The 72089-nt window shown below is 48.8% G+C and overlaps 1 long non-coding RNA gene across 1 annotated transcript; it reads right to left on the bottom strand.

Moving 5' to 3' along the window:
- Positions 1-29280: 29280 nt before the first annotated feature.
- LOC144112350 (uncharacterized) lies at positions 29281-39900 on the bottom strand. Its single transcript, XR_013310227.1, has 5 exons — positions 39663-39900; positions 39367-39458; positions 38218-38328; positions 35164-35396; positions 29281-29378 (listed from the first exon to the last, which is right to left on the bottom strand). It is a non-coding gene; the product is annotated as an uncharacterized LOC144112350 (long non-coding RNA).
- Positions 39901-72089: the final 32189 nt, after the last annotated feature.

Below are 72089 nucleotides of genomic sequence, written 5' to 3'. Positions count from 1 at the left end.
ATCCCGTATGGCAGATCAGTATTTTGTTTACATACTGGAGTAGGTGTCCCTGTGAACATTTCGTAGTCACCTTCCTTGGCGATAAAAGCTGTAGTGGCCGAAAAGATACTAGGAGGCAGGCTTTTATTTGTGTTGCTTTACGCGAAAAAAATACGAAAAAACCCTATAACACCACTGCGCACTTGTGCAAACGTCCAGTGGTGGTGATACGTGCATGTTTCTGATTTTCCCCTTTCTTTACAGCTTAAAGTCTCCCTGTTTTCAATGAAAGCAGCCTATTGTAATGTGTAGGGTTTAAAGGGACACTGAGGCCAACTCTATCCAAATTTTTTTTGTTGTTGCAAAATTCAATATTGCGGCATTTCATGGTTGTCGCTTGTCGGGCGGCGAAAGATGCATTTTTAGCTAAGATATTTGGATTAGAAGTTGAGAAGAAAATTCTCCCATTGCTCTGATTCAAACTTGGGACTCTCAGATGACGAAATAGACGTGAAGTGACGTAAATGACTTGGACGCCAAACTCAGTGATTGCTGGCAGTGAGCGGTGCAGCGTAGCAGCCGCCGAAATAAAAACTACCGCCAGCCGGAAGCTGAAGGCCTCAATCAGCAGTCGCTATAGCGTCCCCAACGTCGCTTCGTTAACGTATGCACCAGCGTTAAGATGTATCCCGTTCCCAGTACCGACAGAAATGTACTAGCAAGAACTGCGGCTGCACTTCAGCGACCACAACCCCACAAAGCGTGCGATGCTTTTGAGTGCTAAGGCCGATCCACCGTCACGACTGATGAGTAGAGACTGGTACGTACACGGACATATTTAAATTCCGTAATAATAGTCCTCGTAGCGCCGGTTATGCGCCTTGGTACGAGCCGTGCGGTTCGTTCGCTAACGTAGAGGTGCGTGGAGCAATTATCTACAGACACAGGTGCTTTCGTAGTCGCAGTATAGCGTGCGGAGGCGCGAACTTCATGCGAAGACCCCATGGGGGGCACATGGAGCTCCTCCGCTGTTCCGCACTTATAAATCGAGGCGCTTCAAAAACGAAACCACGTGGGCACGCAAAGCTCATATCCGCGAAGCACTAAAACATACCGAAACTCATCTGGCCGCCTGTTGCGCCGCCAAGTTTTTCTCCGGTTTCCAAGGAGGAGGAAAAACATTTATTCAGAGCATAAAAACTGGGTGGGTTCAGTACGAGAACCCATTGGTCGCCATCATAATCCGGCTCCTCTCAACCAGCGATTTCTGGTCGAGGGGGCTGTGGCTATGAAGGGTTGCCTCCCAGCGCTCATAAATCGAATCGGGATTGCTGTCCAAGTCTGGGTTTTCTTGATATTCCCAAACTGCGTGAAAGAGTGTGCCAACTGCTCAACAGAAGGGGCAGGACGAATCGCAGGTGTCTGGGTACCATTTACTCATTAGGTAAGGATTGGGCAGAGTATTAGTTTGTAGTCGCCTGATTATGTGCTCTTCATATTTACTTAGGGTTTTGTGAGGAAGAGGATATTTCCTTCTTGTGATCTTATAGTACTCCGTAATTTCTGCGTAGCTTAGTAAGAGTGAGAGGTTGTCAACTGTGTCAGAGAGAGGCTGCGTGCCAGATGCTCGGAGGAGGTGAGCTCGAGCAGCTGCGTTGGCCGCCTCATTGCCTGTCGTTGAGAGGTGCCCTGGCGTCCAGAAGATCTGGATGTTGGAAGGATTAGATCTTTCCAAAATTTCCCAACACGTAACGCCAACGCGCCCTCTGAGGTAATTGCGTACCGCTGCTTGTGAGTCGGACATAACCGTTGCCTCGCTGTTCTTTGATATCGCTAGTGCGATAGCTGCGTCTTCAGCCGATGTGGTATCCACCGCTTGGATAAGGTTGCTTGCAATGATATCCCCCCGGGGTGAAACTGCTGCAATTGCCGCGACTCCGTTAACGGGTCCAGCCGTATCGACGTAGATCGTGTCCTTGTTTCCATCCCAGCGCTTAGAGAGGTGTCTAGGTCTGGATAGTCTCCGTCCCCTGTTGTACTCCTCATCCATGCGTTTTGGTATGGGGTGACTCGTGATGTGTGATCTCATCTGCATGGGCATGTCGATCTTGTCAGCGACTTCCCGGGGTGGACTTATTCTCAGCTTCTGCAATATTTTCCTGCCAGGCTTAGATGTTGAGAGCCTGACAATTTGATTTGCACGGTGGGCCTCTATTAGTTCGTCGATGGTGTTATGGATCCCTAGCTGTAATAAGCGCTTAGTGGATGTGCATAAAGGAAGTCCCAGCGGCGTCTTCACTGCCTTTCGAATAATAACATCAAGTTGGTCTTTCTCCTTTTTGCTAAGCCGTAAATACGGGGTGGCGTTTGTTAGTTTAGAGAGAATGAAAGCCTGAACTAATCTTAGGGCCTCCTCCTCTCTTAGCCCATTTCTTTTCTTGGTTACCCGGCGTAGCATTCTAGAGACTTGTTCGGAATAGGCTTGGAGCTGTCTGATTGTAGTGGTGTTAGCGTTGCCGCTGGGTATGATTGCTCCCAGGATCTTGATCTCTTTCATGATCGGAATGCTCATACCCTGGACCGTAATGGTGACAGAGGGAGTGGACGGCAAAAGCACCGTATTCTGCTTCTTGCCGCGGTCGATCAGGAGTAACTCTGATTTCTCGGGAGAGCACGTTAACCCATGCCTCGCCGCATGCTGGCACACGACATTCGCTGCTTCCTGAAGCCGGTCTTGAATTTCACCTTCATTACCGCTGCAACACCAGATCGTAATGTCGTCGGCGTATATAGCGTGCTCAATGCCTTGGATGCAGTCTATCTTATCTGGTAGCCCACGCATGACCAGGTTGAAGAGAAGCGGAGACAAGACCGCTCCCTGCGGGGTGCCCTTGGAACCTAGATTGAACGGAGAGGAGGTCCGATCACCAATACTTATTGACGCTTTTCTATTGGAGAGAAAGTCCCTCACGTAATTATATGTGCGGTCACCGCAGTTGATGCTGTTAAGCTCATCAGTATTCCCTCGTGGTTGACATTGTCAAATGCCCCTTTTAAATCAAGCGCAAGGATGGCCTTGACCTGACATATTCCGGGGTTGTCCAGAATATCCTCTCTGATACGGAGGAGATTATCCTGTGTAGACAGGTTTTCTCTAAACCCGTACAGCGTGTCAGGGAGGATATCAGTCTTCCTCAGGAGTCGTTTCAGTCGGGCGTTCACGACCCTCTCGAACAGTTTACCCAGACACGACGTCAGGGAGATCGGTCGTAAATGATCAATATCGCATGGCTTTTTGGGCTTGGGAATAAATCGCACTAAAGCCAATTTCCAGGAGTCGGGGATCTGGCCCTTGTTCCAGCACTGCGTGTTGAAGTATTTCACTAATTTTCTTAAGGAGATGTCATCCATATTAAAGAGCATCTTGGTGTTTTTCTGGTCCGGTCCAGGAGCGGTGTTCTTACGCATGACGTCAAGCTCCGCCCTCAGTTCCTCAACCGTTACGTCTTGGTCCATCTCTACATTGGGTGCACCGGTGTACGCAGGGAGAGGGTACGAGGATCCCAGATCGAGGAATTTCCGTGCAAGTTCTGCAATGAGGGCTTCGTTGTCCCCTTTATAGCTGTGCAAGGTGTAACAGAGCGTGTCTGTTTGCTCTTTCCGGTTTGAGTTCGGCTCGATAAAGAATCTGAGGAGTCCCCATGTTTTAGCCGTGCCCATTCTACCGTTGAGCTCATCACACAGCTTGAGCCAGTTTTGGTTAGGGAGGTTATGTGCGTAGTCATCCGCTTCTTTGGTGAGTTCTGTAATCTTCGTCTTCAGCTTGCGGTTTAACTTTTGCCTTTTCCACCTCCTTGTGAGAGATCCCCTGGCTTCCCACAGATGTAAAAGGTGCGGGTCAACTGCCGGAGTTTCCTCCGTGGTGTTCGCTGTCGCAGAGTGCCTGGCGACGGTTTTCATCTGCAGCGCTGTCCATGCCTCAATATCTGTGATATCTTCGTCCGGGAGACGTGCGATTTCCTCTCTCCACTTGTCCCAGTTCACAATTTTAGCCTTGCCAAATGGTTTCCGAAATTTAACTCCCTGAACAGTGCAGGAGACGATGAAGTGGTCACTGCCCAGGGACTCGCCAGTGTTAGACCAGGTGGCCTGCAGGCAGTTTTTCACAAGCGTGAGATCTGGACAGGTGTCTCTGCTGACGCTATTACCCGCTCTGGTGGGTTGCAGGGGATCCGTTAAGATTGTGAGCCCTTCTCTGTTAGCGTTCTCAAGGATCCTCCTTCCTATCGGGCTGTTAAAGTGATATCCCCATGCTTGATGGGGCGCATTGAAACCACCGGCTATGACGAAGGGGTCCTTACCTGCACTCTTGATAAACTTATTAAATAGCGTGGCTATCTGACGACATGAGTCCCTGGGGCGACTGTGCACGTTCAGTATGTGCAAACTGCGTTTTCCCCTGTGTTTGGGAAAATTTCAATGTAAGCATGTTCGATATTTTCGGCTAGCGGTTCTTGCAGCGTTGCGGTAAACTCCTTGTGAACAAGTATTCGAAGGCTATGCTCGTCTTGGAAAGTTTTGTACCCCTTCAGGCTGATGACCGTATTTGCTTCTTGAAGTACGATTACAGCAGGTGACGTCTCCGATTTGTCGATGAAAAATTGAAGGCTTGCTTTTTTCTTTTTAAATCCCCGACAATTCTATTGCCAAATTATTGTTTCCTGTCCCCTATGTGCCATGGTCCTTATTCGTCCTCTTCTGGAAGGGGGTGCCTGTCGGCATATTTGGATTTCCTATTTCGGAAGTTGCACTCATTGAGTTTAGATTTGAATTCGTCTCGGACTGTGGCAGTAGCGGAGTTTATGTATTTCCTAGTGTTGGCGGACTCGTTTGCGAGCTCGTTTTTGACCATCTGAATAACTTGTAGGAACTTTTTATCCTGCTCCTCTCTGTCAGTCATCAACTCTGCAATGACGCGCTCATAAACTGACTGTGAGTTTGGCCGGGCTTCGGGTGTTTTGTCGGGAGCTGTTTGTGACTGCAGCCTGACCAATTTAAGTTCAGCTCGCAACGCCTCGTTCTGTTTTTTCAGCTGAATAATTTCTGCTTTTAGGTCGTTAAACTCCTTAGATATCGCGTTTCCGGGGAGGGATGGAGGCAACCCAGCATAGCCCACCTTTACGATGTGTCTTGAGTCTTCTTGCTTCTCAGAAGACGGTCCGCGTTCTCGAGTGCGTGGCGTCTCCTGTGCCGGTGGATTCGCCTTATGTGCAGAGGATACCGACCTGGTGGTCCCCTGCTCTTTATGATGTCTTGACTCTTCCGTTCCGGATCGGCCTGACGAGTTGCCACGTTGACTAGACTTAGATCTTGACCTGGACTTGGACGTAGAATTGGAGGCCACTCTTCTGGATTCCTTCTTCTCAAACTGCTCTTTTCGGCTGGTGCGTACAGCTGCCGCGTAGCTCTTGCTGGTGCCACTGGTTGTCGGTTTCTCTTCCTGATCACCGAAATGTTGATGTTTCCTAGGCTTATTGATGGGATCCAGAAACTTTGCTTTGCAATCCCTTGAGTAGGTGTGGTGATTCCCCTGGCATGCCACACAAGTTGGGGTGCAATCGTGAGCTTCCCCGGGATTCAGCCTGCCGCACGAGTCACATTTCGATTCAGCTGGGCTGGGGCAGATGTCCGGTCTATGTCCTTCCCTGCCGCACAGTACGCGAAACGGTCTAGTTTTCCTATAAAGAAAACATTTGCGCTCGATCCACCCGTACGTAACAAAGAAACGGACTTTGTATCCACTGAACAGTATCACCGCCGAGTTGGGTCTGCCGAGACTTCTGACGCCTAATATTTCGTGGGTTTCCGAGGAAAAGTCTTTCTCTAGGTCTCTGTCTGATGCGTTGGGGTCAATCCCGTGCACCACCCCTTTGCATGAGTCTTGCGGTGTTCTCACGTAGGCGTTGAGGTGGTACTTTTTCCCATCTAGGTTGATGTGATCGATCTTCGCAAGTACTGTGGCGTCTTCGTCATGGGAAGTTGCCGCGATGATGATGTTTTGCTCTTCAATAACTCTGATGTAAGCTTTGGCGCGTAGCGTCTTGCCACGTAACGCGTTTTAGAACGCGACGTTAAGTGGGTGTACACTCCCACCCCACATTTTCAGGTCCAAACGATCTTTCGGCTTGATAATCACTTTAAATTCATACTTGTCGAGGACAGGCAGTCTCGGAGGCCTTTGCAGCTCGTGGGATCCGCTGCTGGTGACTTCGGGTCATCTTCGTATGCCTTCGGAGCCGAGTGCCCTTGTGCACGCTGTCCTGCCCTGAGGTATATCGTCTTCCATCCAGGTTCTCGCTGTGAATTATCAAAGTTCGCCTCGCCTTGTTTGCTGCTGCTCGGAACACTTCCGAATCCTCCAGACCCGGGGTCGTAGCCATAGGTGTGGTCCACATCCATCGTCGAAGCCGTAGCGGAGTAGCTGCTCGCTGGTCAGGCCGAACGCGGCAACTGACGCCGGGCCCGGTGCCGAAGTGCTTGCGAGGCTTAGCGATCCCACGTTTTGGCTTGGGCTTTAAAGTCCCGCATAATGCCAAGAAAGTCACTTCTTGGGATCAAAGCGTATCCTCGAGTATAGTTCTCGACGTTATACGTCTGATCCGGACAAAAATGTGGAACTGCGAATGGATCTTGCGCGCTAAGGACGAGAAATCCACGGAGCGCAGACAAGCTGCGTCCGCTCAATCCTATCTCCAGCGTTCCAAGCCCTGGTTTCCAACATTCAGGCATATTCGGGCTGTCGGTTTCTCCCATCTTTCTCGTGTAATAAAAGTGCACTAGCAGCTTCAAAACAAGACTTGTATAGTGCAATGTCGAAACGCGGAACCTTCATGCACGTTTCTCAGCCTGAAGACAATCGAGGCACTTTCGGTTATTTTGTGCTCGCGCTTGTATACTTGCACGATCGGCCTGCGGCGGCGATACCTGTATTTTAGTTCTTGTCCTTTTTCTACCTTACATGAGCTTTGTTCGCAGTTACAGTGGTCTTTTTGTGCTTATAAGCTGGTACTCCCCCCCCCCCCCCTCCTCCCCTTGATCACACCACCTGATTGCGTGCAGTGACACCACCGCTGTGCGCGCGTATGCGCCTTTAGCTATCAGCGTGGCAAACTGACTGTAGACCAAACTTCTTGCTGTAGACACCCGCGCCATGACCCACGCAGAAGCGCCGCTTCGTGAGCACTTGGCTTGTGAAGGCTGGCCGTGACGTCAGCTGTCTCCTGAGTTTTTTTTTTCCCCTCCGTGCTTGCAGAGATATAGGGGTGGGCGAAGCTGCGGCACGCGAGCACTTCAGCGGTGTATTTGTGGAGATTAGTTTCACACTGCGGATGTTTCGTATATGAGAATGGTCCTTTAGGCCGTATTGGAAAGAAAAAAGCGGAGGGAGGACACAAAAGCCTCGGAGGCAGCCTGCTCAAGCGCGAGCGCTCTCTCGGTATAGTTTCGCTTTAGCGCGTTCGTTTGAGTGCGCTCGCGCCTGTGCGGCGATAGAACTTCATTCACGCCGCGCCTGCATATGCGCATCATCATTCGAGAAATTTTGTGAAAATTTCTAAGACTGAAGCTCTCCGGCGCTCTTTTCGAAGCATGCTTCGGAAACATCACGATAATGTTCAAAAACAAAAACAAAATATCGCTACTGCAATCACTGCGATGATTATCGTTCAAATGTGACGCTTGTGAACCCATCGCTGGGCTGACTGCAGCGGCACCAGCACTGAACGATCGCTACATATCACCAAGAAAGCCAGCACTGCTCCACAGGCGTTGCCAGTGAACGTAGAAGGGATGGTGCCGTTCACCGTTGTAGCCCCAGCTGCCGCTTCTCGTTCGTTTCGTGAGATGTCCCGTTGCATTTCACCAGCAATGCCCCACTTCGTGCCCCGCAAGTGCCGACCTCTGAGGTCATTCAGCCGGTAGCAGTTCCAAGCGAGAATCTTTGAAAATAAAAAGACATGAAGTAATACCTAGAGTTCGCAAACTATGAGTTTTTGCATTCTGTGTTGATTTTCATCATATATCTATTCATTTTTCACTCCGAAACAAAACGGCACTGTTCAGCAAAACCTTCTTTCCATTCTGCTCATTATGAGGTTTTCTTTTTAAGAAAGGGCGGTATGAATACAGAATTTGGGTGTAGGGTCTATATATATGTATTCTTTACTGCGATTAGAGTCAACATTGGAACCAAAAAAACCGAAATGTTGCTACAACTTTCTTTTACATCCTGAAAGGCCGGATTTTTGAAAAAAAAAATTCAGAGGTGCCGCAGTGCAGGTCTCCGGAATAATTTCGACCACCTGGGCTTCTTTTATGCGCATGCGATCGCACAGCACACGGGCGCCTTTGCGTTTCGCTTCCGTCGAAACGCGAGCGCCGGGAACTGCGGCCCAGTAGCCGAGCGCACTAACCACTGAGCCACGGCGGCGGGTCGCAATTTTCCCCTGAAATGCAATTATTTAAGGCTATAACGGCTTCTACGAAACGGCTTTTTTCTCGCGACAAAATTTGAAATTGCTGCTACAAATTGCATTTTATTTCACTACAAAAGCTGCTGCAGGATGCCTGTTGTCACATCGACCACTGTACTTGGAAATACTGGTAAACTCGTATCAAAAAAGGTTTGAAACGAACAACAGGACCAGGTCCTGTCGTTCGTCCGTTTCCTTGGTCTCATGTTTAGCGCTGTTTCCGTGCTCGAGATATCGTGTACAAGGTGAGCCGATAAATTATGAAAGCACTTTTGTTGCGACACCCGAGGCCTCTGCTGGACAAAGGATGCGCCCAGCGCAGCTACGCTGGGGTTTTTGGGCAGTCGGGATCGAAATGAAGGTGATTGGTTTCGCGTCGATTGAGCACGCGTACAATATATCATCCCGAGTGTGAAGGTCACTTAATTACTGTCCAATAAATGTCTCAGTGAAGGTTAGAAAAACCATGGATCCAGCTATGATAAATTGCTTCGTTAGTTCTTGTTGCGAAAATCGAGCACAGCAGAACACCTCCGTCTGTATGAGCTGTATCAGACCTTGGCTATATTGAACTTAAAGCGATCACCTTCACACTGGAGGCAAATGAGCGTTTTTTTTTAAATCTTTACTCTCGCTTTTGGGGCCCAGAAGGTCACTTTCTTGGTACCCGGTTAAAGTGACTCGTGTCGGAAAAAAATAAGGGTATGTTGGAGCAACGATATGTGAAAGAAATGTGCGTCACAATATGCAAAAAATTCATTCTATTGTTCGGTAAGTGAACCAAGTTTTCTGGATGATAATAGGAGCAACCCGCTCAACTTTTTAACAACGAAACAAAACAACTCGGCCAAATTCTCGCCATTGTAGTTTTTCTGGGAAGAATAATCATGAGATGAACCCCGAGTGTCTGTGTGCAAACTGAGACGAGGAAATAAAGTATGCTGGTTATCGCACAGCCTCAAAACCTCTCTCTCTGAACGCGTAATAAACCACCGATAAAGACCCATAGAATACTGCGCACACTGCGGGGCGCACCCTAACATGAACCACACCCATTGTGTTTGCCCAAATATCCGCGCCTCACCACCATCGCTGAGTGAAGCGCAACCGAGCAGCTTCGGCTAACGGTCCGCTCTGCAGTGGCCCTGGTACAGATATTCCGAGCGCACTCACTCAATCGCTCACTAAGTCCAGCTCTTAACTGGCAGATAAGGATATCAATCAGCGCTCTTCTTTTTACTCTCGCTCGCAGCTGAAGATTTCCGGCAATGCTGCCAAGAGCGATGGAAGCGCCGGATCGTTGCGTGTATTCCCAAGGGCCATCCATGCCTAAAGGGTCAAAAGAACGTTATAGGCTATTTTCAATTGATCAGTGCTGAACAGCCATTCTGGTTAGTTTTCCGGTAGAATAGTGTGGGAACTCTTTGTAATCTATTTCAGGCATTACGTAATGCATAGTGCAAGGCTTCTTTGACACTGAACTGCAGAAAGATCCTCCCTCGAGCGGTTGGAATGGCACCACTGTCGGGAAGTTTTATGCAGGACTACAAAAGGAAACTTCATAACAGAAGCCGGCGTGTTAGAAAACGAGGACAGCATAAAGTGCACAACACGAGCGCTGACACTCACATGAAGATGTCTTATTGCGAACAAATATCTGGATGTTTTACTGCGCATCTGCCCGTGAAGGATAAAGCTGGAACAGGTTGCTCAGTTTTTTGACCTGTCTCTCTGTTGACGAACGAGCACCAAGCTGCTCGTTCCTGTGTCTTCGATGCTGGAGCGCTCCTCCTCCTGTTCCGCGTCGCGCCCAATCAGGGGTGTTTCGCCAATGGACGGAACCAGCTCCCCAGGCTCCGTTGCTGCCCTCGGAGGCAGCGGCGGCTCCCCTTCCCCCTCCTTGGTCGCCAGCTCGTGGGCCGGCAGGGCGTTGCTCTGCGCGCTCGTTCTTAAAGCTCGCCACGCTGCTGGCCTTCGGCCGTCGATGACGCCGTCGTCCTGGGTCTGCTGCTTGTCGTGAAGAGCGTCGCCGCCGGCGCGAGCAAAGAGTAGCGATGCGATGACAAGACACAAAAATGTCAAGCTGCCGAGAAGGGTGAGCAGCGCGTATCGAGACAGTGCCACTCGCCAGCGCATGTCGTCTTGCGATGGCGGACCCGTATACCTCCCGGCTGCGACCCCGGTCCTGCGGCGATGGCTGGGGTGGCTGCGGCGTCTTTCCCGGTTCCGGCCGTTCGTAGCTGTGTTTGGACTACTCTTTCCCTTGCCTTGGCTGCCCTCTTTGTCCCGTGTCAACGCGGCGAAATAGCGTCTCATTCTCTTGGGCAGCCACGACGAAACCTTGGCCTTGCTGTCGGTACCCGGGGCGGAGGAAGCCCGAGGTCGCAGAGGCCCTGACGTTGGCCTCCCTGGGCTGCTCGAGTCGCTCTGCAAGCCGGGCGCTGTTGCGCTGCCCAGGCTCGTCTCGCTGCTGTCAGAGGAGTCGGAGTTGACGGTCCACGTTTCGTCGGCCCTGCCACTGCATCCTGCCTGCGGCGTCGCTTGGCCCTCTTCTGTGCGCCCGGGCTCGGCCTGGAACCTGAGCGTCTTCGCTGGGTGCGGCTTTGGCGGCTCGAGCAGGCCGGCGGGAGTCTTGAGGATGCCAGGATGCTCGGGTGGTCTCGACGCAGGTTCGGATCCGTGCCAAGGCTGGTCTGTGACTGGGGAAGGGGACTCCTTCTGTTCCATCGCCATCTTCGTGTTCTGAAGTGGCGCCCTCCGACTGTGCATAGAACAGCGCTCCCTACGGCACAATATACGTATTCACCGAGGAGCATTGGCGAAAAGGCACTTAAATTTAAGCATTAGCAGGTAATTGTGCAAGGTTAGTACGAGAGGTAAGGAAGGAAATGTTGAACAACAAATGACGAACATATCGAAAGAAGCTAGGCGCCTTCTTTCTCCTCAGACTGGTGTGCCGTGAAGTAGCAAGCAGCGACGCTGGTGGTAGAACCAGAACCAACACAAGGTGGGATCAAGTGCTGTTATTAACAAAAGTAAGGTTCGGGAGATAAAAAGGAAAAAGACTGGAGCATTCAGCTGGACGACACTGGGAGAGGTAATGCTGTAGCATTTTGCGGACTGGGCACAGCTAAGGATGACTGGAGGATTTTAGACATTTTAAGACTCAAATATAATGAAGTGAAATGCGTGCAGGAAACCGTATGCCATGGCATGTCCGGTATGATACTCTCCCATTATATACAACAGTGCCAAAATGTAATTTGTTGCAACCGAAAATGCCATTGACTTCGAGCACTGATACAGTGAACATAGAGATACCACCTGCGTGTTTGTCCGTTTTACAATTAATATTACAAAAGGCCAGCCTCACATAAAAACCACGACTTATGTGATGGCCGACTGCTGCAGATTCAGGCGTGACGGGTCGTCACCACCTTGCCAGAATTTTACTTGCACACAGCAAATTACGCAACATGTGGTGCAAAGATTGAGCACATAGTTGCGGAAGTTTTGCTTATTGTAGTTGTAGTAGTGGTTTATTAAAACAATAAAAAGAAGGATAAGATTTTTGCTAGCCTCGGCATCTGCCTTTCGATACTGAAGCACCTGAGCTGGGGCAGCGGAAATAAAAGATAGCGGGCAGAATGGAGAAATAAAATGAAAGAGGAGGGGACAGGAAGAGAGGATAGCGGGAAAGGTAATATACACAGACTATTTACACAATAAGAAATGTGTACAGGAAGCGCGCGTGATTAGTTGCTGCTAATTGTTGAGCTCAATTTCGCCGATCACTATTTACACTATACCCGGTGTTTAAGGTAAGCCCGCCACGAATTTGTTTTAAAAATAGGCTTTTTGAGGCATGAAAACATCTGGGCGCAATGATACCTGGGTTGGCGGACATCAGAAAACAGGTAAATCGCGTTAACTATTGTTAGCTGATTAATGATTTCTGATAATTAACTTCTTAACTATTAGAATTAGGCGTCTGGTCGCAATTAGAAATTTGTAGTCGGCCGTTAGTAATACCCATATCGGTTTTTAGAATTTCGGGAACGCGATAGCCTCGGCGCTGTGGTTAAAGGAATTTTCGCAATCACGCGCCAAAAGACATACGGTTTGGAAAAGCGCCCGGCTCCGCCGATCGTAAAGCAACGCCCCCCACAGTGGACTTCGCTCCGTGGCGCATGTGCCACGTGACCTTCTCTCTTACGTGCTGGCTGCAGAAAAAAAAATGAAAATTGGTTTTGGAAAAATGAGAGGCTCAGTAACTGCCTGTTTTCTCGGTAGACATCTCAACCACGCTGTGGAGAAGGGAAGAAGGTGGGAGTGAAAAAAAAGGTGGTGGCGCCATAGTGGAGGACTCCGGAATAACATCTACCACCCGGGGATCTTCACCGTGAACTGGAATCGTACAGCGCATGGCCGCCCTTTGCGTTTCGCCTCCATTGAAACGGGGCCGCCGCGGCCGAATTAGCATTCGGGTACACCAGCTCAAGCGCTCCAACCACTGCGCCATTACGGTGGGTTGGGCTGTACCAGCGACCAGTGACAAGCACCGCGCTTTTTCGAAAGCGCACGTCCTTTCGCGCGTGATAGGGAAAATCCCTTGAGCTGCAGCGCCGAGGCTAACCGCTTTTCCGAAATTTTAAGAACTCACATGCCTCTTAGTAACGGCTGGCTGCAAGTCTCTAATTGCAACCAGGCGCCCAACTCTAAGAGTTAAGAAGTTAAATTTCAGGAACTGGCTAATCAGCTAACTAGTTAACATGGTTCACCCGCATGCAAGAAGGAAAGCTCCGGAGAGTCCCTCGTTATCAAAGCCGCCCTCCAAAAGGTGTGCCGGAAGTCACGCGCTTTCGCAAAGACTACTGGGAGTCTTTGGCCGACGGAGTAGCCAATGGTCAAGCTGGGCTAGCTCGGCGCAGCGGCGTCGTCTGCCATTTTGTCTGCTGCGCATGCGCAAGCGCGCCGAGCCGGCGGCCAAGTAGGATGGGTGGGCAGCAGGGGGAGCGGCTTCAATAAATGTGAAGCAACCCCTCTCCTAGGCTTTTGCCCTCCTCCACGGTTTACCGGTCATCTGATATCCGCCAACACTGGTATTACCGTGCCGCAAAACTGACTTGATACCTCAAAAACCCTACTTTTAAAAATTAGCGACAGGCTTCCCTCAAACAGCTTCTATAAAGCAATGTCTGCGCTACCGGACGCCTCAATGGGTAGAGACATTAAAATTTTCTTAGTGTATTGTTGTTTTAGAATGATGCGTAAAGCATGAATAACACAACTTCAGTAATGCACTAACTAGCCTGCAAAAAATGTTTTCGCAAGTTATGATTCGCCACGTGAAATTCGCCTAAATTTATTCTTCCATGCACTTTCGGTTTCAGCTTTCCAAAGACGGTTTCGACATCACGGCTGAGCTCCAGATCACGTGAGGTATTTAAAAACTGCAATACAATGGCTGTGCGACTCTTTCAAAGGCAGGCTTAACCTCACGATAACCTGGTCCACACTGAGATGTCTGATGGACACAGGAAAGAGCAAAACGGAGCGCAAAGCAAATCTGTTGAAGGCCATGCACAACTTCAAGGGGAGCGAAAGGGAGCTCATTGCAGAACTTAAAAGGAGATAGTACATACAATCGGAGGGTGTCGGTCTGGACATGGAAGAATACACGGGCACACAGAATGAGGAAATGGACCAGGAGATCACAACCTGGGAGGTGCGTGCCGCACTCGTGGACATGAGGAGGGATACCTGCCCTGGCAGAGATCGGGTGACCACCAGAATGATAGCTAACTTCGACGACAAGCCCTTGGAGGCTATCACGGAATTCTTTAACAAATGCTGGTCGGAAGGAAAAATTCCTGAGGAATGGAAGGCGGCAGAAGTTCTGTTCATTGCGAAACCCGGTAAAGAGATCGGTATCGATAATTTGAAGTCAATAGCGCTAACGTCATGCACTGGCAAGTTGATGAAAAAATTTATATATAAAAGAATTTACAGACATTTAGATAAATGTGGCCTCTTCCCAAACACGATCTTTGGGTTCAGACCAAACCTTTGACCAAAACTGTACTTTTGCAGCTAAAAGAAGGAATCATTGACAAACCTAGAGGCTATCCGACCAGGGAAAATCTATCATTACACCTCAAATGTGCATTTGAAAATGTTAAACATGATATCATACTCAAAAATCTACAGGACTGCAATTGCGGTGTAAGGACGTATAATTATATCCAACAATTTCTCTCGAAGAGTTAGGCTCAATGTCGGAGCAGTAAAGTCGGAGTTCGCACGGCTGCGAAGTAGGGTCACCCCGCAAGGGGCAGTGCTGTCCCCTTTCCTCTTCAACATTGCCCTATTAGGACTACCGAGTTGGTTTGACAGCGTACATGGCGTCAAGCACGAGCTGCATACTGACGACATTACGATTTCGACCTCCGGAGGGTCAATTGGGAGCATGCAGGAAAGTCTACAATGTGCGGCGGATACTGTGCAAGAATCCGCTAATAGTTGATGTCTCCCATGCGCACCCAACAAATCGGAGTTACTAATATTTAGGAAGAAAAGAGACTCTGATCCTGATGTAGTATTTGAGGGGGGAGCGAAAATTCAGGAGGTGGCACTTGGAAAACTTTAGGTCTGACGCCAAGAGCAACAATGCGGAAATGATTGGGCGATCGCAGGCAACAACTGAGCAAGTGGCGAGAATGATTATTAGGGTATCAAGCTACAAGCATGGACTTAAAGAAAAATGAACCATAAAGTTAATAAAGGCTGTTATTGTGAGCAGGATAGCTTACACAGCACCTAAATCTGAAAAGGAAGAAAAGCACACTTGGTATCCTGGCCAGCGCAGGAACAGAACGATGACTAAACGCGCAAATAGAATACTCAGAACTAAAGAAAATACAGACCTTAAATCTACAGTCATATGGATTCCACAACACTCTGGGGCTGTTGTAGACGAAGGCGCTCACGCCGCTGCCCACGCGCAATTACCCCAGGTCCCCCAACGTTCTAAGGAACATAAGTAATTCTGAGCCACTATTAAGCTACAGGGATTTACTTCAACATTTGAGATTAACGAGGAAAGCATAAGCCGAACCACACAAAAATCTAAACAGAGAGCAAGGGGTCATTTCAAGGAAACTGCGATCGAATACTTATATAAATCCTGTAAAATTCAAGCATATGTTTCCAAATTCGTAAGATCCACAGTGCGCCTTCTGCGGTAAAATGGCTGACTTATGCCATATAGCATGGGCATGCCGTCGAAACCCAGCTATACCAAGAATCAATAACCCATCAACTATGGACTGGGAAGCGGCGCTGTCCAGCCCACATTCGGACGACCAGCTTTCGCTGGTGAACCGGGCAAGAGCGGCGGCAATAGCTGATTGGCTGCTGGAATGAGGGCCGACCCAAAAGTTCTATGCATTAAACGTTTTTCTCGCTCTCTTTGTACAATAGCTCTTTGTTCACTTGCTTCCATTAAGACTTCTGGAGCAGTTTAGCGTGAGAGTTGAATGAAAACGATAAAGCAGCTGTTATATCACAGTTTTTGTATACCTCACGTGATACCACTCGTGACGTCACAACCATCGTCTGACAACTGAACCTACAGAGGGAAAAACGAATAACAAATTATTTTAGTACAGACTAATTCGACATAGTTATCCATGCTTACTTAATACGCAGACATCATGCAAGTGCAAAAACGCACTTCGGAAAATTTGGTGTCGGCACAACTTTAGCACATTCTCCCGCAAAACGCTAAACGAAGAAGAAACTGAAAGAACTCAAATGCAATGCCTTGACAACTGTTGACTGCTCATATAGCATACAAAACAAAAACTGCTTGTCACGCGAGTGTGGCCACTTATACAATTCACGATGGAAATGTAATTGCATCTGATGAACTAAATGCGCGATATTCATGTTCAGTCTTTATTCACCATTCCGATGAAAAACGTTCCAGTTTTCACAAGCGACATGGTGGGGAAAGTCTAGCAGAATGCGAGCGCGATGTGGACTAGTCGTGATGATGGTGCACTTAAAAAATAGTGCGCGATTTTAAGAAGCTTTCCGTGAACAACGCATTAACATGCTGAAGAAAATATTGGCACCTGTATGCATTCCACCAAACACAAGAAAGATCTCTTCAAAAACAATGTCCCAGTTGACAGAACACTTTGAAGACGTTGCAAGTGAGCTCTGTGGCAATATGCATGAGCTTCGAAAAGTTCATTTCTGATAGAGGTAGATGCTCAAACGTTGCGACGAAGAAATAACGCTAAATGCACAATTTAGCGTTTCAGCGCACATTTGAAGGCGTTATCAGCACAGAGTAAGTTACATGAGACATTAAATGGCCCATAATTACCAACAGAGTCATTCCCATCGCGCTGAGCACACAAGGATTCCGCGCTGTTCTACAAATGTCTTTGTTATCCTAGTTGAAGTAAGCAGTCCCACAGCTGCTGCGGGAAGTAATGTTGAATGCCTTCAACTGTAGTGGGAATGAACAGATCACAAAATGTTTATAGAAGTTGCCCGACGAATTAGTCCACGCCATAACTCTACACTCCACGTTTCCAAAGCGCCTTCTTTGACGAGTTTGCGACTAGGTCGGTTCCTTGAGGCCTCTCGACACCATCATCCTCCGGGGTGTTGGACTAGCACGCACAACCAAGATGAGCCAAGCACTGGCGCCGGATGGCAACAAGGCCTTGGTGTTGCTGTCGGAGGGCATCCTGCAGCCGCCGTACTTTTGCCCCAACCCAACGTTGTCGTGACTTTCAACTCCGGCGGCCGCGACGCACCCACTCAGGTCAGAGTAGAGCACAAGAACTTGCTTGTCTTCAACGCCCCCGAAGGCATCCTGCAGCCGCCTTACTTTGACCCCGACGTTATAGTTACTGTCAACTTCGGCGGCCGGGACGCACCCACACTGGTCAGAGTGGTGCACAAATTTTTGCTTGTCTTGAACGCCACCGAGGGCATCCTGCAGCCGCCGTACTTTTACCCGAACGTTCTAACTACTGTCAACTTCGGCGACCGGGGCGCACCCACGCTGGTCAGAGTGGCGCACAAGTTCTTCCTTGTCTTGAGTGCCACCTAGGGCATCCTGCAGCCGCCTTACTTTGACCCCAACGTTGCAGTTACTGTCAACTTCGGCGGCCGGGACTCACCCACGCTGTCAGAGTGGCGCACAAGTTCTTTCTTGTCTTGAACGACATCGTGGACATCCTGCCGCCGCCTTACTTTGACCCCAACGTTGCGGTGACTGTCAACTCCGGTGGCCGGGACGCACCCACGCTAGCAAGAGTGGCGCAAAAGTTCTCCCTCGTCTTGAACGCCACCGAGGGCATCCTGCAGCCGCCGCACTTTTACCCCAACCTTCTAGCTACGGTCAACTTCGGCGGCCGGGACACACCCACGCTGGTCAGAGTGGCGCACAAGTTCTTGCTTGTGCTGAACGCCACCGAGGGCATCCTGCAGCCACCTTACTTCGACCCCAACATCGTGGTGACTTTCAACTCCGGCGGCCGGGACGCACCCACGCTGTCGAGAGTGGCGCACAAGTTCTTCGTCTTGAACGCCACCGAGGGCATCCTGCAGCCGCCTTACTTCGACCCCAACGTCGTGGTGACTGTCAACTCCGGCAGCCAGGACGCACCCACGCTGGTCAGAGGGGCGCATAAGTTCTTACTGCAGGCACCGCACTTCGACCTCAACGTGACGCTGAAAATGAGCTTCGGCAACCGAGGCGCACTCGTACTGCTCGGAGTGGCCCACAAGTTCTTCTTTGTCTTTAATGCCAGCAACGCCGAGGGACGAAAGTGTACTCCGTGCGTTCCCAGCAGGGACTACATCTAGTTGCAAGCGTCGTGCAGCAGACTGGAAGTGTTCCACGACCAGGACCGCAAGTTCTTCGTCTTGTTCGATGCCAGCGAGGCCAGATGACGAAATCAAACTCGGTGAATCAGTAATATGGTCTTTTGCTTGCGGGAGGTATCGTGGAGATGGTTCGACGAGGCACAACAGCAGGTCCACAAATGTTTTGTCCTGCTGGATGCCGGCGAGAAGAGGTGACGCGAGCGCATTCGGTGTATTGATAACAGGGTCTACGGCTGGGAGGAGTCGAGCAGCAGACGCGACGAGGCCCAGCAGCAGGCCCGCAAGTTCTACCTCGCCTTGTTTGAAATCAAGCGCAGTGGGTGCACCAAATATATATGTCACTTGGAGTAGGATTTTGGCGCTATCTTGAGCGAGGTCATGCAGCAGGCAAGCGAGTTCTTCGGCGGTTGCAAAACCTGCTGATGCCAACGCACCAGGTGAATAAAGGACACGAGCTGCAGCGTATTCGGCGAGGGGGAACTTGCCTTGGTTCAGGCCCTGAGCATCAAGTATCAACACAATCTCCATTCCAGAGGGGATGTCACGCCCGTCGTTGAGTCCGATATCTATGACTTGTGCATGCCAGCCAGCGCGCTTCTCCTTAACGTCAGAGTTTAGTGTCTCGCACTGATTAAGCGTGGCGAGAAGGTTATTTTTCTGCGCAAAATCGAGATGGCGTTGCAGAACGTTATGCATTGCATCGCAGACAGGACGAGCGCCTACTTCGATGGTATACCGAGGGCGGATTCTGTCCAGGACTAGCCATTCCTCAAGTAACCCCACAGAGAGCGCGAGGAGGCTCCACGGCGACGGTGCCAGTTTCCGCTCATACCTGCAGGAGTTGGGCTGCTCGATCGGGACAGTAGGCATGTATAGCAACTTCCGGTAGACCGGGAACGCTTCACCGAGGGCCGCAATCTTGTGCCGCGCTTGTCTTTAACGAGAAGGGCTTTGCAGGCGCGCCAAGTCTCAACGTTGTCCTCTCCTCAGCAGGACCTCGCAGCCATCTCCGGTTGTACAGCGTGTACTGCTTCTTCGGTTGGTGCCGTCGAAAAGTAAATTAGCAAAGTCTGTAGCTTTGCGGGTGTGTAGCGATTCCGGGGGATTTCGCAGAGGTGACTAATAATAATAATAATAATTGGTTTTGGGGGGAAAGGAAAAAAAAAGGTGACTAGCGCTAAACGCAGTTCGAGGATGCGCGAGAGTTGTGCGAGCTTTATTCATCCTTTTCATTGTCGTGCGGTCTTTGCAGCAGGGCAGTTTGTTGATTGGAAAATTGGTTTTGGTGGAAATGAAATGTCGCAGTAGCTGTCTCACATTTCGGCAGACACCGGAACCGAATTTGTTAATTCTTTCCATGATTTTTGTCCTCAGATTTGTTCACTGTGTATCTTGCTCATTTGATTGCCTTCCTCGGACAGAAATTTCCCGCGATGCTGCACCTTGGGACAGAACCAGACTAAGCGAGAGCAGTCAGCGTCGATTAGAATACTGCAAGCAGCCGTCTGCCACAAAAGATTTCTTGAACATGGAGGGAGCTTGCTGTGCTAGGTTCATGAAGCAAGCGTTGCTTTAATAAAGTTTGCGCGTAGGGGAACACAGTTGCGTAAAATAAATGCTCATTTATTTTTCAAATAGAAAATACGTGATTTAATTAGACGCAAGTTCTACGCATTTCCTTGTATTTCACAAGGTTGCCAAGTCCGGCGGGATAAGATGTTCTGAGGCCTAACCGCCTCTCCACGCTACCCTGCTAGCTGGCACTTGATCGCCCGCAGCCCACCGAGCAGGCCAGCTCATCTACAGCTGCTTCTAGCCGACAGTTTCTGACCACCTTCAGCGCCTGTCAGCACAGCCAGCGCGCCCGACTACATGTGATGGGCAGGTAGAATTTTATGAAGGATGCTTGCAGGCTTCTGCTCCCGTGTGGCACGACTGCGCTACAGAAACCTCTTTCCTCGCCCCCCCCCCCCCCCTCCCAACGATCGCTGCCTTATGCCTCCACTGCATCCACTTCGCCAGCCCAGCTCGCGCATTTTCAGAGAGGCCACAGCCTGTTGCCTCAATCGATATTGCAGATATATCGCGGAAGCGGGTACTAATACCGTGTGATGTTCATGAGCACTCATTTTATTGATGAAATAAACGCGTTACCTGCTGGCCACTCAGGTGATTTCCGTTGCCAGAACAGCCAGCGCTGAAAATGGTGTCCCGTGCATGCGGATATTATAGGCCAAATCAGGCCGGTGCATGGCCCCAGCATGCGTGCGCATTGTGAAATTTGCATGCAGTTGTTGAAATAAACGCGTAATGCGTACATTCATGCTCCTTTTTCTTGAATTTGCCGTGATCCAGTAGCTCAGTTTATTCAGGAGCCATAAGCGATGCTACACACGGTAATAGCGCGAGCTGCCGCCACGTATATTTACTGTCACTTCTGGCTCGCAAATAAACAGAATTGAGAATTGGTTAGCAGATCAGGAGAAGCGTGAATGTATGCACAACGCGTTTATTTCAAGGACTGCTCACGAATATCATTGCGTAAACATGAGCTGGGCCCATACACCGGCAAATTTCACATGTGGTACCCGCATTCACGGGGTATCTATTAAGCTGTGTACCATTGAGTAGTGCTGAGCCTATTGAGCTGTGTTTCGCTGTTTGGCCACGGAAGATGCCTAAGTGGACAAGTAACGCGTTTATTTCAATATTTTTAATTGCAAACGAAGGTTCGCGGCAATAGCGTGTGCTGATGCTCATGCGAAAATAACGGCGTAGCAGCGCACAATTCTGGCCTCGGAAGCCGCGAGGGGGAGAAAAAAATGCTGGGGTGCAGAGGTGTGAGAAATAAGCGGCAGTGTTCCACTGAGGGTGGGTGGGAGGAAGGATGACGATGATGCTGAATTTTATGGCGCAAGGGCAGCTTTGGCCAAAAAGCGGTTATTTTTAACACACGATGTGGCAAGCAATCCGTTTTGGAAGAATTTCGCCCCGGAGATCCTGCGCACCAGGCCAGTGGAAAGCGTCTGCCCATCGTACAACCAGTGGGTACCCGACGGCACTGCGGCTCGGACCCCGCACTTCCCGCACCCGAGGCGAATGCGAGGGGTGGAAAGAGAGGTTGCAGAGGTGGTTTTTGAGGAGTCTAGCAGCGGTTACAGCCAAAGCTTAATTTAACGCGTAACCTGGTGGCAACATTAGTTGAGCCGGAGGACGGGTAATGTTAACGAAACCCTTCCGAATTGCTCCCCCCCCCCCCCCCCCCGCCTACATGCACCAGCGGGTGTGCCCATTTGCCTACCCGCTGTATAAGCGTATTGATCCCTTGTGCATTTCCTTTTGTGCTTGATGTCATATTTTCGTCATGCTAATAGTCATGCTAATACACTCGTTTCCTGCGTGTAGATGCACTAGTCGTCTGACCGAGGCTCTCGACTGGACCTGTGCCGTATTATGCCAGCATAATGGCATCATGCTGTTACCAAATAAACTTGAATTAGATACGAACAAACCAGATCAAGTTTGCACTACATTCACAAAAGACGTCTAAATCTGGCACATGGGGGAATTTAGGAATGCCCTATCCTTCCCTGGCCGGCGAGGCGCGCCGTGGAGACGCTGGAAAGCGGACGCTTTCCTCCTTCCCCACAGGCGAGTAGCCAGAAGGCCAGCTCGAGAGCGCACCGCCGCATCCTTCCTCAAATCGGTCCCCAGCGCGCACCGCAAGGCGCCGCCCTTGCGGTTGCTGATTGGCCGAAAGAGGCAAGGGGAAGGTGCGCCGAGATCACCTCGCCAAAAGAGAGATTACTGCCGCGTTTCCCCTTTTCCTTTATCGGCATCAAGAATCACGAACCAATGAACGGTCGGCAGGTACCGGCCGTGGCCGGGGGACACTACAGCGAGCCGTGACAGCGAGATGATGTCAGGTAATTATTCCTCCCTTCTTCCCTCTTTGTTGTCGCAATCTTGCCCCGTGAGCTGCACGACCAAGCCAGACGGCAAGGGTCGCAAATCCAGCAGCCAGCGATTTTGGGAGAACCCAATAAACGTTTGGTCCCGGGCAAAGCGTCCTGTTCCGTGTTGTGTTTATTTCGCATTTCCGCTGCGCCGCCGTGAGAACGGCCGCGCCTGGTGTGCGATACCTGGAGCTCGGAGTTCGCGGCCTAGACCTCAAAGGAGGCTCAACGGCCTAGTAAGAACCCCCACAAATTAAAGAAATAAATAAAACACGATCTATAAAAAGAAAACCTAAAAGTATTCTATCAACCGCAGTCATCGTTTTATTCCGCCAGGCGTGCTCCCCGCACCATCAAGTATAATGTGGAACAGCATAAGCGGCACAGGAGCCTTTACGTAACAATTAGGCCATGCAGAAAATCCTGATTCCTAACATGGCCGTAAGGGGCGACTCTACGAGTAAGTTCCCTGCTTTATGACTTCTTCTTACGAATCAGAACTTCACCCATAATTGTATATCCCTTTCACTTACCCATATATCGGCTGCTTTTACCTTTCCCCAAGCTCCCCCACAGAGTAGCAGGATCACTCTGCCTCAGTCACTTCAAGTTTCCATGCACCGATTTATTCTCTCTAACTCAAGTCCTGGCAGCGACCAAGAAATGATCGTGTAATCAGCATCGTGCGAATTATGCGGGAGGTGCGGGATTTGATAACGAGTTTCGCCGGGTACCCACCAGTGATACAACGGGTACAAGCTTTCCCCAGGACTGCAGCTGCCCGCCTTCCCTTGGGTGAGGTGTTTGGGAAAATTCATCTTTGACCCCAACCCCTAGTGCGGACAAAAAACACACTGTGCCATGACGCTCTTTGGCCAAAGCGCCCTTACGCAATTAAAATTCATCGTCATCATTATCAAGCTAGTGCACGCTCTGTGGCTCCGCGTCTGCTCATCACGTGCCACGCTCCACTTCCGCCGTTCGCCATCTTCCAGGCTTCAGCGCGAGTGCTCTCTGGCCATCGCTGCATCTTTCAAAGCGAAGACGGCGAATTTCCGCCCCTGCGCCATGAATCAACTGCAGCCGTGGGGAGAGCAGCGGCTGGAGGCCGATGGCACGGGACTCGTAGGCCTAGGCATGACATACATGGGACGAGGCCGCGGCCGCAGCCGCCCCTCGGACGGGACCGTTGGCAGAATCGACCCGGAGTTCCTCGCCCTGACATTGGGCCAAAGCTGCTCTGAAGCCTACTTGCGTCTGGTTTTGCTGGGGTATTGGCACCAGCCGCTGAGACTCGTCTAGACGGAATGTCCCGCCACTTACCTGGAGTCCTGCCTGCCGCTGGTTCCGATCGTCGCTACCCATCGTTAGCATCTGACCCTTCGAGCATTGCTTGTGTACAGTCGCAAGCTTCAGCATCAGGTCGGTGGCCGTTCATCAGCGTCGCTCCTTGAATTTCTGTTTGTTTTTTTTTCTTTCATTTGAACGTTTTTTTTTGTTCTATACCGCACTGAGCAAGACAGTTCAGCACTGAGAAAGACTTCGACCAGGCTTCTGTGTAACGCATGTAAAAAGTGGTCTGTGTGTCTTCTTCGTATTCCGGCGACGGAGTGGACAAACTTGCTTGAGTGAAGTAGAATACCGAGTCAAGCCTATGCGATGATGTCTCGCCGTCTGTGAACTTTGATTTCTGCTCTTCAGTGTGCACCTGTGTGTTTTATTCTCCTCTCTTGTGCAAATTAAACAGTTTTTACCAGGCACTGCTGTGCGGTTTTCGAGTATTTTGTATCTTTCCATTATAAAAAAAAAACTGTCCCCGACATTGCATACAAGAGCTTGGTGGTGGTAGTGGTTTTATTAAAAATAATAGTAAAAAGGAAGGAAAAGATTTTTGCTAGCCCCGGCATCTGCCATCGATACTGAAGCACCTGAGCTGGGGCAGCGGAAATAAAGGATAGCAGGCAGAATGGAGAAATGAAATGAAAGAGGTGAGGGGACAGGAAGAGAGGATAGGGGGAGAAGTAATATGTACAAACTATTTACACAATAAGAAATGTGTCCAGGTTGTGCGCGTGATTAGTTAATTTTAGAGGAATTAAATCACACACGCGCACAGCACTGTGATGGTTACAACTGGAGTGGGGCGTCCAGTTACTAATCGTTCAAGGTAGAACTCGCGGCGCGTTCAGTCACTGCGTGTAACTACCTGACGGAGAACAGACGGGACGTCAAGCCCGTGTGTTCGAGGAATGCACAGAGGCTCACCAAAGTTCGCTCGCGAGTGCGCGCACTGCCCTGCGGCCACAATACAAGAGCGTGAAATTACGTTTTAATGCGGCGGATAGTAGTCGGAGCTGCATGGTTTTAGACAAAGAGGTCTGTCCGTAAAGTTGAGTGGATTAATAATAAATGCATCGTCGTTCCAAAAAGAAATGCAGATAAGGGACTGCAACACCAATATCGACACTAAATCTGGTCATCGTGCTGGCTGATCAGAACCATCCGCGTGCAGTCGCGGCCGCAATAATATAAAAGCACGCTTCGGTGCTCTATGCCACCTCAGGCATGACGAAAACAAAAAGTGCGAAAGGTTTTTAAAGTACATGTGCGGCAGCAACAGCGGGGCTTGGTTGCTTTCGTTTTTGTGATTTTGAACGTAACGTGCACTGCTTCTTCAAAAAAAAATTGGAGGAGGAACGCGACAGCATGCTGCAGCACTGCCAGGGTGTCCACGGAACGCCATCGCCCGTTCGGCGCGACGCCTTGCCCGTTAGAAAAATCGCTCTGTTATACCTAGTGTGAAACGGACGCGCGGAGTGGCAGACCACTTAAGAAGCGCTGCCAGACGCCTTGCCGAAACGCGCGGGACTCAAGTTGCAGTTGTAGCTCGTCCGCACGTCGTTCTCGACAAACCCGATGCCACGAACGCCAGCGTAGCTTCCGCGCCGAACGAACGGGCAGCAGGCCGCTAGCTTCGTGGTGAACGCGCTTTGGATGTGCCCTGCGTTGTTCGCCGCTCAGCGCGTGACGAGATATGTCAGACGCGTCACTTTTTTTCCTTAAAATCAATCATTTCATTTCATTTTCCTTTCCTCACGGCGCGGTTCGGGTGTCCACAGAGATATGCGAGACAGGCCTCACTTGCTTTCCTTAAAACCAATTTTTATTTAATTTACTTTCCCTTGCGGCTCGGTCCGGGTTGTCCACCGAAAAATGTGACAGGCGTCCCTTGCTTTCCTTGAGCATCCATCGCGCGATATCTGTTGGGGCATTGGCGTACATTGCGAGAAGGTGGGATTTTTTCGCTCGCGGCCGACGCCGACGACACCGGCTTTTCTACGACACGAGCTCCTTAACGCTGTCGCGTTAATACTTTTTCACGGCCGCTATTGATGCTTGTGGTATTGAGTATCCGGCGGCGTGAGCTGGAGGCTGCGGTGACATTTACCGACGATAGCCTTCTTTCATTTTTTGTTTTTGAAGCGAAAGCCACATTGGCCGCGAACTAGCAGTTTCGCCGTCCTCGCGTTCCCACCGTGGTCACACCGCGCCACGTGACCAACCACGTGACTGGTAACATGACCAACCGCGTGACGAAGCACGTGACAACAACTAGCCAGACAACCAGACTAACCTGGACTTGCAATCAAGATTAATCAAGGCTAACCAAGCTATGCCTTTTCTTTCGCTATGTATATCCTGGCATAGCCGGGCTAAGGCACTGGCAATTTTTTTTTTACTTTACAGAAATAATGCTTCTGCATCTTTCTTCAACAACATAAACATTCGCAAAGGCTACATATAAAGCGTGCATATGTATTAATTGTTGAGATAACGCACAAGAAGAAGAAAAACATTATTTATCCAGGGCGATTTGGTTTTACCTTTACAGATTTTTATATTGAAAACCGTGATACGCACGACAGTGTGGTACGTGCAGGTGGATCGTAGAGGAAGGCGGATTTTACGTACTTCATAGTAAATTAAATACGAATAAATTACAGAAATGAACAAGTCACCGCCCTAATTTTTCGAATTCAGCCGCAAGAATTAGAAATTGAAGCCCGTTGATATCGGAGGCTAGGCCATGGAGTATAAAAATTTTCTCAGTAGATGTTGTGGTTCGAAACATCGATAATAAAGAAAGCGGTTTTGGAACCTCTTTGAGTTGGCTTTCCCACGATGCACATTTGTAAATTGATGTCGCGGCGCGTGGTATCATCGTCGAAATCACATGAACTTCTGAACTTCTACATCATGAAAGGCACAAACTGCCTCTCTGTTTGCTGCTGTATAAATGCGAACGGTGTCATGTTATGGACATCGCGAAAAGCCAACATAATGAGCTTTCAAAGCCGCATTTTTCACCTTCAATATTTCGAACCACGATGCCAATTCAGAAAATGTAAAACTGGACACGCATTCTTTGTTGGCGGCTTTCAATTTGTCAATATCATTATCATCTTGTGCCCTAAAACCGACAATTAAAATATTGATTTTAATTGATATTGATATTAATTTTAGCAAATTAATCGCCAATTTATTGAACTCCATCACGTACATGATGTCAGTCTTGCTGCACAGTCCGCGTGCATACACTGCATCGACGTATCTCGCACTGTTTTTTTTTAAACCTGTAAAGTTTTTAAAACACTCTCACCCGACCACGGCGGCCGCGTTTCGATGGAGGCGAAACCCTAAGGCAACCGTGTGCTGCGCGATTTCAGTGCACGTTAAAGATCCCCAGGTGATCAAAATTATTCCGGAGCCCTCCACTACGGCACCTCGTTCTTTTTTCGCTCTCTCCTTTGTCCCTTCCCTTACGGCGCATTTCAGATGTCTGCCGATATATGCGACAGATACTGCGCCATTTCCTTTCCACAAAAACCTATTTTAAAAATAATAATTATTGGTTTTGGGGGAAAGGAAATGGCACAGTATATATCTCCTGCTTCCATTGTTTGTCTATGGCTTCAGCTAGCTCTGGCCTCCCTTCCTCCTCCGTGGTTTACCGGCTGCATGTCACTTTGTATGGGCTCTACTTGCTCTGCTCTTCGGGGGCTTCAATCAGTATTGCGTTGCGCTTACATTATATAGCATTTTGAGTCCGTTTAACGCTGCTCTGCCTGTCCAGCGAGAAACTGGCCTTCTTTTTTTTCATCAGCATATTGTCTTTTTCTCGCGCGTTCGCATCACGCGCAGGAACGCGCTAGTGCTGTGCGCCAGCTCATCACGCGCCACGTTCCGTCTACGCCTTTCTCCATATTCCAGGCTGTAACGCGAGTGCTTGCGAGCCCTCGTTCTGCACGACACCACAAGACGAAGCCTGCCGGTTTCTGCTGTCGCACCATGGACGCTGGGCAGGCATCAGGAGAACGGTCTCTGGAGGCCCACCGAGACGCTGTCGTGCACCGCCGCCCGAGGCTAATCAGCATACGGGGCCTGGGCCGCGGCCAGCCCTTAGCCGGGATCGTGCGCATTATGGAGCCCGAGATCCCCGCCATCGGACTGGGCCGAGGCTTCCCAGAATTCGGCTTGCCTGGCGTTATGCTTCTCGACAATCGTCGCCTGCTGTTGCAGGGCGGCTAGACTGCGTGTCCCGCAACGTCCTGGCTGCCGCTGGTCAGGATCGCAGCTCCCGGTCAGTGACAACTGGCACTTCTAACAACCTCTTGGAACAACCGGATTCTTCAGGACCAGGTCGGTAGTGGTCAGCCGCGACTCAGACGGACTCGTTGACTTTTTTCCTCCAGCATTTTTTTTTTTTTTGCATTAATCAGGACACTCCGTCCAAGGTGGTCGTGGAACAGTACTCGTGTGGTGTGTGCCAATGTCGGGGTTCCAGCGGCGGAGTCGACCAACTTGCATGTAGAAGTAGAATGCTATGTCATGAGAATTCCTCACTGTGAGAACTTTCAATTCTTCCTTGTCTGCTCACCTTGCACCCCCCCTCTCTTGTGTGTTCAAAACTCTCTTCTCTCAAAATAAAATGTGCCAGGCAGCCTATAGCACTCTAAAAAAAAACGTGTCATCCTAGTCTCTTTGGGGGGTCACTTATCACTGATCTGACATCTTTTTTAGGTGTAAGGTTATGCTAGTTCTTGGAGACTAACTATTTATGCTTTTGCACATAGTGTAACGTTATGCTTCTAATAGCCTAAACTTGCACTGCAATAAGAAGAACTTTAAGCCAGCTAGGTATAACATTACTGCTTCCTAAGAGGGGCAAGTGCTAGACAGCATAAACATATCCTAGCATGAAAGGTGCAAGCTTGCACCTTCAGCAGGTGAATTTATGCTACGTCTAGAAGTGCAAAGCAACTTTGTCAAAAACTAAACTTACATCGACAAAAACAGAGCGAAGTTTGCGCCCCTGTGGTGCTAGCGTATACCCTCACAAGGTGGATAATGTTACCCTTTTAAGAGTATAAGGTAACGCCCAATTGCAGAGGCTATCTATGCACTATCCGGTGGTATATATATATATATATATATATATATATATATATATATATATATATATATATATATATATATATATATATATATATATATATATATATATATATATATATATATATATGTATATATATATATATATATATATATATATATATATATATATATATATATATATATATATATATATATATATATATATATATATATATACTGTCCACACAAGAGCCCTATTACCCTTCTGTAGCGTAAACCTGCCCATTGAATGCAGGTCTAAAGCTGACCCATAGTGTGCAAGCTGTAGTATTTCTGGAAGTGCAGGCAGTGTTGAAATCTTGAGACAAATCTTACATCTGAGATAAGCTGTGTCATCTCGTGTTCAGGTGCAGGTACTACTGCAGAATGCACACAGAGGATTTATCAAACAATCGGACAGAAAAATACCGTCGTGTTTATTTTTCCACATGCTACACCATATTACAGCAATGGCCCCGGCAGTCTTCTCCATACAGGTGGGGGCAGTACGCGCCATGTAATTGACCTGCACAGAGAAGAAAACATGTACTAAACTTTCCAACTACAAAGCTTAGTACGACGTGACCACGGGCTTAGTTCATGTCTAAAAATGTAAACTGCACAAAAGGCAGGAATAAAGGGGGATGCATGAAAACAATGCCACAAGTGCAGACTTCCAACTGTTTATTAATGAGAACCAAGATCAGAAAATATATGCAGAAAAAACAAAAAGACGTCCCAAATAACAAATACTTAATTGCTTGCATATGCTCACATAATCGCAAGCACACTGGCTTGTCAAGAAAAAAATTCATGCTGTGGCCAACAAAACAAAAAACCACTAAGAAATCACAAAAATCCAGAATATTGTTCCCAGCTCTAGGGTCAAACTGTAGGCATCCCCGATGCCGGACTACTGGGAGGGTCGTGACAACAAAAAGACATGTATGAAATGGAAACTAGTAAAAGGTGAGAAAATAAAATGCAAGTGAACGAATCCTTCTTTGCATTCTCATGCATTTAGTTCTCCATATTATTTTCATTTACTTTCATTGTTAAATAAGTCTTATCCCTCACCTGCAATTCTGCTCGTTTGCTGCTTTCTGCTCGTTTGCTGCTTTTCCATTCCATCATCTACGAATTTTCATTTCTGCTTTCAGAGTTTGCCTTCCCAGTGGTCTGATTTATTGAGTGGCTAAGCTTTTATGCAGCCCCTGGTCTTCCCAGTGGTCTGATTTATTCAGTGGCTAAGGTTTTATGCAGCCCCTGGTGACACTATGGTTCTGGTCTCTGATGCCACAGTAAGGTTTTCAAAGGTTCTTATCCTACACCTGTCTTCCCCGAGGTGCAGTTGATTTGGCGGATGACGTGTAGCACAAAGTGCAGACGATGGCCACACGGAAGACGAGGCAGGTACAAGGAAGTTCAACTTTATCAAACGTTTAAACACAGGACAGGCACACACACACAGAATAAAACTGAAGCAGCATGCTTGACACTACAAACACATGAGCTCCAAGCTCTTTTCTCACAGCTTATTGAAACCGCGGCTTGCCACTTCGCTCGTTCGAAGCCCAACGCAAAAAACGAATGAAAATATGCAGCGTGCACTCTTATAGCATCATCCGAATGTTCGAGAGACGAGCGAGGGCATTGGGAGAGGAAGTAGGTGCCGCGGAACTGACACTGTTGTTCCCCTCTCCGCCCACCTTTGGGACGCTGCTCGCGGCTTCTAGAATCGCTCAGCCGCGCACCGCAAAGTCATGGTCGCGAGAGAGGAGGACCTGGCCCGTGCGCTGGAAAGCAATCGGGAGCGCGCGTGCACACGAAAGCCTTCCAAAGAGTTCCACACTTTCTCTTTCGGCAGCGGGCGCGCCGAGAGCGCCCGGCGCTAGCCGCAGCGGCCTTACATGCCCCACCATAAGAAGATTGCTGGGCTTTCTTGTCCGGCCAATCTGAACACAAACTCAAGGCCGCGACTCGTCGGCTGAACATCTGAAGTTCACATGCACAGTTCTAATGTACTGTGGATTTCCAACGTGCACTGCTTTTGCGGCAAGTCCAATATCTTGCAGTTTTCACAGTGTGACGAACAATGTCTTTGGGCGGTTCGCAAATCATCCACGCACACAATGGCAAACATATCCATACAGGTGAGCGGGAACGTTGACGCCCACCAGCGTGCGTGACTCAGGCTTACATAATAGACTAATCTTGCCAAGTAGAATTCGGGAGCTGGGAAAACGCGTCGGCGTTTCCATTAGACGACCCTTTTCTGTTGCTGACTGTGACATTATAGCGCTGCAATGCAAGTGCCCACCTGGCGAGTTTGGCGCCATATGCCGTACTCGTGGCAAGATGGGAAAGAGGGTTATGGTCCGACACTATGCGAACCTGTGCTTCGAATACCCAGAGCTCGAATTTTTCCAGTGACCAAATAATTGCAAATGCTTCTCGTTCTACTGTGGACTAACGTGCCTGAGTTGGGGTGAAGCGGTGGCTGGCAAATGCGATAGGCTTCTCCCGGCCATCTTTCCCCATTTGCGCGTGACAAGCATCAGCTGCAATTTTGGAGGCATCTGTAAAAAGCCGGAACGGCTGTTCTAAGTCTGGCGTGCTCAGAGACATCGCATGGCAAAGTGAATTTTTCAGCCATTCCAGTGACCGCAGTGCCTTGGCCGACCATGGAATCAAGTTGGGTACCCCTCGCTGTTAATGGCGCTGCTACCTCTGCGTAGTTCTTTACGTACTCGCGGCAGTAGCTGCAGAGCCCAAGGAGACTGCGAAGCTGTTTTTTGGTGGTTGGTGGCATGATATCTCTAATCGCCGCTAACTTTTCTGGGCCCGGCGAATGCGTTCCACCACCTACAACTTGGCTGAGGTATTTAATGTGACTTCACACAATTTGGCATTTCTCCGCACTCACCCGAAACCCTGCCTTACGTAGGTGGAGAACTGCATCTAGCTGTTTCAAATGGTCATGCCATGTCGCGGAGAATATGGCTATATCGTCTAGGTATGCCGTGGCATAATCTTGGTCTTTTGCCAGCACTGTGTTCATGATCTTTTGAAACGATGCCGCCGCATTCTTCAAGCCGAATGGCATGACGCGCCAGGCATATTGACCGTCATGCATGGCAAAAGCAGTCATATGCCAACTCTCTGGGGCCATAGGTACTTGCCAGTACCCATGACGTAAGTCTACTAGCGTGATGAACTTAGCATGTCAGACTTTCAGTACAAGCTCTTGTGGGTGCGCCATAGGAAATGCATCGGCGCATGTAGCCGCATTCAAAGTGCGATAATCTATGCAGAGGCGCACTGAACAGTCTTTCTTCCCGACGCATACGACGGGGTGTGCGTACTTGATCTCGATTGGGTAAATCAGTCCCATTTCCGAGAGTTTGTTTACTTGTCGGCTGACTTCGGTCTCTAGAAGCTCTGGGACTCTATACGGGAATGACCATTTAGGTTGGTGCCCATCTTCTAGCCCGATGCGATGCTTTCCGACCTTTGCAATACCCGGCATCTCGCGAAACAGGTCACAGTATTTCGCGAAGACAGTCCCTACATCAGCGCGCTGCTTCTCACTTATGTGAGCTAGTTTTTCCTGAGTCAGCGGAGCAATACTTTTACCATGTGGTATGCGGGGTGTGTATTCTACTTCCCTGAACTCTGCGTCTTCATCAAGAACGACACCCACGTGCCCGGTTCTAGTGTAGTACGGTCGGTGGCGATTTGCATGTACAATGGAGCTTGTACGCCCTCCAATGCGATCCGCTAAGAATGCTCCCTTTCGCGCGCAATAACTGTAAAGGAGCCCCGCCACTTTGGCGCTAGTTTTGTGTCACGATCGGTGTCGAAGAGCAGTACACGGTCCCCGACATCAAAAGTTTTCTGCCGTGTCGCCCGGTTGTAAGACTGCGCGTAGCTACCCTGCCGCGCGCTTGCTGTGAGCCCGGCCTTGTCCGCAGCGATCTCGAGTTGTTCGCGTAACTGCTTCAGATATCGCGCTGGTTCCTCCCGTAAGGTCCTCAGGAATGCCACTTCACCTGTCCAGGTTCCTATTAGAATCGCGAGCAGTCCTGTCGGGTTTCTACTGTAAAGCAACCTGAATGGTGCGACACCCGTTGTTTCGTGGGGGACTTCTCTTAATGCCCAAAGAACATAAGGGACCAACCTGTCTCCGTTTCTTAGGTTTTTTGTATGACGTGGTAAAGCATATTTTTTAATATGCGGTTCCATCTCTCCACCGTGCCATTGCTTTCGGGATGCTCTGGCATGAAAAAGCGAGGTGAACAGCCTAGCCTAGACACCATTTTGTGCGTCAGTTGTGATTTGAAGTTTGTCCTTTGTTCCGAACATATCCCTTCCGGTACGGCTAAAGATCTCTAGCAAGGCACTGCATTTTGCCTTCGCTGGTAACGATCGCAAGCACACAACTTCTGTCCAGCAGGTACAGAGGTCGACAAAGCAAAGGGCATACTTGTGTCCTCGGGGCAACGGTACCTCAAGAGGTTCAACCATGTCGACGTTTACGATCTGGAAGGGGTGTTCAGGTCTGGAGGTCTGGTGAGCGGTGTAATAAGGATTCTGTCAGTTTGGAATCTATCCGACCGAATCTGACACGTGTGACACGTTTTACAATGCTCGGCCACGTCTGCTTCTAGTCCAGGCCAGAAGAAGCTGTATTTTATTCTGGGTTTGTTTGGTCTTCTTCGGGCCCAAGTGGCCTCCCCACAGTGAGTCGCGTGCCAGCGTCAGGACATCCTTCGGCCTTTCAGCTGGCGAAACAAGCTGCTTCACCTTTGTGCCCATGATTGTGTCCTGATGGAAGAGTAGTCCGTCAGACACAAACATTCCCCCTTCCCTTCTTTGGCATCGGTCCACGCTTTTGTCAAGCTGTCGTCGCCAATTTGAGCCTCGCGTAATTTTACACGCTGACTCGCCGCGTCGCGTGCATCGGCGTCTTGTTCGATCACCGTATCGGGGGTCATATCGGGGCTTTCCTCACATGCTGTCTCCTCAGAGTGCTCACGGCACGTAGTCTCCCGAATGTTGTTTGTGGGCCCAGTCGCAGTGAGCTGGTTTACGGCCCGTGTCTCACTGCCGTGGTCCAGTTGCTGTATTAGCTCCCAGTCCTCTCGCGTGATCCAGCAATTCAGGTCTTTCGAGAGCTCGTTGGTAAGGGCGCACACAACGTGTGCTCTCTGGGGGGTCTCCACAGTTAGTCTCTGACGTCTCAAGTTCATAGGTATAGTGACTAGCGCTGCATCAACCTTCTTGTCAAAGGCGCAGACCAGTTTGATCCTGCCTGCAGGCTTGTGATATTCACTCGGCACAATGTCTTCCCTAACCACAGTAATCTCCGCGCCCGTGTCGACAACGGCGTTGGTGGGCACACCGGCGCATTCTGTCTCGACTTCTTGTAACTTAGAGGTCCGCACGCAGTCATTCTCTGCTCGTGTTTTTATCTCGGCGACCAACGCGTCGTCACCTTGAACTACCTCACAAGCCCCTCTGCTTTCCTCGGTTGCTACTGCAACCCTGTTGGTTCGCGCCCCCTTTGCGGTGACGTTGTCCTTCTTGCGATTGGCGATCTGCCCAGAGGCCAGAAAATTTCTAGCGATATGCCCCTCTTTGCGACATGCGAAGCAGCCCGTCCGCTTTCTGGTGCTTACTTCGCTCTCCTTGGGGCTCTCAGGCGCTGTCGAAATTGGCCGCACCGCTCTTCCTTTGCCCTTAGCATCCTCGAACGTGTCGAGATCGCGCGCCAGCTACTTAGGTGTAAGCCACTTTTCGCCCTCGCGCAGACGGATATACTCCAATCCTTCAGTGCTAAGGACGCATTTTATGCGGTCCGCTATCATTATAGAAACTATTTCTTTTTTTGTTTACGCCTTTCTGGCTCGGAGGTAATAATCAAAGTAGGTACGCGTACAGAAGGCAAACTGCATCCAAGTCTCGGCCTTCCCCTTACATGCCTTCTCGAACACTTGAAGTATTGTGACGGGGTTAGCTTTAGCTCGCTGAGCACTGCGGCCTCGAGTGCTGCGGCCTCGAGTTCGTACTCGAGCTGCGACTGGTTCATTGTGAATGTGGCGTCTTTCTTTCGCGCCTGTCCCTGGAGCGTCAATCTGACTAGCGCCTGTCCCTGGAGTATCCATCTGAGTAGTGTCTGTCCCTGGAATGTCAATCTGACTACTTCCCCCTGCTTTGTTCTTACCCACTCTTCGCCAGCCAACACTACGCATCTCCCAGCTCTAATGCCTGAGCTACGCACGCCAACGGACGAAAGAAATCCCGCTCACCTAAGCAACCGTAGCTCCTCCCCGCCGCGTCGCTCCTCTCTGTAGGGGCCACTACTTGACATCGGAGCCTCGGACCGCCGCCGGTTGTGGTCCCTAGGTCCCCTGCACACGTCCAAGACTCCTCTCCCTCGTTGAATGACCGGTGGTCTAGATGAGCGCAGGAAGACGTTGCGCCTGGCTCACGATACGGGCTGGCTCTTGCGGAGTGCCGGTGGTTGCCGAATCCTTGTCGACTGCGCCAGTAAGGTTTTCAAAGGTTCTTATCCTACACCTCTCTTCCCCGAGATGCAGGTGATTTGGCGGGTGACGTGTAGCACGAAGTGCAGACCATGGGCACACAGAGGACGAGGCAGGTACAGGGAAGTTCATCTTTATCAAACGTTTAAACACAGGACAGGCACACACACAGGGAATAAAACTGAAGCAGCATGCTTGACACTACAAACACATGAGCCCTGAGCTCTCTTCTCACGGCTTATCGAAGCCGGAGCTTGCCACTTCACTCGTTCGAAGCCCAACGCAAAAACCGAATGAAAACATGCAGCGCGCACTCTCATAGCGTGGTCCGAATGTTCAAGAGATGAGCAAGGGCACTGGGAGAGGAAGTAGGTGCCGCGGCACTGACACTTGTTCCCCTCTCCGCCCACCTTCGGGACGCTGTCGCGGCTTCTAGAATCGCCCAGCCGCGCGCCGCTAGGTCAAGGTCACGAGAGAGGAGGACCTGTCAGCGCGATAGAATGCAATCAGGAGCGCGCGTGCACACGAGAGCCTTCCAAGGAGTTCCACACTTTCTCTTTCGGTGCCAGGCGAGCCGAAAGCGCCCGGCGCTAGCCACAGCGGCCTTACAGCCGATATATGTTTTGTAGCCCATGATGTGAATAAAAAGGGAAGTGTAGGTGATTAGCTAAGTGTCAGTGATATTGCCAGCTGTAATTATCAGTATGTTCTGCTTTCCTGCATACATTACCTGTGAATTCATTGCCTATTAGTTAAAAACAACAGGAAGCTTGTGCCTGCGATGGCTTTTCTGGGTGCATCCCATTGTCCCTGCCTTTTGAAACAGTTTAAATTCCTGGAAAAATGCTCGGACATGACAAAAAGGCTATGCCCTATAAATTATAATAAGGGAGAGGACGCACTCCTTTGTCAAGCCAATCTAATACCCCTTTCAAACGGCATTCCTCAAAGGAGCAAAAGCTTAAAAGAGCAGCGACGCAGCTACACGGTGCAGCCCAAAGGTGTAACTGTCGTTCAGGCTTAGCACCCGCTGCTGTGCTTGAGCCGGCTGAAGTGAGTGTTTTAAAATTAAAGTGTAGTCTGTTCATTCGTTGAGCTCGGACAATTTTTTTTCATTCTAACTGCTTCCTTAAAAGAATTGCAGCAGCTACTCTCATCAGCAGCAGCAGGTTTTGTGTATTGCCTTGGCCACCAGGGGCACTCGGTGTTGCTGCAACACTTTCACTGGCTTAAAATCTGGGCATAAAATATAAATACCCGTAGTAAAAGCAAAGCCAGATACACCTTTCGTATTTAAAAAAAATATGTTTTCAAACATTGTTGGCTGTATCTATTTTTTTATTGCTTTTACTTTTTGACAATTTGTTGCACTGTGATCACAGGTTCCTGAAGGCCGCGCCTTTGGGCTCCAAAGGTCTCTGACGGGCGCCTGAGCCTCCAAGGCCCTTAGCGGCAAAGGCGCAACATTTGTGCCGTGCAGCTGCACTCCTTACACCTTTGAATATAAGGACCTGAATCTCAAAGGCCTTTGCAGTGCCCGTGTGACAGGGGTATAACAGGGGTATACAAGTGGTATGTGACAGGGGTGACAGAGACTTACCAACTCGCCCAAATTTAAGCTTTACTCAGGGGTAAAAGGCTTTTTGGGTGCACCTCCTAACATCACCTAATGTTGAAATAAAGGCATTTGTATCTGTTTGTATTTTAGGGTACCACTCCTGGTAAACAAGGAAATGCTTCTGGCTAAAACCGAAATAATTGCCAGGCCAGCTTACACAGCTAAAGAGTCGTCTCCACTCATGTGGTAATCAGATGACGTCGTACACACAAAATTATAGGGATTATTATAATAAATGTAGCTTTAGTTCAGGTTCATAGCTGCATGGTTTTACACTACGTTTCTCTACATTATGCCTGTGCAAAAAGCTTTGCTTACTCAACCAGCTTTTACTGAAACACCACATTAATTACAGAGGCAGCATAAAATAATCTCCTTCTAAAGCACTATTTTTGCTCGAACAAATTCTACACCTCGACTTTTTATATACATAGTGCTGCTTTATCCAATGCTTGCAGAATATGCAGCAGCAGTAATTCTCATGAATTACATTTTGCCGGAACAGTAGAATGCAACCTCATATTATGTAACATTTTTTCAGATGCTTAGCATGATTAAACTGTAAATATTGACTGACAGCATGAGAGAATGGCTATTAGAACAGTTACCTTCCATATCTGCTGTCACATGCAGGCCACCTGAGCTTGATTAATTTTTAAGTTCACTCCATTGTGAAAATGCGAAAATAATATGGGTTCACGTCAGCTATGGAAATTATTCACATCAGTGAACATCACCTTCCTGCTGAAGAAGGAAGTGTTCACAGTGCAAAGGAGACAAGCAGTCTCGCATAGCTGCACATCAAATTTAGCTTCACATGCGTAAACTGCTAGTCATATCTGTTTGGTAGCATGCCAGCCTGCCAAGGATTCTGTGCATCATTTTTTTTCTTACTTTTCCTGCACATGAATTGCAGGCAGTGCCCCTCACTCTAATTCAATATGAAACCTTTGCTCAAGTCCAGCCTACTTTAAAAAAAAAAAACTGCATTGATACTTAACACAAGAAAAAAGATCACAATTACACAAACCAATATTAAAAAATTCCTTCACTACTAAGTCCTCCAAAACAGCCAATGGTTCCAAAATCTGCCTAATAGAATGGCTGTAGGTGCACCAAATAATATACTATGTTCACTGATGGACATCAAGCAATGATGAACTAGCTACAATGTCGTAATTACATAAAAAAATACATACCACACAAATCTAGACTTGACTACTTGTGCGGTTTTGAAGAAGCCAGGCAAACTTCAGTGCCAGGAGCAACAGTGCTTGTGTGCCTTTGCATCCCTCCTACTGTCAGGAGCACTGCAAGAGAAGCACCATTGATAGCATTAGTCTAACGGCTGGTCATAACTTGTATAATAATTAAACCACATAATGGCAGCGGACATGCTCAAGAAACAGCAGGAATATTTTGACAGTGAGAAACCACAACATTTCAATCAAAATTTTATCCAGAACAGCACTTGTCACGTATTTATAAGAGACGTAACTGACGCAGTGCACTAGTTTATACTGGACAGCTGCTCGCACAGTAAGCATAGACAAACTTCTTACACTACAATCGCTGCGTACCAGTGAATTGTCACTAAGTGCCTGACATAATTAACTAATTGTCTAACAACAGCAAGTGTAGAAGAAAGAAAGAACTATATTGTTACTGCGTACGAGGTTCAAAATATTCATAACAGAAAAAGCTTAGAAACTACACTACAAAGTCTACAATCTCACACAAGGATTGCGTGCTGAACTGAACTTAAGAGAACACAAGAGCACAAAAAGAGGTGACAGACTGTATGCTTTTGTGGTCAAATGTTTGGTCACCAACTAGCCCAGACCTTTTCACTTGCAAAAAACTAAAAAAGACCACTTTTCACCATTAGTCCTCAGCCTGACTGAAGGATAAGTTACTAGCACCATTCGCACACGCACCTTCCATTCGAATACAGTAAAACTGCTGGCATGATAAGCCACCCTCTGGGTTAGCAAAGAATATTGCAAGGTGAGTGCGAAAAAGGCCGCACGCCAGGAAACGCACAACTCAAATGAGCTGCGAATTTCTTGAGTATCAACGTTCCACGTTTACTGTTTTATCGTTTGCTTTCTGCTCAACAGTAAAAAAAAAAAAAATTACGCCGTCCATCCACACACGAGAGAAGAAAAAAAAGCGACCTGGCAGGTGGAGTCTTCTTGTAGCGCTAAAATTATAACAGGTTTACTGTCCAATGAGAATCAGATACAGTGCTGCGGTAGATATGAGCACTTCGCGCAGTACGTCGTGCCACAGAAGCGTGCACACTAATTTACTCGCCCTTTTATGAACGGAGACTGCTTTAGACATACCTCATCCTGAATGGTCGTCAGGAGGGACAAACACGTTGCGTTGAAGAGACGACAGGCAATATTCTTGCGCGGAGGATCCGAAGGGTCAGAGCCTGCAGCGAAAGAAAGCATTGAGAATGATCGTGCGTTGTACACGAATCGGCTCCCTCCGGCCGCTACGGAGTCAGCTCAAAAAAAAAAAAACAGCAACAAGTACCGGCTCGCGCACACAATCAATGATAAAACATCGTTATTCAATACACCACAATTTGATGATAGGTGAAAACCATGTAAGACCAAACGAAAAGGTCACTTACATGTATGGTTGAAATTTGGCGCAAAGAATCCGTACGATGAGCTCGCCGCGAAGATCTCGCGTGAGCTGTTTCTTTCAGACGCTGACTCTTTCGCGAAGGTGTCGGTCACTGCAGCGTCACGTAGCCATGAAGCGTGCACGACGAAGTAATCGCACAACCGAATTCAAAAAGCGTTGTAAACAGATAGACAGCTACGGTGGCTACGGCTAGCGTCAGCGCAAACATCGGCTTCTTCTTCGACTTTAAGAGTGCAAATAGCCAATCCAAATAGACAGATACGTGACCTAAAGAGCGAAGGGAAAGGTATACAATGTAAAAAAAGAAACAGTGCTTCGCGTCTTCTGTTGGGCAGGGAGCCGCGCTTGCCCTCTTTTCCTTTTCTCCTCTGACTGAGGGAAGGTCACCCAACATGTTTCCCAGCAGTGCTCCGCGGTAACGCTGCCCGCATGCGGGGCGACAGGCTTCGGCGTTTTCAATGTGCTTGCATTCTTCTTACATACGCCCCCCTCTGCCCATGTTACCCTACCCATGCGGCATACATTTTTCCGCGTTCTCGGGGCGCCCATAGCTCTTCCGCTCTCAGGGACAAGGAGCGCGGCGAGACTTTTTTTTACTCGACTGTTCCTCATCTTCCTTGCAGTATGCGTTTGAAGGTTTTCTAATAGTAGTAGTGGTTTATTTTTTAAAAAAAGAAAAAAAGAATGAAGGAAAAGAATGTTGCCGGGACACAGGGAGAGGATAGCGAGAGAAATATATAGCCAGCTATTACGCAGTATAGGTAAATACGCAGATGCTACCGTAAATGTGGTCTCATTTATGTCGCACAGGGAATGCACTGCGAAATGACTATCAATAAGTTTCCCTTTCTGTACTTCGAAGTTATTCATAGAACTGGCTAAAAAAGCGATGTAAATGCTATAGCATTACTGATTGCACTTCAGATACAGTAACAGTTTGTAATATTGATAGGAAATTTAAACTTTCTTTGTTGCTTATGGGCCGCACGCTTCCGGAGATTCCGAATAAAAAAAAAACAGCTTTGTTTCGAAGTAGTCTAGTAAACCCGTTCCGAGTGTACAGAAGTTTCAGGTAAACGAAGGGAATTTAATACATTTGAACCTTTGGGGAAGATGGCGCAGAGGAGGGTTTCAAACGACAGTCGACCACTGCTTATGCAGCAGTTCTCACCTATCATCGCTCGAGTGTACGCGGAGTTCTCGAAAAATTTTCAAGGATGGGTCTACTGAGCAGAAATTGAGCACTGCCAGCCCAAGCACGTGTTAAGACGCTTCGAGCTACAGGCAGTGCGGGCGATTCCGTCTATTATACGTGCTTTCATTTTATTCAAGCTAGGTAACAACCACCACTGAATTTGGGTTGTTGTTAAAGATGGGTTCATCAGTGCGATACAATGCGTCGTTTATTTCAGTTTTATTTGTGCGTACAAGATAAAGTCTCAATCATCCGAAACAACTTACGGTGATGAAGGAAAGCCTGTCGGTTTATGCGCCAAAGCTTCATTTATTTTCGAGCTTGGGTCTTCGGGTTGCGCCTATCCAGTGCAATGTAGTGTTTAGTGCTCATCATTACCGTTAAAAAGAAAAAGTTATTTCCTGACCCATGAGCCATTCCATCAGAATTCACAATGCACTGCAATAATATTAGCGCCTTGGTTAATGTTTTTCGTGGCACCCAGTTTGTTGCTGAATTTAATGTTTTCATTGCACTACTATGAAAAAAATGGAGACGGCTACATTTCTGCCCATCTGTACTGCTTGAGTGCATTAAAGCTGCGCGAAACAACTTAAAAGCTAGAAATGATGTACACGTACACTGAGTTTAAGCTAATTTCTACTCTTGTAAGCATGCAGCACAATTTCAGCAAGAAACCCGAAAGAGCCAGGTTCGTAATAGAATTAAATTGCGTTGGTCGCCTCGCTTTCTGTTTATCAATTTAAAATAAGCTGAAATCGAACTGATTCTGTGTGAAACATTTGTAGATGCCAAAACAAGACCAGGAAATGCAGCAGTCTTGATAACTGATTACTATGGGCTTCGCTATGTACTGTAGAGAGAAAGGATCCGTAAACTTCTTGGAAAGGAAACGTCTTTTACACTGCGTTGAGGAGTTTCAGAGAGATCAGCTAAACTGCAATGTTCAGTCCATATTCACAATGCACTTGAGCTGCCGAATTATTCTTTCCCTAGTTCTTGTCTTTCAGCGTTCTTAGTATTAGTGGTGAATATGATGCATTTATCAGCGAGTACGGCTCGTTTTTTGTCGAAATGAGGCAGAAATATGAGAGTGCAATTTATTTGGGATCTGGAGTTACATTACAATACATTGTCAGTTAACATAAAATTACTGCGTCAACAATATCGCTCGTTCGTGAGCTTTGGATTTAATAACTTGTGTGCATATTAACCTTAATCATTTTTTTTAATCGTCTGGGATTGGTGATATTCCAGTTAAGACTCGAGCGACTGTAACGAGCAACGCAATATGGAGGACATTAACGAGGCGTTAAAATGATGATTTCGTTCAGAGCTGCAATTGGTCAACGGAGTGACAAAGAACCCATCATGCCGTCGGTCTTTGCCGACTTACTACTTTTTTTTAAAACGATACCCAATCGTAAGTATGAAAGCACATGCGCCGAATATTAGTTATTATTTTGATCGTTAGCAGCCAAGAGCATGATTGCATGCGTGATGGTTGTCGTGGCTGATCGCAGCATATGCACCTTTTTCCAGTAACGTTCTGCGCATGCGCCAAGCCTCCTCGTCCGCCATTTTTGCCGACCAGGTTAGGCGAAAATGGGGAGGAGATCGCTGCACGTGTTCTTCCACGAAACACGCTTCCGGGCTTCAGTGCTTGCACCTTCTGGGCCCTTGCAGAAGCGAGCAGGCGCGGTCAGTTTCGCCGGCGTCCTTTAAGTCACTGATCAAAAGGATCAATGCAGGGGGAAGCGTGTGTCCACAGATGACTCACGCCTACCTGCTCTGGCTAGGCGAAGCCAGCATAGTTCTTAGCTATTGTCCTCAAAATAACCCAGCCACCCTGCTTTCGGGAGAGGGCCATCTTCGAGAGGGGAGGGGGTGCGGGATGCATACTTTGTTTCAGTGCACGTTAAGGAACCCCAGGTGGTCGAAATTCCTGGAGCCGTTCACTACGGCGTCTCTCGTAGCCTGGGTCGCTTTGGGACGTTAAACCCCCATAAACCAAACCAAACCAATCTATACTTTGTTGGACAGCGTCTTCGCGCGGGGGAACAGAGCTGGTGTTAAGAGAGTAAAAAAAGGGTGTAATTTTTCCGAAACAGCTAGACTAACGACGTCCAAGTGGGTGTTATGAGAAAGCATCTTCAGTCCATGCGTCTTCAGATAGCATAAATCATGACGATGCACCATTTTTACACCTTTTTTTCTTAGAGGGCGCCCTACTAGTGCGTCCAGATCGCTAAATTGCCTTTAAAGGATGTGTATATTTCACTGGAAGCTTTTTTTTTTCTGAAAGTAGCACAAGCTAAACAAGCATAGCCTGCCTTTATGACGAAGTACTCACACTAGAGGACAAACCTTCTGGTCCTAATTGCGATGGCTCCTGATGACGAATAGCAGTGACGTAAGGCACACTGAAACAACAACAAAAAAAAAACTAGCTATCCGGTTCCCAACAGCGAACGACCGAAGAAACCTTCACGGCGTGTCTCGACGCTGTCGACGTCAAGGGCAAAGAGAAACGCCAAATTTTCGAGTGGTAGATGTTCTTTAGGCAGAGGCCACTAACTAACGATGAAACAGTACTATAAATATTGGAACACTTTATCAAAGGTGTGTGTAGACGTTTCTCGTGTTCGCTCACTGGCGACGTGTGTAACTGTCATCAGTGTCCCCGTCGTCGTCTCTGTCACTAAATTGCGATAAATAAATCGTCTCTATCACTCTCCGATTAAACACCCTCCCCTTCGCGTTGCTTTCTTAAAACTGGTCTGCTTCACTGTCTTACAAGCTAGGAATGTCGGCACTGCACATGTGGCTCTTTGGCAGCGCCTTCGTCTTTTCAACGTGCAGCAGATCCACAACTTCTTCCTGTATGGCTCATATATATTTGCATTTGCGGCGAGGTGACTACGACTCATAGTCTTGTTGCACAATTGCAACGTTTTTCAGTTCACGCTTGCAAGTTGCAACGTTTTTATGTTGATGTCGTTTCGATGTCTGATGTATGCGCGAGGCATCGCTAGGTCCTCTGAAACTGCGAACGTCATAAAATGTGCTGTTAAGCACCTCTCTTCCAGACGAGCCTGAGCAGGCTTGCATGCTCAGCGGCGCAAATTCTTTTTTTCTTCAATATCACTCAATATCGCTAACGTCGAGCACCGGCAAGTTGATAGAAAAATTTATATATAAAAGAATTTACAGACGTTTAGCGCTGAGTGCGCCTTGCGCTTTCTGTTAGCTCGTAAGCAGTGGATGGATGACATGTAGTGGATGTAAGGCCACTGTGATGCAATATATTCATCCGATTCTTACCATCCGCCTGTGCGACTGAGTGCACGTTTGCACTCACAGCAAAGATGTGTGGGGCGCAGCAAGGAAGTTCAAAATGAACTAAACGAAAAGAACTTCGAATAAATCAGTGTTCTACATACCGTAGCCCACTTATTGGATAACGGATCACCATACAGGCAAGCCGTTACAGAGGCATTCAAGAACAGAACTTCTCGTGCCTTAAATGCGTTGGTTAGTCGTGTGTGCTCAGCTGAGATGGTTGTTAACAAATATAGCATCTTATTTACCCAAGTCTACGCACATCATCTGTTTAGAAATAGGGGCTTGGTGTCTGATAAGAAAAGGAACGGAGCAGCGCAAAAACATGCAACCACACAAGAAGGACAAGACACGACACGAGCGCTGACTGACAACTGAATTTTATTGAGCGGAGGCACGCCTTAACTAAGGCGAGCAACAGAGGTGAAAAAGGAGGAGAGCGGACAATCAATAAGGATACCAGCAAGCACTCAAACGTTAGCTGCTTCCAAAAAGTCTATTTCAGCTACAAAAAGTGATAACGAGGGAGTGCTGATGCAAGTGTCTGCATATTTCTTGATATAGTAGGCTTCCAGGCTAACACGCGCAGTCTTGTCGGCACTCTTTCCTAGAATCCTAGTCTCAGCCAAACGAGCCACGCATCCTCTGAACTTAATTACGTGCGCAACCAAATGTGCCTACTTGTCTTTTAATTGACTTAAATTTCGGGCATGTTCCCCCAATCGTTCATTGATGCCACGGCCAGTTTCGCCTACATAAATCTTTCCACACGTCATGGGAATGGCATAGATCACGCCTGTTGAGCACTTGACAAACGGTGTGTCATGTCGTATCTGGCATCCTCTTTTCTTGGAGCCACAAATGCGAGGGCACAACTTTCCCAGCTTGTTGGGTGCCGAAAATACAACGGACACCCCATGCCTGTTGGCCACTTTCTTGTGCAGGTATGGCAAAACCACAGGCTTATCAGCCTTCCGACGGTCATCATTCAGTCTTCTTGTACCAGTCTTCAATTTCTGAAGCAGGGTTTCAGCAACAGCAATTGAGACCGAAGGGGGGAAACCCGCTGACAATAGTCGGCTAATCTGATTCTGAAAACTTGATTGCATCTGATGCGGGCACGATTTTTTGAGACAGGATTCAAAACAGTGCGAAGCAATGGCTCTTTTAACAGTCTTCGAGTGTGCCGAATCATAAGGCAGGAAATCCTTTTTCGCACGAGGGTAATAGGCCCAGCAGACGTGTCTTTCAGAGAACGTTAGTTTCAGACCTAAAAACTGTAAAACAGCTGCGTAAGGTAGTTCATGGCTGAATTTTAGCCCGAGTCCATGTTTGTTAAAAGCGTCTATAACTTCGCCAACTGTAGATGGGTAGGCGTAGACCGTCTGCCTTTTTAAAAGCACTAAAAAATCGTCAACATATCTAAATACCTTTAAACCCCCCCCCCCCCTCCCTTTAAGATACCTATCTAACTGCTGATCTACTTTTGCTAAAAATATATCGCACAAAATTGGAGCCACGCATGACCCAATACAAATTCCATTGCGCTGCAAAAAAGGCAGGTTGTCAAAGGCGATAAAAGTAGATCTCAAGTAAAACTGCAATAAAGAGACGAAATTCTCTACAGACACGCCTGGTGAGTTGTTGTTGTTGTTTGCCTATCAAAAGATGGCACATACCCACACTGGGGGATCGGCCAAGAATCGGGTGGCTATTCACCTGAACGCAGTTAATAAAAAGGAAAAGCACGTGGGAGCGCAACACCGGTGAATTCTTTGTCATGAACAGAAAAGGGATGAGAGTTTTGATTTCAAAATTATAAGAATAATAATAAAGAGAGGGATTAATTAATAATGATTAAGTCACAATGTACTAAGTGAGAGAAAATAAAAGTTTGGAACACTTAGCAAGGCAGTCGGTGAGATTCTATCAGGAAGTATAGAATAGCGGTACAAACAGATCTGTGGCTGAACCCAAATGTGGTGGCGCCAAATGATAGCAAGAGCGGGCTGCTCAAACTAAGGCCAAGATGCTGCAAGGGCTCCTCCAGCAACCTTTTTCTCAGAGAGTTGAATCAGCGACAATACAGCCAAAAATGTTATATAGATTCAGGCTCACGGAAAAATGCACAAAGGGGAGAGAGCGCAAAACCGGACTTGTGCAAATAGAAATTTAAAGGGGGGATGGAGCAGCGCAGCCTTGTCAGTCATACTTCAAGCTGCCGAGAGCAACAAATTTTCCTGTTCCAATAATATTTAAGGTGCTCATAATCCGCCGATGTTAAGAGTTGTGTCGTGCGTGCTTAAAAACGCACGTCGTCGAAATCTAGATGCTGTAATATAGGCTGTAGCCGGGATGATTAGCAACACGGGGCCACTGAGGGATGCCTTTGCGAGATGGTCAGCAATCTCATTTACTGTCACACTGCTGTGACCGGGAACCCATACTAAATGAACAAGGCTCAAATGCGGAGGAAGTAGGGATAAGAAAGTTGTTAAAATGGGACCGTCAACATGTGCAGTGAGGGACGAAAACAAAGACAAAGAATCAGTAATTACTGCAACTGCTGTAATAGAGGGGTCGAGCTTGAGTAGAGCAAGTACAACTGCTAGAAACTCTGCTTGAAAAATAGGGGTGAAATCTGGAAGGCGCAATGAAAAGGACCAGTCTAAATGTGAGGAAAATATTCCCACACCTGCTATTTCATTGCATTGCGATGCGTCAGTGGCTATTGCTATATCAGTAGGTAGGGTCCTCAGATGATCTTCTAGTAGACCATTTAGAATACTCGGTGGCAAAAGCTTTGCATTTTTTGGGAACATGTCGTCGAAAACAATGTGGATAGCGGGCCCATTGCGAAGCGCAGGAAGGATATAAATGTTTACATCTACAGGCTTCCCTTCCAGTTATTTTTTTTTACTTTGAATCCTATTCTGCCCCCCCACCCCCCGAGACACACACTTTTCATTCAAGGCTATTTTAAGCAATATTTGAGAATAGCGACGTTTAGTACAATTTCTCCATTCTGCTTTTACGCCATCAAAACTCGTCTTTTCTGGGTCGTCTCTACTGCTAATGGATTAATTTTACTTTCACTAATCCTATCCTTAAAACCCAAAGCTACTAGAAGGATCATAGTGTCCTCTTTGATGCCTGGTTGTATAGAATTACGTTATACCAAAATAAGTTTGATATTTCCTAGATTACGCCCGCATGTGCCTCGAATATCTCCGATGGATATGGATGGTCAGGCAGAACCCTTTAAATCGTGCGGCGGCTGACGCCACCTAGCCGTGACTGCTATTATATTTTGTGCTTAAACACATCCAAACTTCAGACCGGCGGGCGCGCGCGCGCGCCCGCACCACATTCTATTTTATTAGCTTTGACCAAAGCGGTCTGCCAGTGCGCTTCGCCATAAAGCTCTGGGCGGTGAAAGTCAACCCCAGTTCGAAGCGCTCGCTGAACACAAGGCACACATGCACGGTCTTCGCGGTCCTCAGTGGGAGAAGTGCATTAACACTGCTCACAGCGAAGGGCGTGCTCCTGAGGAGAGTGGGCCAGCACAGGCGCTCAGAGGTTTCGTCACTGGGCTTGGCGAGGTGGTCACAATCAGCGCACATCAGTCGACTGACCGCTGCTTGGAGGCAAAACCGCAGTTTCACTAAAAAAGAGCGAGAGGGAAATGACGCTGCAGCACTAACCAAATTGAGCCTTCGTCATTCTCCTCGACGGCGCCGACGAAAGGCCGGTTTCACGCCGATTCTGCACCGGTACTCCATTGCGGGAAGGGGGGATCGGAGTATTCCCCGCAGGAGCAGTCCAGCCGTCGGCGCAGACAATGGCATCGTGCACGGATGGCTGTGGCCATCTCGTTCAAATCAGTCTATAACATGCGACCACTCCACATGTTCATTGTGCTGTGGGTGGTGGTCGCCTTGCACACACAACGAAGATGAGGCAAGCGCTCGCCGTGGCACGGACGAGTGCTTGCCCTTTAATGCGGGCGAGTATCCAGGTGCTGCCCATGAACACCCGGTCCCCTGGCCTGCTACGTCCACTACGGTGACCCCGGCGCGCTCACAGTGCGCGACATGGCGCACGGGCGGCCCCTGCGCGCCTTCAGCAGCACCCAAGCCAGATGGTCGAAAGGCAGAAGGTGCACCGGGCCATCCGCAGCGGGGTCAGCGGCCAGAATGGGGAGTCGAGAAGCAGCGCGGTCGGAACCCGGCAGCGTGAGGTGGTCATCTCCACGATGGGGACGCTGCGGGCCGCGCAAAACGAGAACCGCCACGCGCAGGGAGCGGACGCCGAAGATGTTGCGCCCGGCGTCGACTCCAACCCGGACCAGCTGCTCATGCTTACCAGTTGACCTGAGGCCAGGTGGCGAAACTGCCTCAGGTGCATCGGGGTGTTAACCGCAGCGGCCGGACGGGCGAGTCGACCAGCAGTACGCTCCAGAACCAGTAGCGCGAGGTGGCCGTCTTCACGATGGTAACGATGCGGCCCGCGTACGAAGAGAGCCTCAACACGCTGGGTGCGGACGACAGCGGTCTTGTGGCTGGTGTCGGCTCCAGTGCAGACTAAATATTCATGTCCACCAGCTGACGCCAAGACCACATTGCGCAAGTACCGCAGCTGCACCGGGGTGGTAATCCCAGGGTCCGTCGCCGGACGAGGGCGTCGGGCAGCAGCGTGGTCCTGCAACATAAGGTGGCCACCTTCCCCACGATGACTGTGTGGGCTGTATGCAGTGTTAGAGACCATGCGCTGGGCGCGGATTACGATGACGTTGTGCCCGGCATCGACTCCAATCCCGACCAGGTGTTCAAGGTGACCAGCATACTCATCTTCGTCATCTTCACTTTGATGGCGACCGGACAACAAGCGGCGCCTTGGCGTCAGATCGCCGCGGTGTTGCAGAATATGGACAAACTGCACAACGTACTGCGTTGCTCCGTCGAAGGGAGTACCTGGTGCCGGTCTTTTGTGAGTCCGCGTTTCGGCCAGGGGGTCCAGGTTCTCGCCTTCAAGCAACTGCGCAGGTAGGGCAGCGGAGAGACTGCAGGGCGACCAAGGCTGCCGCTGTTCGAGCTTGCGGGAGCGGTGGTTCTCCATAGGAGCAGGCGGCCCACCAGCAGCTTCCAGTAGGCCAGAGACTGAGGCTGCAACCTTCGGCTCGTGCGTCGCGCCGAGCTCCAACCGCAAGGACTCCAAGCCTGGGTCAAACGTCGGTGCTACTCTCCCCGAGGACATCCGGGGCCATCGGCGTCGGTGTAACAGCGAGGACAGACTCTGGGCCCCCACGTCGAGCAGCCGGAGAAGCAGCAAGGAGGCAGTTGAGGCCTAGCGGAGACGTATTTTCGCTGGACCACTCGAGCCGAACGCGATTCGAGAATGCGCGAGCGGTGCGCCGCGCGAGAGCGGAGCGAGCCTCTTTCATTCTTTTCTTCGTCGGACCCTCAGTGCAGCTCTGCGCCTTCTTTATCAGTAAGACTTTATTAATCATGCACTAATATTTTTTCGAATGCGGCGTTTGCTACTAAAAAGAATGTTTTCACCGACAAATCCTAATTTTTCCAGAGTTTCCGAGTTTCCTGAGCAAGTCTTTTTTTTCTCCGTGTTCCCCTCCATTAGTGCACTTCAACGTAAACTACAGTTTTAGAACCACATCCATGTAAAACTCAGTGTAGCATTCATGGAACTGTGGAAGAGTGAGATCACGCACTGTTGGAAAACTGATGGGAGCAGAAAGTCCTGGCTTCCTGATCTAATCGAGACCCATCCCGCACTCTGACGCACATAGGCTTTATAGACACGCGCGCACACGCACGGAAGCTGTAAAAGCAAAAGGTATGAAAGGTACACAAGAAGTTCCGTTAAAACAAAATAAAAGGTAAGGGGCAGGGGGGGGGGGGGGGGGCATAGGACTGAGTCTTCCAGTGCGGAGGGCAAAAGAAAAGGATGGGTAGCGCATTTTTGGAGAATATTTTGACGGCTCTTTGCGACTTGACGTTGATTATAAAGCCACAAGCTACTCGGATACGAAGCAAGCCGTTGCTGTGAACGTTTCGGACAACACGCCGTTTTAATTTGTTGCAGAGCAGCGCATCTACTCTCTTTTCAACTGTGGGTGTGTTTGTTTCCTTAGTTATATTACAGCGACAGCAGTACGAGGGATTTATTTTTCGGCGCTTTCGTGGTCGAGGCGTAACAAGGTCAATGTATGGTGAAGTGAAAAAGTCCAGAGAACCGCACGAGATAGGAACTTGCGACTCGTGCGCGAAATTATTTGTGCACTGTGTAGCATCATGCAGCGATGGCGTAGAGGTAGAACATCCGCCTCGCGTGCAAGAGGACCGGGGTTCAAATCCTGGTACCGCGCAATTCTCCACAGGGTTAAAAAAAACCGCGTGTCGATGGGAATCGCATAACCAGGCCTGCGGTGCGGCCTTACCTCGGTGACCAGAACCGACAACGCAATCCCTCACCAGAACAGGATTTGGCCACCCTGGTGTAGTACTTGGTCACAACCTTCTATGATCAAACCAATTAACCCTCGGCCGTCAGTCCCCAGCGGCTGCAGAGCAACTGACCACGGCGGCGGTCAGACCTGTGACGCAGCGGAGGGTGCTAAGAATCTCTGGCTCCGGACAGGCCGCCATTGGAATCTGAACCTGGCAACGTTTAACGCTAGAACTTTAGCTAGTGAGGCTAGCCTAGCAGTGCTGTTCGAGGAACTAGCGGGAATTAAATGGGATGTGATAGGGCTTAGCGAAGTTAGGAGGACAGGTGAGGCGTATACAGTACTAAAGGACGGACACATACTGTGCTATCGCGGGTTAGAGGATAGACGAGAACTAGGTGTGGGTTTCCTCATTAATAAGGATATAGCTGGAAACGTAGAGGAGTTCTACAGTATTAACGAGAGGGTAGCAGCTATAGTAATTAGGCTGAATAGGAGGTACAAGCTGAAAGTGGTGCAGGCCTACGCACCCACATCCAGCCATGATGACCAGACCGTTGAAAGCTTCTATGAGGACGTAGAATCAGCAATGAATAGAGTAAAATCGCAGTACACTGTACTGATGGGCGACTTCCATGCGAAGGTGGGCAAGAAGCAGGCTGACGACCACGCGGTAGGTGACTATGGGATAGGCTCTAGAAATAGCAGGGGAGAGTTATTAGTCGAATTCGCGGATAGAAATAATTTACGGATCATGAATACCTTCTTCCGCAAACAAGAAAAAAACAGGAAGTGGACCTGGAAGAGCCCCAATGGTGAGATTAAAAATGAAATCGACTTCATACTATGCGCTAAACCTGGCATCATTCAGGATGTGGCCGTCCTCGGAAGGGTGCGTTGCAGCGACCATAGAATGGTAAGGTCTAGAATTAGCTTAGGCTTGAAGAGGGAACGGAAGAAGCTAGCGAAGAAGAAGACCATTAACGAGTTAGCCGTAAGAGGGAAAGCACGGGAGTTTAGGATAGCGCTGCAAAACAGATACTCGGCTTTAACTGAGGAAGATGATCTTGATGTTCATTCAATGCACGATAACCTGACATCAATAATTACGGAGTGCGCAGTAGAAGTAGGCGGTAGGACAGTTCGAAAAGATACCGGGAAGCTATCTCAGGTGACGAAAGATCTGATTAAGAAGCGCCAAAACATGAAGGCATCTAACACTACCGATAGAATAGAACTAACGGAGCTATCAAAGTTGATAAATAAGCGCAAGGTAGCCGGCATAAGGAAGTTTAATATGGAGAGAATCGAGCATGCTATAAAGAACGGAGGTAGCCTAAAAACAGTGAAGAGGAAACTAGGCATAGGTAAAAACCAGATGTATGCATTAAGAGACAAGCAGGGCAATGTCATTAGCAATATGGATAAGATAGTTAACGTAGCCGAAGAGTTCTACAGAGACCTGTACAGTAGCCAATGTAATCAGAGCGCTAATGAGAAAGACAGCAGTGCACAGCAATGCGTCATCCCGCCAGTAACGAAAGATGAAGTAAAGAAAGCCTTAGAAGAAATGAAAAGTGGAAAACCAGCTGGGGAGGATCAGGTAACAGCAGATCTGTTGAAGGATGGAGGGGACCGTCGTGCTAGAAAAACTAGCCACCCTGTATACGCAATGCCTTATGACCTCGACTGTACCAGAAGCTTGGAAGAATGCAAACATTATCTTAATTCATAAGAAGGGAGACGCCAAGGACTTGAAAAATTACAGACCGATCAGCTTACTATCCGTTGCCTACAAAGTATTTACTAAGGTAATCGCTAATAGAGTCAGGGCAACGTTACACTTTAATCAACCAAATGATGAGGCAGGCTTTAGTAAAGGATATTCCACAATAGATCATATTCACACTATCAATCAGGTGATAGAGAAATGCGCAGAATATAACCAACCTCTATATATAGCTTTCATTGATTGCGAGAAAGCATTCGACTCAGTGGAAACCTCAGCAGTCATACTGGCATTACGTAATCAGGGGGTAGAAGAGCCTTATGTCAAAATACTGGAAGATATATATAGCAACTGCACAGCTAATATAGTCCTCCATAAAGTCAGCAATAAAATTCCAATAAGGAAGGGCGTCAGGCAAGGAGACACGATCTCGCCAATGCTGTTCACCGCATGTTTGCAGGAGGTATTTCGAGGCCTGAATAGGGAACAGTTGGGAATAAGAATAAATGGAGAATACCTAAATAATCTGAGATTTGCTGATGACATTGCCTTGCTGAGCCACTCAGGAGGTGAACTGCAAATCATGATCAACGAGTTAGACAGGCAGAGCAGATCGATGGGTCTAAATATTAACATGCAGAAAACCAAGGTAATGTTCAACAGCCTAGCAAGGGAACAACAGTTCACAATTGGCAGCGAGAGCCTAGAAATTGTGCCGGAATACGTCTACTTAGGGCAGGTAGTGACAGCTGATCCGGATCATGAGAGGGAGATAACTAGAAGGATAAGAATGGGGTGGAGCGCATATGGCAAATTCTCGCAGATCATAAGTGGCAGTTTACCAATTTCCCTCAAGAGGAAAGTGTACAACAGCATAATCTTACCGGTACTCACCTACGGGGCAGAAACGTGGAGGCTAACGAAAAGAGATCAGCTTAAGTTAAGGACAACGCAGCGAGCCATGGAAAGAAAAATGATAGGTGTAACGTTAAGAGATCGGAAGCGGGCAGAGTGGGTGAGGGAACAAACACGGGTTAATGACATCCTAGTCGAAATCAAGAGAAAGAAATGGGCTTGGGCAGGGCATGTAATGCGAAGGCAAGATAACCGCTGGTCTTTAAGGGTAACGGAGTGGGTTCCAAGAGAAAGTAAGCGTAGCAGGGGGCGGCAGAAGGTTAGATGGGCGGAGGAGATTAAGAAGTTTGCAGGCAAAGGGTGGATGCAGCTGGCAAAGGATAGGGTTAATTGGAGAGACATGGGAGAGGCCTTTGCCCTGCAGTGGGTGTAGTAAGGCTGATGATGATGATGATGATGGTGTAGCATCATTTCATTTTCCGTTTGAATCGGGGCAGTGACAAGTGCACACTTTCCAAGTAGTTGTTGTTGTTGTTTGCCTATCAAAAGATGGCACACACCCCCACTGGGGGATCGGCCAAGAATCGGGTAGCTATTCACCTGAACGCAGTTAATAAAAAGGAAAAGCACGTGGGAGCGCAACACCGGTGAATTCTTCGTCATGAACAGCCAGGATTTAAATCCTTACAGAAGTTAACGAACTTTGTCTTCACCCTAACGGCACTTTTTTCGACAGGAACAAAGTTCTTATTGATTGCCGACTGCGCTTTCTCATTATACATTCCCTTCGGCAGAACAACAAACCCCGTCTCTTTGTCTGCTTGAACAAGCATGAGGTTATTTTTCTTAAACAGGGATACCACGTCATTAAGGTGTCTTTCGGTGTTCTGCACAAATGGTACCGCACGTAATTAAGTGCAGAGGATAAGTGGCTCGCTTGGCTGAGACTAGGATTCTAGGCAAGAGTGCCGACAAGACTGCGCGTGTTAGCCTGGAAGCCTACTATATCAAGAAATATGCAGACACTTGCATCAGCATTCCCTCGTTATCGCTTTTTGTAGCTGAAATAGACTTTTTGGAAGCAGCTAAGGTTTGAGTGCTTGCTGGTATCCTTATTGATTATCCGCTCTCCTTCTTTTTCCCCTCTGTTGCTCGCCTTATTTAAAGGGAAGCTGAAACGGTTTTCAAATCGCATTAAACGCTGTGGTCGGGAAGAAAGGACCTTGAAAATCACGTGTGTAAATTTTTTCCCGATTCTGCCCACAAACAGAGCTGCAGTCGCTTCTTAAAAACCCGCCGCCGGCACGCCCTCGTCACTTCCGGAAGCGCCGGGTGGGGGGGCGGCAGAGAGGGAGAACTGGCGGAAGTGACGCCATTCACGGAGAGTCGGCCGGCCGTCCGGCTGCGCTTGCTTCGCTGCGGCCCGCGCTTTAGCGAACCGCAGATAAACGTAATCTTGTGCCAGTGCCGTTCACTTTCTCTCGTTCGGGCGTTCCGTGTAATGCTTGAAGCCTGTATATAAACCAGTTTTGGCATGGTACTTCTTTCGAACAGCGCTCAGCTTGGTAGAATCCGTCGGTTGTTCTCCCCCAGCCTCTTCCACGTTCACCAGACAATCTGCTGGTACGCAGCATGCCGAAATTGCCTGCACAAAATATGTGCAGCAATATTTCTCTTTACTTTATATTACTTTCTTGCCTGTCTGCTTTTTCTACCTGGTTCATATTCATGCTGAGCTAAGGCCACTTCCAGCACTGTCTTTAAGGCACACAGTCTTGAACTCTTTTGAGCTCGTTACGCACTGTCTGCCTTTGTGCTTTTTCCTGATTGGTTGCACCTCTTGGCAGCACAAGCAATTCTCTTAATCTTTTATCAGCGCGCAGCAAACGTAGCTGCACCTAACTGAACACAAAAAGCGATTATATAAGCCTAGTATACTTAAGCAAAGCAAACATATGCATTCATGAGCGCTTGGTCATGGCTAACGATCGGCAATGGCGCCAGAATTCATGCTAATTTGTCCTTGAGTCAGAACGGCAAAGTGTCGAGCCGCGGTACGCATACATGTATACCATCCACAAGTAATTCTGCTGGTTATCTCGATACGCAACAGCAGCAACTTTATCTCGCAGCACACTAGTTTTCATGAGTAGCACTGCGAGCTCCGAAACGCAGCCATAATTATTGTTCAAAAGCGTGTTCAGCATGCAAAAATCAACGCACGGGGTTAAGTGGAGAAGCTTCATGGTTAAACAGTAGCCCGAACATGCAACAGAAGGAAAGCGCACACGGGAGCTTTCACTCGGCCGCCTCGTCTCTTCGCGCTGCAGTACAGCAGTAAACCCACTCCAACTCATCCAGTTTGGCATTGTTTTGCAGTTCTAAAAGGCCTTCGGGAGTAATTAGGCAAGCAACTATAAATAAATCAATAAACAAATGCTTCATCTCGCGCGACTCGTGTAAGCGCGCCGGTGAACTGATTTAGATCATGTTTACAGGCGTTACCAGAAGTTGATCAAGAGAAAAAAAAACAGCGAAAAAAAGACGCAGGACCAGGAGAAGACACACACACTGTCGCCGGAAAGAAGTTGGTGGCCAGGCTTTTATGCAGCAGCAGTACACAACGTTTCGGCTCAATTTCCTTTTTTCTTAACTGCCACTTGCACATGCACCTACACAAAAGATATGCACGCGCATTCACCTACGCAAAACATACATATCAGTCGAGGTTTGGTTTTCGTGTTACCCTAATAGGACGTGAAAGGCCCACACTGAGTTAACGAAATATCCGGCTTGCAGGCGCCGCTATGCATTCGCTTCTCTATTACTTAGCTTCTTATCAGGCGGTGGCACCAGTTTTCTGTTCTGTAGCCTGTAGTTCACAACGATTTCGGAATAGGTTTGCGCGCCCTCGTCCAAGTTCCGACAGTCCGGCGGTTCCAGGGTTACCCGTAAGCAAAGAATATCGGAATGCGCTGCGTACCCCGGAGTCGACGAAGACATTGATACCAGACAAAAATGGGAAGCCCTACTGCGCAGCGAAGAACCCGCTCGGCAGAAACAAGCCAATCCGCCTGGCGGCTGAGACCGCGAAGAAATAAAATTTCTTTGTTAGCCTTTAGTCACGGAGGCTCTGCCCCCTGCCCTCATGGCCTGCTTTCCGGGGCCGGTGAGTAGTAAGGTGTCTCCATTTCCGGTGGAAATAAAAGCTGCAATCCATCCATCCAGTCGAGATTTCCAACACGTGAAAATGTCGCGACTTGACTTTCGCTGCCGGCGCATTCCGCGGCGTCGTTGGTTCCGCCGTTTTCTGAAGCTGCTGATGGCTCGAACATGCATGGTGAAAGTCAAAACTGATCGACACTGCTTGAATTATCCATAATTTCCAAAACGTAGTCCTTAAAAGCCAGCCGAAGCAACGCGCTACGCAGCAACGCCGTCAGTGCCGGCCGGAGATCCCCGTGGATGACGTCACGATAGTCCCGGCCAATCGCGGGCGAGACCGGCGTTTGCTCGGCGCCTTGAGTCGATGGGGCGCGTTTTCGTCTAAAAAACAGCTTTTTGCTTTTATTTCCGGTCTTCTTGAATGAGATATTCTTTTTCAGCGGGCTAAAAGCTATGAGATGACGTAGAGAACTCATTTTTTTCGAAAAGTGCTTCAGCTTCCCTTTAAGGCGTGCCTCCGCTCAATAAAATTCAGTTGTCAGTAAGCGCTCGTGTCGTGTCTTGTCCTTCTTGTGTGATTGCATGTTTTTGCGCTGCTCCGTTCCCTTGGTTAAAAAATGCACCAACTAGCCCAAAAATAAGTTTTACTGAAGTATCTTTCTTGTTCAGTGGGCCCATCTTTTTGTGTTCGTCCCTCTTCGAGCAGCACTGACCTTTTGCTCGCCCACATAGTGGACTCTAGCTGCAGAGCAAGGCGCTACGGCTTCTGTATTCGCAAAGGCCTCGTCCCGCAAGAAGTAAGTGCTCTCTTAGGTCTAGTGAAACCGTCGGGGGGGCATGTCAAAAGACTATCCAGATTAATGCGTTCTGAACTGTGGCGGCAAGTCCGCCTTTTTCAAGACGGGCTTCGCTTGCTTTGCTACGCTGACCATCCCGTATGGCTCGCTCGCAGGAAGCTAGCGTCACTGAGAAAAACAGCTGCTCACCTCACAGAGTTCCACTGGAGATGTGTCTTGAACACGTTGCTGTTGTGCTTGGGCAGCAAGGAAGTCACAAAAGACAGGAAGAAGAGTGTAACCACCCTAGGAAATGTTTCCTTGCCTGAAACTGTAATCCGCCTCCTACAGAAAGGCCCTAAATTTGGCTTGGAGCCTAGTGTTTCAGCACCTGAGCTGATAGCGGTGAATAGAGAAATAGCCTTGAAAGCAAGAAATGAAGAGGATCGAAACCGTTGTCTTCTAGAAGGCGTGGACTGTCTGAGGAAGTGCTCTGCAAATGATATAGGCGCGCAGAACACCGAAAGACACCTTAATGACGTGGTGTCCCTGTTTAAGAAAAATAACCTCATGCTTGTTCAAGCAGACAAAGAGACGGGGTTTGTTGTTCTGCCGAAGGAAATGTATAATGAGAAAGCGCAGTTGGCAATCAATAAGAACTTTGTTCCTGTCAAAAAAAGTGCCGTTATAGTGAAGAAAAAGTTCGTTAACTTCTGTAAGGATTTAAATCTTGGCTCACTTGCAAGGGATATACTGAATAGCAGAGGAAACAGCCTAAATGCTTTCTTTACTGCTAAGACGCATAAGGCAAAAATCCCTTTTTGTACAATTGTTAGCGAGGAAGGATCGTGGCAGAGAAACGTTAGCCAGTTTTTGCAAAAGCAACTAAAATTGCTCGTCTTGAATGACCCTTTACAAACGTAAAAATCTGCTGATGTTACGCATTTTCTCGCCAGCACAGGTGAAACTGGGTTTGGGTTCTCTGTAGATGTGCAAGACCTGTTTTATTCGGTCCCTCAAGATCAGCTTGTGTTGGCTGTGAAAGAATGCATTGAAGAAAACGGCGACGTGTCTTTTCAGAACTCACCAGGCGTGTCTGTAGAGAATTTCGTCTCTTTATTGCAGTTTTACTTGAGATCTACTTTTATCGTCTTTGACAACCTGCCTTTTTTGCAGCGCAATAGAATTTGTATTGGGTCATGCGTGGCTCCAATTTTGTGCGATATACTTTTAGCAAAAGTAGATCAGCAGTTAGATAGGTATCTTAATAAGAGGGAAAGGGGGTAAAGGTATTTAGATATGTTGACGATTTTTTAGTGCTTTTAAAATGGCAGACGACCTTCACCTACCCCTCTACAGTTGGCGAAGTTATAGACGCTTTTAACAAACATGGACTCGGGCTAAAATTCACCCATGAACTACCTTACGCAGCTGTTTTACAGTTTTTAGATCTGAAACTAACGTTCTCTGAAAGACACGTCTGCTGGGCCTATTACCCTCGTGAGAAAAAGGATTTCCTGCCTTATGATTCGGCACACTCGAAGACTGTTAAAAGAGCCATTGCTTCGCACTGTTTAGAATCCTGTCTCAAAAAAATCGTGCCCGCATCAGATGCAATCAAGATTTCAGAATCAGATTAGCCGACTTTTGTCAGCGGGTTTCCCCCCTTCGGTCTTCATTGCGGTTGCTGAAACCCTGCTTCAGAAATTGAAGACTGGTACATCAGCCTGTGGTTTTGCCATACCTGCACAAGTCTTCGCACAATATCAAGAAAGTGGCCAACAGGCATGGGGTGTCCGTTGTATTTTCGGCACCCAACAAGCTGGGAAAGTTGTGCCCTCGCATTTGTGGCTCCAAGAAAAGAGGATGCCAGATACGACATGACACACCGTTTGTCAAGTGCTCAACAGGCGTGATCTATGCCATTCCCATGACGTGTGGAAAGATTTATGTAGGCGAAACTGGCCGTGGCATCAATGAACGATTGGGGGAACATGCCCGAAATTTAAGTCAATTAGAAGACAAGTACGCACATTTGGTTGCGCACGTAATTAAGTGCAGAGGATGCGTGGCTCGTTTGGCTGAGAAGAGGATTGTAGAAAAGAGTGCCGACAAGACTGCGCGTGTTAGCCTGGAAGCCTACTATATCAAGAAATATGCAGACACTTGCATCAGCACTCCCTCGTTATCGCTTTTTGTAGCTGAAATAGACTTTTTGGAAGCAGCTAACGTTTGAGTGCTTGCTGGTATCCTTATTGATTGTCCGCTCTCCTCCTTTTTCACCACTGTTGCTCGCCTTTTTTAAGGCGTGCCTCCGCTCAATAAAATTCAGTTGTCAGTCAGCGCTCGTGTCGCGTCTTGTCCTTCTTGTGTGATTGCATGTTTTTGCGCTGCTCCGTTCCCTTGGTTAAAAAATGCACCAACTAGCCCAAGAAGAAGTTTTAGTGTCTGATAAGAATTGTGCTGTCATGTTCCTGCTAGAGCTCCACTACTCTCTCTGAATAAACTGGCGCAGAGGCACCTACCGACTCAGCATGCTGTCTCGTCAGCATGCGGGCATCCACTTAACAGGGTTCCTAAAAATAAATTTTCAGAGAAAAATTCTCACATCTTCTGAGACTGCCGGTCAATCACTGAGGCAACGGGGAAGTGGCATGGTACCGCGCACCGGTTTTTCCTAGAGTAGTTCGCAACGCCGCCGCAGCGTGGCGTCGTTTTCGGGAAAATGGTCGCTAAACAACTGGGCGGGCTGTCACATAATTCCTTTAATCACTATTTATTTGTCGCTGTGATGCGGCTTCGGTGTCATAGCTGGAATAATAAGCAGGAATATAAATGAGACAGAGCGTAATGTTGAAGCTCTGTGCAGTGTTGCGTTGTGCAGTGTTACTAAGTGTCTGTTTACATGGATGATGATGATGATTACCAGTGCACGGTAGTCTAGCATCTTAGGCTGCAATGCTCGCTTATAACGAGAATTGGGCGCGAGAATCTGTTTTTGTTCCCTGCTGCTTTGCTCCCGCTTATGGGGATGCAGCCCGTATAGACGTGATCGCACTGCACTGACTTAGCAGCTGGCGGCTGTAGCTCACGCTGTTCGGCTTGCCCCGTCGGCCCCATAGCATTGGAGGCTTTGCTTATGCGGTCTGCGGCGGAGCTGTCGCTCTTTAGGAATGCGTTTTTATGGGCCCGGCGAGGCGTGAAAGCGGCGGGGCATCGGAAATTCGTGCGCGCGCCTGTGCGAAATATAAGTATACATACGGGTGGCATTCGCGCACCGCTGTCTTCGCTGTGCACGACACGACAGGGAAATTGCTGCCCAAAATGACGTCGGTGTTGATGTTTAGCCCCGGCTGAGCCATATAGATGTCGTGTATACTGTAAGCACTGTTATACCTCCTCCACACTGTACTGCGTTCGGCATGCATGTCTCAGAGCTACGCCGGATTTGCTTCCCGAGGTGCTGCCATTAACGGATTTTCCGTGCGGAACATTGCTCATATAATTCGTGCTCGTCTCGAATGCAAGCTGTTGACTCCAGACTCTCTCCTTGTGCGCAGCCGTCGTCTCTCTCTACCTGTTCGCTGCCAAGAGGGACGAGAGGCCTGGGTTCAGTCCAGGCAGAGCTATACGTCCGAGAAGAGTAGAGTGCTCACTTGAAAACTTATCCAGTGTCTCCACAGAGAAGTGTCTCGCGAACATTTTTACGCCTGCCGTCACGAGTGGTTGGGCGCGTTAATACGTCCGCGTGATCGAAATTAGCGTCATGGATTTCGTGCACGCATGCGCCCTTGCCGTCTCTTGACGAGTTATCGCGCAGGCCGTGAGGTTTGGGCATAGGCGGGCAATACGCGGCTATAGCTCCCAATAGCGCAGCTCTGCCTCCGCACTCTCTCTGCCTGTCACCATTTCAATCACCTAATCAGCACGCTGTTGCCGCCGTCGTAATGGACGCTAATGGTTTCCCCGCGCTGCAGCCTACGCGCCACGCGTCGTCCGGTGATGTACAGCGCCCTCAGGTATTGAGATTTCGTCCCAGGTATGGCGTCCGCGGCCAAATGAAGGAGAGGGGGGGAGGCCGACGCAAAGACCACGGAGCGGGAAGGGGGATGGTGGAGAGGCGTGTAATGGCGGTCCATAGTTCCGGCACTGTGCACGGAAACGGCTGTGCACTGCTCCCCGTGCTGTTTGCCTCGCTTGCGGCGAATAGTGGTGGTATAAATGTGCGCGACTTTGCTGTATTTTATTGTGGCCGCGAATATAATATGTTTGTGTGCGTTATACATCTCGCTGGCCGCACGCTAATGGCCCGCTTCCCGACCGACGGAGCTGATAAGGCCATTGTCTCGCGTGGAATATTGAGCCCACACGAGTGGCGCTAAGGACGTTCCACGCGCGCCACTTCGTGGCTGCGCATTATTATTCATCGATTTCGCCTTTTTACTTTCTGCTTGCTCGTGAGCTAACGCGCGGTCGAGAGTGCATACGCCTGCATGCGAGCGGCCGGGCGATCTTGCATACCACACGCGCGTCTTGTGTACACGTCGCTTTGTAAGCCGCCACGCTGTGGTGTAGTTGTGCTTGGCGTTGCATCTGGGCCGTCTTTCTGGCCGTTTCGAGTTTCGGGCTCGATTTCTAGCCGCGCATACCGGGGCGAGGAGGGCGGGCGAATGTGCCCGCCTACCTGGAAGAAAGAACAATCGAAGGCGTTAACATCCTTGAGAACGGTTGCCTATCGTGTGGCCCGTATTATGACACATATGAGGGGGTAGGGCTGAGTGTACAACATAGACGGACGTAATCATTGTGTCACGATCTGTCACGATCTGATCGCTAAGAGCTGTCTGAATGCGCATTTTTGGTGTGTGTTTCTTCTACTGCAGTGGCTCAATTAACGCGGCCGGCTTCGAGCGCATCGCAAATCTCTTCCAAATTGGATACTGTACGCATGTCGGCATAATTTCAAATGTTTCTTCGGAAGATCACCTCAACTGCTTCAAAGGCGGTTTTTGGAACAACCGCAATAATAATAATAATAATAATAATAATAATAATAATAATAATAATAATAATAATAATAATAATAATAATAATAATAATAATAATAATAATAATAATAATAATAACAATAATAATAAATTTTATTTCCTCATTCCAATACAAATGCGGGCCTGCCAAAGCCTTAGAAGGCTTGAGTGGCAGCGCCCGGCAGCAGACGGCACAAAACTCATGCACCGAGCACACAAACAAAAAAAACAAAAAAAGGGGGGGTGTGAAAACTAAAATGAATTCGAAAAGCGCGGACGACCACCTTTCGCTGGTGAACCGGGCAATATCTATAATGGGCTGCTGGAATGAGGGCCGACCCAAACATTCTATGCATTAAACGTTTTTCTCTCTCTCTCTTTGTACGATAGCTATTTGTTCACTTGCTTCCATTATGACTTCTGGAGCAGTTTAGCGTGAGAATTGAATGAAAACGATAAAGCAGCTGTTGTATCGCAGTTTTTGTATACGTCACGTGATTTCATACTCGTGACGTAACAACCATCGCCTGCCTACTGAACCTACAGAGGAAAAAATAAACAAATTATTTTAGTACTCACTATTTCCACGTAGTTGTCCATATGTTTACTAATTTCGTATACATCATTCCAAAGCAAAAACTCACTCCGAAAAATTTGGTGTCTGCACTGCTTTAATACATTCTCCCGCAAAACTCTAAACGAAGAAGAAACAGATGGAAGTCAAATACAATGCGTGGACAGGCTAACAACAACAACAACAATGCGTGGACAATACTTGACTGCTGATATAGGATAGAGAAAGGAAATTGCTGATGGCCTAGCTCTGCTAGGCCAGGATGTACGCAGCGAAAGCGAGGCGACTTCTGGATGGGAAGAGTTAAATTATGAAACCCGTGTATTCACAAGATGCGCCTTTATTCACGATTAACCTTGAGCCGTCGTGGCGGAGTGGTAGTGTCTCCACCTCAAACGCCAAATGCACTGGTTTGATCCCCAGTCTAGAGACAGTTTTTTTTTTATTCAGTGAGTGTGCGGGGGTTTCAGTGGCTCCCGTAGATGCCGCCTCCGAACACGTCGGTTAGCGGATAAAACGGCGAGTAAAGGTAAGGGCGGCTCCGCGGCGAGGCGCGCGGTGTGACGTCATACCAGATGGCGCAGCGAGCGCGCGGCGTCCTCCCAGCTGCGGCGGGTGCTAGGCAACGGCTTAAGGTCTGTGTCTGTGCCTCCTCGGAGCACCGCCACAGCGAAATCGCAAGTTCGTGGCCAGTGTACCTTTCGCTACAAAACAAAAACCGCTTGTCACAGGAGTGTGGCCACTTATACATTTCACGATGGAAGTGTAATTACATGTGATTAACTAAATGCGCGATACTCATGTTCAGTCCTTATTCACCATTCCATTGAAAATTATTCCAGGTTTCACAACCGAATCGAGGGAAAGACTGGTGGAATGCGAGCGTGATGCGGAGTAGCCGCGCTCGTGATGCACTTCAAAGAATAGTGCGCGACATCCGTGAACAACGCAATAACATACGGAAGAAAATATTGCCGCCTGTATGCAGTCAACCCAACAAACGAAAGATCTCTTGAAAAATAATGTCGCAGTTGACGGAGCTTTTTGAAGACGTTGCAAGGGAGCTCTGTGGCACTACGAATGAGCTTCGAAAAGTTCAGTTGTAATAGCCATATGTGTCCAAACGTTGCGACGAAGAAATAATGCGCATGTAATTAACTTAAATGGACAATACAGCGTTTCAGCGAACCATTGAAGGCGTTATGGGCACAGAGTAAGTTTCATGAGACATGAAATGGCCCATAATTTCCAACAGTCATTCCCACCGCGCCGAGCACACAGGGATTCCGAGGTGCTCTACAAATGTCTGTTATCCAAGTTGAAGTGAGCCGTCACACAGCTGCTGCGGGAAGTAGTGGTGAATGCCTTCAACTGTAGAAAGAATAAACACAGTAGAAAATATTTATAGCCGTTGCCTGACGATTTAGTCCTCGCCATAACTCAACACTCCACTTTCCAACGACGCCTCCATAGGCGAGTTTGCGACTTGGTTGCTTGTGGCCTTTCGACAGCATCATCCTGAGGGGTGTTCATCTAACAAGCACAATCAAGATGAAGCAAGCACTGCCGCTGGATTGCAACAAGGGCATGGTGCTGCTTTCGAAGGGCATCCTGCAGCCGCCGTACTTTGACCCCAACGTTGTGGTGTCGGTCAATTCTGGCGGCCGGGACGCACCAACGCTGGTAATAGTGGTGCACAAGTTATTCCTCGTCTTGAACGGCACCGAGGATATCCTGCAGCCGCCTTAATTGACACCAACGTCGTGGTGACGGCCAACTCCGGCGGCCGGTACCCACCCACGCTGGTCAGAGGGGCGCACAAGTTCTTCCTGCAGCCACCGCACTTCGACCTCAACGTGACGCTGAAAATGTGCTTCGGCAACCGAGGCGCACTCGTACTGCTCGGAGTGGCCCACAAGTTCTTCTTTGTCTTTAATGCCAGCAACGCCGAGGGACGAAGTGTACTCCGTGCGTTCCCAGCAGGGACTACAGCTAGTTGCAAGCGTCGTGCAGCAGACTGGAAGTGTTCCACGACCAGGACCGCAAGTTCCTCGTCTTGTTCGGCGCCAGCGAGGCCAGGTGACGAAATTAAACTCGGTGAATCAGTAATATGGTCTTTTTCTTGCGGGAGGTATCGTGGAGATGGTTCGACGAGGCACAACAGCAGGCCCACAAATGTTTTGTCCTGCTGGATGCCGGCGAGAAGAGGTGACGCGAGCGCATTTGGTATATTGATAACAGGGTCTACGGCTGGGAGGAGTCGAGCAGCAGACGCGACGAGGCCCAGCAGCAGGCCCGCAAGTTCTACCTCGTCTTGTTTGCAATCAAGCGCAGTGGGTGCATCAAATATATATGTCGCTTGGAGTAGGATTTTGGCGCTATCTGGAGCGAGGTTATGCAGCAGGTAAGCGAGTTCTTCGACGGTTGCAAAACCTGCTGTTGCCAACGCACCAGGTGAACCATGGACACAAGTTGCAGCGTGGTCGGGGAGGAGGAACTTGCCTTAGTTCAGGCCATGAGCATCAAGTATCAACACAGGCTCCATTACAAAGGGGATGTCACGCCCGTCGTTGAGTCCGATATCTATGACTTGTTCATGCCAGCCAGCGCGCTTCTCCTTAACGTCAGAGTTGAGTGTCTCGCACTGATTAAGCGTGGCGAGAAGGTTGTTTTTCTGCGCAAAATCGAGACTGCGTTGCTGATTGTTATGCATTGCATCGCAGACAGGACGAGCGCCTACTTCGATTGTATACCGAGGGCGGATTCTTTCCAGGACTAGCCACTCCTCCAGTAACCACGCAGAGAGCGCGAGGAGGCTCCACGGCGACGGTGCCAGTTGCCGCTCATACCTGCAGGAGTTGGGCTGCTCCATCGGGACAGTAGGCATGTATAGCAACTTCCGGTAGACCGGGAACGCTTCACCGAGGGCCGCAATCTTGCGCCGCGCAGGTCTTTAACGAGAAGGGCTCCGCAGGCGCGCCAAGTCTCAACGTTGTCCTCTCCTCAGCAGGACCTCGCAGCCATCTTCGGTTGTACAGCGTGTACTGCTTCTTCGGATGGCGCCGTCGAAAAGTAAAGCAGCAAAGGCTGAAGCTTTGCGGGTCTGTATCGATTCTCAGGGATTTCACAAAGGTGACTAGCCTAAACGCAGTTCGAGGAGGCGCGCGCCGCGTAAGGCGCGAGAGTGGTGCGAGCTTCATTCATCCTTTTCATCGTCGTGCGGTCTTTGCAGCAGGGCAGTTTGTTGATTGGAAAATTGGTTTTGGGGAATGAAATGGCGCAGTAGCTGTCTCACATTTCGGCGGACACCGGTACCGAATTTGTGAATTATTTCCATGATTTTTGTCCTCAGATTTGTTCACTGTGTATCTTGCTCATTTCCTACTATGTTGCACCTATAGGGACAGAACCAGCCTCAGCAAAAGCAGTCGGCGTCGATTAGAATACAGCAAGCTGCCGTCCTTCCACAAAAGATTCTTTGAGCATGGAGAGAGGTTGCTGCGCGATAGGTTCATGAAGCAAGCGTTACTTTAATAAAGTTGCGCGTAGGGGAATACAGTTGTATAAAATAAATTCTCATTTATTTTTCAAACAGAAAATACCTGATTTAGACGCAAGTTCTACGCATTTGCGTGTGTTTGACAAGCTTGCCATGTCCGGCGGGATAAGAAGTTCTGAGGCCTAACCGCCTCTCCACGCTACCCTGCCAGCTGGCACTAGATTGGCCGCAAGCCACCGAGCAGGCCAGCTCATCGACCGCTGCTGCTAGCCGACAGTTTCTGACCCCCCTCAGCGCCTGTCAGCATAGCCAGAGCGTCCGACTACATGTGATGGGCCGGTACAGTTTTATGAAGGATGCTTGCAGGCTGTGGCTCCCGTGTGGCACGACTGCCCGACAGAAACCTTATCATCTCACCCCCCCCCCACACCCCCCTTTCTACCATCACAGCCTTATGCCAACTACTGCATCCACTTCTCCACTCTAGCCCAGCTCGGGCATTTTCAGAGAGGCCATCACCTGGTGCCGCAATCGACATTGCACATATGTGGCAGCAGCGCGTACTAATACCGTGTGATGTTCATGTGCAGTAATTTTATTTTAGAAACACACACGTTACGTGCCCACTCAGGTGATTTCCTTGTCCAGAACAGCCAGCGCTGAAAATGGTACCCCGCGAATTCGGGTACTATAGGCCAAGTCAAGCCGGTGCATGGCCCCAGCATGCGTGCGCATTGTGAAATTTGCATGCTGTTGTTGAAATAAACGCGTAATGCGTACATGCATGCTCCTTTTTCTTGGCCTGGCCGTGATCCAGCAGCTCAGTTTATTCACGAGCCACAAGCGATGCTACACGCGGTAATGGCGCGAGCTGCCGCCACGTATGTTTACTGTCACTTGAGGCTCGCAAATAAACAGAATTGAGCATTGGTTAGCAAAGGAGAAGAAGCGTGAATGTATGCACAACGCGTTTCTTTCTGCTCACGAATATCATTGAGTAAACATGAGCTGGTTCCATGCACCGGCAGATTTCACATGTTGAACCCGCATTCGCGGGGCACCATTCAGCTGTTTACCATTGAGTAGTGTTGAGCCCATTGCGCTGTGTTTCGCTGTTCGACTACGGAAGAAGTGGACAGGAAACGCGTTTATTTCGATGATTGTTTGATTGCAGACGAAGGTTCGCGGCAATAGCTTGTGCCGATGCTCATGCGAAGATCACTGCGTAGCAGCGCACACGCGCACTTCTGGCCTCGGAAGCCGCGAGGGGGAGAGTAAAAAATTCTGGGGTGCAGAGGTGTGAGAAATAAGCGGCAGTGTTCACTGAAGGGCGAAGGAGAAATGATGATGATGATGATGTTGAATTTTATTGCGCACTGGCAGCTTTGGCCAAAGAGCGATTATTTTTAACAGACGAAGTGGTAATCGACCCGTGCTCGAAGTATTTCATCACCAGGCCAGTGGAAAGCGGTGGGTACCCGGCGTCATTGTGGCTCGAACCCCGCACTTCCCGCACCTGAGGCTAATGCGGAGTGAGGAAAGAGAGGCTGCAGAGGTTGTTTATGGGGAGTCTAGCGACGGTTACAGCCAGCCAACGCTAAATTTAACACGCAGTCTGGCAACACTGAGAGAGCCGGAGGATGGGTACTGTTCACGAAACCCTTCCTGTGGGGGCCTCCCACATGAACCAGCCGCTGTACAATTGGTAAGACATTCGCTTTCCCGCTCTATACACTTACTGGCCCCTCATGCATTTTCTAGCCTGCTTGATGTAATATTTCCGCCATGCTAATACATTTGTTTCCTGCGTGTAAAGGCACTAGCTGTCTGTAGAAGGCTCTCGACTGTACCTGCGCTGTATTATTCCAGCGTTATGTCGTCATGCTTCTACCAAATAAGCTGCAATTGTGTACTAGCAAACCGATCAAGTTTGCACTACATTCACATAAGGCGTCTAATTCTCGCACAATTGTCCTAGAGTACAAAACGCGCACTGGCAAAGCTGGTCCCAACATAAATGAGTCCCGAGTGAAGCAAGGCGCTCCCAGCTGATGTTGATCATCAGAGAGTGATACAGGTACCCGAATGTAGTAGGTGCCCCAAATAATACAGGCGCCCAGAATAGTGCAGGGGCCCCAAATAATACAGGCGCCCAGAATAGTGCAGGTGCCCCGAATAATACAGGCGGCCAGAATAGTACAGGTGCATCGAATGACATAGGCCCTGTTCCATGATCTCGCTGTCTGAATCCATTCCCACCTGTACAGATTTTTCAGTAGGAATGGCTATACTAAAAAACGTGGGTGGAGATTCACCACTGTGGTGAACCTTTGCCTGCGAGGCTAATGGCATCTGATCGGAAGTTTTCTATCCTATTGCTGCCTGTGCAGTGTTGCCTGCGTAATCCCGATGCTGGCTGTAGGAAGCCCCACGTCATCGTGTGTTCCTTTTCCGCATCGGGTGTCCGCTAAGTTCTCCCGGATCGCTCAGTGAGCAACGTTATCAAAGCTCCCTTAAGGTCTAGCGCCAGTACACAGCCCTGATTTGGGCTACGCTGGGTAGGTCAACGACCTGTTGTTTGATTTGAAACAGCACGTCCTGGGTAGATAAGCCCAAGTGGAAAACGAGCATTGTATTTGGGAGAGGGGAGGTGGCTTTAAGGTGAAGCTGGATTCTCACTAGTACTGCGTGCTCAAAACTTTTCCAGCGAATAATGCGAGCGATATGGGGTGTAAGCTGTTTAGGGAGGGAGTTTAGTTACGTTGAGTTTTGTTTTATAACAAGGGGCCGCCAAATGGCACCAACTCCAAACTCACTCTTTACCGTCTTCTCCTAAAACATTGTGTAAGTAAACATACACTGGCCAAAAGTTTCGAACAGAAGAAAACACGACGTTTCGGGTCCAGTATGGGCCCCATGATCACATAGAGCTACACCGGTACTGCAAGGCGTTTCATGCTTTCCTCTACACACGACCACGAGAGGGAGTGCATTTTTAATGCGACGGCATTAAAAGCCTAATTGAAAAAAAAGCAACGTGTCGTCGGTCATAAAGCTCGCCCATTGGCTGGAGGAAAGGAACGTCACCAGACCTGAAGTGACGTCACTTCCCGTAAAGGAATCATCCCTCGGCTTACGCTGAGGCCCACGGGGGAGCGAGCTACCATCCTTTGGCTAAATGAAGTTGATTGACTGACTGACTGATCAGCATTTTTTTACATTCTGTAGTAGGTGTCCGTGTGAACTTTTCGTAGTCACCTTCCTTGGTGATAAAAGCTGTAGTGACCGAAAAGTTACCTAGGAGGAAGGCTTTTAATTTGTATTGCTTTACGCGAAAAATAAAATACGAAAAAACCCTATAACGTCACTGCGCACTTGTGCAAAACGTCCAGTGGTGGTGATACGTGCATGTTTCTGATATCCCCCATTCTTTATAGCTTAAAGTCTCCCTGTTTTCAATGAAAGTAGCCTATTGTAATTTGTAGGGTTTAAAGGGACACTGAGGCCAACTCTATCCAATTTTTTTTTGTTGGAAAAATCAATATTTCGGCATTTGATGGTTGTCGCTTGTCGGGCGGCGAAAGATGCATTTGTTGCGAAGAGATTTGGATTCGAAGTTGAGAAGATATTTTTCCCATTGCTCTGATTCAAACTTGGGACTCTCAGATGACGAAATAGACGTGAAGTGACGTAAATGACTTAGACGCCAAACTCAGTGATTGCTGGCAGTGAGCGGTGCAGCGTAGCAGCCGCCGAAATAAAAACTACCGCCAGCCGGAAGTTGAAGGCCTCAATCAGCAGTCGCTATAGCGTCCCAAACGTCGCTTCGTTAACGTATGCACCAGCGTTAAGATGTATCCCGTTCCCGGTGCCGACTGAAATGTTCTAGCAAGAACTGCGGCTGCACTTCAGCGACCACAACCCCACAAAGCGTGCGATGCTTTTGAGTGCTAAGGCTGATCCACCGTCACGACTGATAAGTGGAGACTGGTGCGTATACGGACATATTTAAATTCCGTAATAATAGTGCTCGTAGCGCTGGTTATGCACCCCAGCGCCTTGGTACGAGCCGTGCGGTTCGTTCGCTAACGTAGAGGTGCGTGGAACAGTTATCTACAGGCACAGGCGCTTTCGTAGTCGCAGTAAAGCGCGCGGAGGCGCGAACATCATGCGAAGACCCCATGGGGGGCACATAGAGCTCCTCCGCTGTTCCGCACTCTTAAATCGAGGCGCTTCAAAAACGAAACCACGTGGGCACGCAAAGCTCATATCCGCGAAGCACTAAAACATACCAAAACTCAGCTGGCCGCCTGTTGCGCCGCCAAGTTTTTCTTCGATTTCCAAGGAGGAGGAAAAACATTTATTCAGAGCATAAAAACTGGGTGGGTTCAGTACGAGAACCCATTGGTCGCCATCATAATACGGCCCCTCTCAACCAGCGATTTCTGGTCGAGGGGGCTGTGGCTATGAAGGGTTGCCTCCCAGCGCTCATAAGTCGCATCGGGATTGCTGTCCAAGTCTGGGTTTTCTTGACATTCCCAAACTGCGTGAAAGAGTGTGCCAACTGCTCCACAGAAGGGGCAGGACGAATCGTAGGTGTCTGGGTACCATTTATTCTTTAGGTAAGGATAGGGCAGAGTATTATTTTGTAGTCGCCTGATTATGTGCTCTTCATATTTACTTAGGGTTTTGTGAGGAAGTGGATATTTCCTTCTTGTGATCTTATAGTACTCCGTAATTTCTGCGTAGCTTAGTAAGGGTGAGGGGTTGTCAACTGTGTCAGAGAGAGGCTGCGTGCCAGATGCTCGGAGGAGGAGAGCTCGAGCAGCTGTGTTGGCCGCCTCATTGCCCGTCGTTGAGAGGTGCCATGGCGTCCAGAAGATCTGGATGTTGGAAGGATTAGACCTTTCCAAAATTTCCCAACACGGAGCGGCAACGCGGCTTCTGAGGTAATTGCGTACCGCTGCTTGTGAGTCGGACATAACCGTTGCCTCGCTGTTCTTTGATATCGCTAGTGCGATAGCTGCTTCTTCAGCCGATGTGGTATCCACCGCTTGGATAAGGCTGCTTGCAATGATATCCCCCCGGGGTGAAACTGCTGCGATTGCCGCGACTCCGTTAACGGGCCCGGCCGCATCGACTTAGATCGTGTCCTTGTTTCCATCCCAGCGCTTAGAGAGGTGTCTAGCTCTGGCTAGTCTCCGTCCTCTGTTGTACTCCACATCCATGCGTTTTGGTATGGGGTGAGTCGTGATGTGTGATCTCATCTGTATGGGCATGTCGATCTTGTCAGCGACTTCCCGGGGTGGACTGATTCTCAGCTTCTGTAATATTTCCCTGCCAGGCTTAGATGTTGAGAGCCTGACAATTTGATTTACACAGTGGGCCTCTATTAGTTCGTCGATGGTGTTATGGATCCCTAGCTGTAATAAGCGCTTAGTGGTTGTGCATAAAGGAAGTCCCAGCGCAGTCTTAACTGCCTTTCGAATAATAACATCTAGTTGGTCTTTCTCCTTTTTGCTAAGCCGTAAGTACGGGGTGGCGTATGTTAGTTGAGAGAATGAAAGCCTGAACTAATCTTGGGGCCTCCTTCTCTCTTAGCCCATTTCTTTTCTTTATTACCCGGCATAGCATTCTAGAGACTTGTTCGGAATAGGCTTGGAGCTGTCTGATTGTAGTGGTGTTAGTGTTGCCGCTGGGTATGATTGCTCCTAGGATCTTGATCTCTTTCTTGATCGGAATGCTCATACCCTGGACCGTAATGGCGACAGAGGGAGTGGAC

Source organism: Amblyomma americanum, unplaced genomic scaffold (genome assembly GCF_052857255.1).
Source record: "Amblyomma americanum isolate KBUSLIRL-KWMA unplaced genomic scaffold, ASM5285725v1 scaffold_69, whole genome shotgun sequence".
Taxonomy (NCBI): domain Eukaryota; kingdom Metazoa; phylum Arthropoda; class Arachnida; order Ixodida; family Ixodidae; genus Amblyomma; species Amblyomma americanum.
Note: the sequence above shows the minus strand (reverse complement) of the source record. Positions and strands in the feature narration are given on the sequence as shown.